This window comes from Rhamphochromis longiceps, linkage group LG22 (genome assembly GCF_057381845.1).
Source record: "Rhamphochromis longiceps isolate RC_006_pf linkage group LG22, R_longiceps_female_GT1.1, whole genome shotgun sequence".
In the NCBI taxonomy this organism is placed as follows: Eukaryota; Metazoa; Chordata; class Actinopteri; order Cichliformes; family Cichlidae; genus Rhamphochromis; species Rhamphochromis longiceps.
Genome location: NC_140577.1, coordinates 28,130,700 through 28,194,556, shown reverse-complemented (window position 1 = coordinate 28,194,556; position 63,857 = coordinate 28,130,700). Strand labels below are relative to the sequence as shown.

General features: G+C 40.0%; 1 protein-coding gene across 1 annotated transcript; it reads right to left on the bottom strand.

Annotated features, from left to right (window-relative positions):
* Positions 1 to 10,305: 10,305 nt before the first annotated feature.
* kcnk9 (potassium channel, subfamily K, member 9) lies at positions 10,306 to 54,605 on the bottom strand. The gene is made up of 2 exons (XM_085395882.1): positions 53,207 to 54,605; positions 10,306 to 11,193 (listed from the first exon to the last, which is right to left on the bottom strand). The coding sequence occupies exons 1-2, from the start codon at positions 53,790 to 53,792 to the stop codon at positions 10,316 to 10,318; spliced, it is 1,464 nt and encodes a 487-aa protein (XP_085252008.1). The 5' UTR covers positions 53,793 to 54,605; the 3' UTR covers positions 10,306 to 10,315.
* Between the last annotated feature and the right edge of the window lie 9,252 nt (positions 54,606 to 63,857).

The following is a 63,857-nucleotide window of genomic DNA, read 5'->3' as shown; positions in this document are numbered from 1 at the left end:
AATTACAAAAACAGAGTCATCTTCATTTGTTTAAAAGAAACAAAGGATATAACTCAGCGGACATGACCTAAAACATAAAAATTGTATGATATTACTTTATACTAGTCCCTTCTTAGAAGCTAAATGCCTTTAACCAATGCAGAAAGAGAAGTAGGAGACAGAACTAAGCATGAATCCCTTACAGGTTCTCAACTGGCAACATCATTAACATGTAGCAACGTATCCATGAAGCCACAGTCTCATTGTCAACAGTGAAAAGGGACGTATTGCATTGACAACTAGAGTGCTAAAAGTCTGCAAGGAGATCCTCTGAAGAAGGCAAACTTTTAAATGCTTATTTCTAACCTCGTCAGTTTCTTAGGACATTTATCTGATGTGATCATAGCTCCAATTCACTTTGCAACTCACCCAATTAATAGATTTTCATAAAAAAAATTCTCCAGACTTTTGACCTTACCCCTATGTCGTTATAAGAAACTAATAATGCTGCGGCGCAAACAGCTTTATATTCATATAAAGCTATTTGGTGATATATATATCAGACTGAACGTATGACAGATCATCTGGTTTGAAGAGTCACACATTTACTTACCAATGTAAGACGGTTCCTTTTGGTGATACTATTACATCATCTGCAGTTCACACAACACATTGTGGGATTTAAAATAAGGTGGGCAAAGAACAGATGTTTTTGTTAACTGAATTCAGCTGGCTGTGGTGTGGATATGTGGCCAAAGCTGAAATTCCTCTGATGTTCACTTCAGGCTGCCTCCACTTCACTCCAGAGAGTCACTGAAATGGACCGAGCAACCTTTATTTTTGTAGCCCTTCTTAATGAAATGATCAGGAAAAGCATCCTTTGTAAAATTCTCCTAAATCCAACATGTGGAGCGACCCACTGTGGCAATCCCTTGTAGACTGTCCAACAAGTTTTAGTTTCAGTTTTGCTGAGTGAAAGTCTGGTATTGTGTTAATCTGTAACTCATCTCTAATAAGAAGTTTGTGTCTGTGTAATAATCGCTCTACAGTTTATGGATATAGCTAGCTAATCAAGCCTGCTAGCTGTCTCCCAATTTAACATACTAATCCAGCCCCTTGTCCCATTATTTGTCCCATTTACTCCACTAAAGCAACATGTGGGGAGGTCAAAATGCTAACGTTGAGGCTTCAAAATTCAGAATTAAAATGAGTGGGTGTTGTCATGTGTTTAATTCTATCGCGTAAATGTATGTGGTTTAAAATCCAGTGTAATACTTTAAATAAAGCCCGCCCACAAAAAAAATATCAATTTAACTTCACTGATTACAAAAAACAAAAGGAAATGTAAAAGAAAATGAAATTTACTGCATGATTTGTAACCTTTGCATTACCTTAAGAAAGGGGCGCTGAAGGTGCTGTGTAGACATGTCTGCTATATTATCAATCTTCACTGGAATTACACTTTAATCCCATTTCTCTTCACTTCACACGTAATTCTTCTCTTTTTCAGTCTAAATATCTTGAGACAATCAAGACAAGACAATGATGTGCTGTGTGCTGCCTGCAGGAATATTTGCAGATCGTAATCACCCTCCTTTTGCAGCTTGGTTTAAATTTTAGCTCTATTGCTCCGACATCAGCCTCATTCACTGTATTTAGAAGCAGACTTTTCCTAAATGGATGAGACTTGTGTGAGATTAGTTGAACCATCAAATGTACAGACAGACTCAATCATCTTTTTTTAAAAAAAAATCTCCTGTTCTCCATTGTCTTGTTCTCTTGCATCCCTCCCCTAAAAACGAAATGTCAGCACCTGCTTATTGCATCATATTATTGGTGTGGTGGAGTTGGTACCACTGCAGAACAACTTGGCTCTGCTTACATGATTATTTGAGATGCAAAATTACAGGCTTACCGCCAAGAGAAGGCCTCAACGCCCCTCTGCCACTGTTCTTATTGTGTCGCCCTCTGTGTTGCCTGACGTTCAGGGCTGACAGTATAATTACTACGGTGTGGGAAGAGGATAAAAAGGGATGTTTGTTCATTCTCCCACCTACTAAACATCCAGCTGCACCACATGAGCCACTCACAGAGAAGAAGGTGGCGACTACCAGAAATCCTTCATAACATAAAATTGAATGCTTACAAGCTGTACCTTATTACTGTGTCATGTGCAGAGGACTAAACTTACTAAAAGGTTAAGTCCCAGGCGTCTCTGGCTCTTAAATAGTTTTCATCGTACTTATCTAACAGACAGTTCAGAATTTATATTTAAACAAATGTGACTTCTCCTTTGTGGAGTCCCTCAAGGCTCAGTCCTTGGACACCATTCTGTTTCCTATATATGTGTTGTCTTTGGGTGATATACTTTACAGTTTTAAAGGAATTTCCTACCATTTCCTACCATCTCAACAGCTTCTCCTACCTCAGCTCATGTTTTTATGCTATCACTAATTGGAAGTGTTTAAATTTCCTCGAACTCAACTCTGATAAAACTGAGGCTTTTGTTCTCTATAAAGAATCTTGGTGTTATTTTTGACTGCTGTCTGAATTTTGAAACTGGAAATTTGAGTGCGCACTTCAATTTTCTCCCGTCTTGACAAGACACATACTTGTCTTTTGTATTTCTCAGTCCTCTCTTGGTTGTCAACTGGTCCAGGATGCAGCATCTAGGCTGCCAACAGAAACTAGCCAGTAATCACATAGAACCAAATGTTTCTGTTATATTATCCTGGTTTGTTTCGGACCAACCAAGTGCTTGTTAGAAACAGGGGTTTTTTAGAATAGTTATGTTATTTTGTGCTTAGTTAGGATTGGTGTTTGTTTTTGTTTCCCCCTATTGTGTGTAAATGGTTTGGCCAAACCACTACAAAGGTGACCCTCCTGTGTCTTTGTGTTTAGGCTAGGTTGCCAGTTAAGTTGTGTCTACTTTGTTTGTTTAAGCTTCTGGAAGTTACTTTTTTATTAGAGTTATATTTAGTTGACCTCTCTTATGGGTCTACTAATTATATTTTGAACTTTGTCTTTCTGAACTTATTGTGGGGGTTAAAAAAAATTTTAAAAGCCCATTTCTGAAGACATGTTTCCTGTGTCTTCTATGCTTTTGCTGCTTGGTCCCTCACATGTGTCTAACCTAAAGCAAAACCATACCACCAAACATGAATAAATGAAGAATGGAAATTACCATCATCTTTTCATTGCAGTGTCCTTTTTTGCTTTCTTGTCATAGGAACTGGAAACAATGTCAAATAGCCAGTTAGGCTCTATGCAAAGCTGACCTTGGAACACCTCTAAATCTCAATAAAAAAGCACATAACCTTAAATATTCTTGCTAAGTATCTTTGTTTCTACTCATTTGTTTTCTAAAATGCACAAATTTGGACGGCTAGTTTTTCCCCATGGTTTTAGTTTTTATAATAAATTAAGCTATTATTCAGCTTTAAGCAGTCCTGGAAGTGATATCAATAATCTCATCAGGAAGAAACTGAATGAGCATATTTCTCAATAGGTTAATATAATCCCTTTAACATGGACACTTACGGAAATAAAGTAAAACTTAAATATTTTAAGCACGGGCATGGTGATTTGGTTTGCATACAATTATCATTTATTTTCTCCTGCAGCTGAGATTTGCTCTGATCCTTGCCTGACCACCCAAGTACTTAAGACCTCTCTCTTCATAGTTTTAATTCTTAATTTTTTTTTAACCAAATACTTTGGTTGCTTCTGGCTTAGAACCTTCTCTAAACTTTCTCTTAAAAGATAAATCAACAACATGTTATAAATTTTGAGAAAAACTGATCACAAATGAGTTTGATAAACTTGCCTGCAGCTGTTTAATGAATATGTAACAATGAAACTCCCCGGACTGGATTTTGTTCTCGAAATGAAAAACTCTTCTTGGATTTTGGTAAAATGACTTCAAAGTTGGAGATGTTAAGCACTTACAAGAAGACAGAGGCTTTCAGAAGGAGGCTCATCATTTTTATTCAAGTGTGTTATGGCTTCACCCAGGCTGTTCAAACCCAGTGAGTCACCCACACCAAATCATGCACACACACTCACCAAAAAAAAAGGAAAGAAAGACAAAAGAAAACATACAAATGTAAAATATTATGTAAAATGTTCATTGCACTCTGAACAAATCTCAACGATCTCTTCTCTAAATGTTGAAAAGAGAGCCACACCAGAGAGCACTGTACAGACATCAGTTTCAAAATTGCAACAGAGGACGTCAGTGGCCTCAAACCACATGATTACCAGCAAGATGGGCTATAATCTCCTGTAAGGAATATGGTACATGGTATTTTTTTGTTCATCAGACCTACAGAAGAACCTATTGCAAAGGATATTTCACAAATAGAAGTTATGGAACACACTTTCTATTATTACACAGATAGTAGTGCAATTTGTGTCTCTTTGTCCCTGTCGTAGATAAACATGGCACTGTTGACAGAGAAATGGCCTGCACATACTGCCACATGCAGTAAGGAACACCTGGAAGCCAAGCATGGCCACATACGGGATGCCGTAAAAAGAAGCAGCAGCCAATGACCAACGGGAATCAAATCACCTCCGTATCGTATGACCCCACGTGGCAGAAGACAATATGCAGCCGTGTTTGTCTGGTGAGAGCAATGGCGTGTGCGGCTGTTTCTCCGTGCCGTCTGCATCTGTTACAGAGTAACATTCAGTCGAGGACCATCAGCGTGACATGTGACGTGGTGGTTGAAAAATCAGAGTAATATGAACGCGTGTGGGAGGGGGATGAAAAACGATCTGACTTGCAGCTCATGAAGATTAAATGAGTTAATTTGTTTGCTTCTTCCATTCAAAAATAAAAAAAAATAAAATGATCCATTATGGCTGATACATTCCCCAGAAATGCTGCTTGGAAAGGTTTTACTGTGAAAGTGGAAGCAAAGCAGATGCCACTTAGTGAGCGTAGATATTTGGTTAACCCTATCAGTGTTCTGGTAATGATAGATCTCGATAATGGTAACGATCATTCTGGTGTACTGCATTCTCAGAGTAACAGGTGAGAGGAGGAAGCACTGAAACGTCTCAACAACAAAGTCCAAAAAGAACAGTTGTTTTCTCTTCAGTGTACTCTTCAAGTACATTCAGATAACCTTGAGCTATATTAAGGTTTCATATTATCAACAAATCCCCCAAAGAGATCAAAATCAATGATGCATACAGCTGTCTCACTATCTGACCTTATATATTTTTGTGACATTAAGCTGGAATTCCATCATCCGCTTCCTTGGTTGATTGGGATTATATGACTAAGTAAAATGGGGGAAAACAACAACAACCACAAAAAGAAAACGGGGGACTTGGAGTAAGAATCATGAATCATCATCACCCTAAGCTAAGTTTGTTTGTGCATTTTGGATGGCTGATTTTCTGGCCCTGCTCTTGTCTCAACGCTCTTTAGCTAGAAATCTATCTGCCAAGCATCAAACAGCAAGCAAAGTTCTTAAGGTGATAACATCCAAGAAACCTTGGGAGCTGCATATTTATCTTGGGAAAGAGTAAATATTGTTCTTTTGTATAGATCAGTAGATCTATTGATCTATACATGACTCCAACTGTAATGTTAAACATGTTTACTGGAGAATCTTTCTCACAACATATCCTTTTTCATTGGCAATGTACAAAGATATTAAGTAGCTGTTAGCTTAAAACTGACGCTCCTGACTCTCAACGTTGACTGCGGGGTTTGTGTGTTTTAGCTTGCCTCTTATAGCTCAGTGACGCCTCATTGAGGCCACCCTAATTGAGACTAGGAAAAATACGTGGTTACTCTGTGATTGTGTTTGTCAATCAATTGAAAGTAGTTGCAGCAACCAGCTGGTTACCTAACCTGTGTTAGCCTGGGGGCCACTTTCAGTTACAAGGTGATTTTGTATTTTGCAGTAAAATGACAATTTATCATTTTATCAGTTTATTTCTATATTATCACAAACAGATGTTGGTATGTAGTTACCAGCTTGACCCCATTCAATTGCAGACTGATAGCAACAAGAACAAGAGCTCCATGTTATTGCTGATACATCAGGGTCGCTTTAAAGATGGCATCTCACTTCAAGTGGTCGCGGACTTGGTTGCACACAGTCCCAATCAATTTGTCATGTCGCCATCTCTAACCACTGAGTGGCTGCAGCATTAGCTAATTGAAGTACCCACATGCTACCAAACATAGCTAAATATGGTTTTAAGTTGATAATGTCAGCTGATTCTTTCAAGTTCACAAAAAATAGCTGATGCAGCTTCAAAAATAGGCTGTATCAGCTTTGCGTCAGTATTTACCCCTTAGCCGTAAAAGGCTTTTGGGGTATTGTCATTACCCTGCTGTGTGGGCGAGCAAATGGCGTGAACACCTAAGTTTGTGAATGAGGTAAAAATTGATGCCATAGGTGTATTTACTAAAAAAAAATCTCAGCCGAATCTGAATCTCAGTGACCTCAACCCCAAAAGTCAGACGTCAAGTTTTCTGAAAATCTTGTGAATGCAACAACTTGATAGTAAGGTGACGTAGGATTCTAAAAACTGCTAGCATAGTTGTGTCTTCTAGGAGGCTGAGGGGACGCATTGGCTATGGGTAGTGTTTTTAATTAATACTATAAGTTGTCTGTGGTTGTGGCCTGTTGTGGGTTATGTTGAACTTTCCATGTTATATCCTTTAAACCTGTCAAATAATCACACTCCTTGTGTTTCTTGCACCATCTGACTTCATTGTGGGAGGTTGTGGCAAAGCTCAGCAATTATCTCTGAAAGCACAGTGTTACTATTACTGAGGAGTAGCGACCCAGCATTATGAGAAGGATACCCAAGCTGCTATACACCACAATAATCTTTTGAACCATTATGAGATGATTGTGTCTTTTAAAAGTTAGGAAGTGATTCAGTCTGCTTTGTCAATGAGTGAGTGCCTGACTCTGCGTGGTGGGGTTCAGATGTTGATTTCCTTATCATCATACGACTTATCAGGACTGAAATCTGTCTCTATGTAACCGCATCTGCTCTATTGTTAGCCCGAAGCCAGACTGCTATAGTCTAACAATAGATTTGGTAACGTACAAACAGATCTGCTGTTGAAATGTGCCCACTTTAACAGAAACACTGACTGCTGTTTCTTCAAGGCACATATGCTGATGTGTAAAAATACATATGCATCTCAGCCATGAAAAGGCTTGTTTTTTTATTCCAAAGATTGTTATCTAAATATGCTGTACAAAATGTTTAAAAGCCAGTAAAGTTCCAATAATGAAACAATGCTTTTAGGGCTTCTCTTAGACTCCATGCCTATGTTTGTCACGACTGAATAGGATCCATAGCTTTTTACCGTTTGCCCAAACAGAATGGCATTCACCTTGTGAGGCATGCTCAGCTACCCAGGAAATGAATAAAAGCCTGTTAAACACAAGGCTGCAGAGAATACTGAAGGTCACGCTTTAACTTGAAAGTTAAAGTGCAGAAGTTTTACCAGGTTTCCAGGAGTATTCATTGATTTTTACATGACATAACCTGCTATGGGAATAAAAAGGCTCCCAGGCCTGTGCAACTTAAAAAAAAATTCTCGCCATCCTGCTCCATACTTTACAAAGAATATACACTTAAATTTACATTTGCATGTTAAAATGCATTTTCAATCCTGACTAATTTACATGATGGAAATTTAAACACATGTGAATTGGACCTTAAAAACAGGCTGGTAATCAACATGAACATCCAGAGTTAATCAAGTATTTCTTAGCCTCATGGCAAGACACAGGCGTCAGGGAGATGATGTTTCTAAGTTGCATTTCTCTGAAAATTTCAAAATGAGAATTTGATATGTACATCGGTTTGTTTGGCCTGTGCGCTTGGACTTCTTGGATTGCATTCATCACCTACAGGAAATCAAGAAAAAGGGGGTTTCATTGAAAATTTAAATCTTTTTTTTTCTTTTTTTGAATTAAAAGTCATAAAGCGAGGTAAATAACTGCTGGGATTTATCAAAAGTAATGTTCATTATTTGGTAAATCATTCTTAATTGTTTGTAATTAACATAGTTATAATGGAAAAAATCGATCTGCCCATTGAAGTTCATGCACTTCCTCAGATCAGCCTTTCGACAACAAAAGAATCCTCCCTCTCCATTTTCTTCTACTGTTATTTTACTGAGAGTGAAAGGATCATCCTGGTGTTATCAAGCTTGCCTTATTCACAATCTTGAGCTGTCCCCTCCTATTAATTCATTCTCACTATTCAGCTTTTCCCTCCTTGTTGATGTGTTTATCACCTCGTGTTTCCCTAATGGCTCCAAAGTGTATCCAGATCTCAAGAGTTGTCAGTTCAGATCTGCATGCCTCCCCGTCACTGTTTGCACTCGGGCTCTCAGTCCTACGTGGTTACATTTGTGCAGGTTTCAGAAGCACGCTCAGGGTTAGCTGCTACAGGCATGCATCATGTACTATTCAGGGCTTTGGAGCATGCTCATATGTGTCTGTAATTAAACATACACTGCTTCTAAATTCAGATGGAGTAATTTAATTGCACTTATCAAAAATTCCACCCTCTGGGTCCGCTTACACTCATCAACATCACGGCACGGTAATGCCAGCTTCATTAATCTGACTTAATTTGTGATTTTCAAACATCCTATAAATGATCTTTTCTCAGCTTAACTCATAGATCCCCATCTTGATAGTTGTGACCGACATTTCCCATAATGCTCCAGTTTACTTGCCATTAAGAGACTGAAAATAAAAGCTGGCCATTACTTCCAAATATCGACAGGGGGTGCTGACTCCTCTGGTTGCAAAAAGGACTCTGTGAAGTTCACGTAAAAATGAACTTACTGCTGATTTATGATCTCAGTAAAGGTTGTCTTGAGCTTAGGATCTCAATAGTTTAACATGATCATTATTTTATCAAATGTGGTTTCATTTATAGAAAAACAAATGATAAAGCAAGGTATACTTTGCACATTGCTGATGTCTCATTAAAAAAAAGGGTGATGTCATCGTGAATTTTCCCATCTTCTATTTAGAGTCTATGATCTTATGGTGCTCATGAAGCTTTTCGAGGTATAGAAAAACAACCCTGCTGATGTCAGAGTGATGTTATTAGGGGTAACTTTTATTTTTATGTTTTAGCGTTAGAATTTGTAAAAAAGTCACCATTCGAGGTCAAATGAAAGATAGGTTTCATTATGGAAAACATAAGAGTCAGTTGTTTCCGGGTATTGAGCCATATGAGAGACTAAGAGTCTGAAATTGTGCTGCATCTTTAGTAAATTGAGCAATATTTTTTTAGAATCAGTTTTATGTGTGCCCTCCAAATGGCTGGAAGCCAAAGCACTGAATCATCAATTTGTTATACAGTTTGTGGCTGCACTGGATTGTTATCCATTAAGGCAACTCCTACTACAAAAACCTGCCTTTAAAAACATTTTTAACCATATTTGAATGCTAATTATCTGCGCAAAATCATGAATGCAGAGAGAAGCCTCTGCACTTTAACTGAACTCATATTTAGCATGAATGTCAGCGGGAGGGAAAAATCATTATCAGACTCTGGGTACGTTAGACCCCAAAAGTGGAAAGTCTGTCTAAATGGAAAAGAACTGAGGGCTGATTTGTGTGTGTGTGAAAATAAAGCTTTTATGGCCAGATCTGATGTTTCTAGAACAGGAGGAAATATCAATAACCGCAGCATGATCCTTTCTGATCAAAGACAAACAGATGCCTTTCACACAAATGTTCTGGAAAAGAGACGCAAACAATGTCACAAAAACCATGGCATACTATTAAATGACAGCTAATGCACATGCTAATATTGGCAACAGTATTTTGGCTTGATGTGTCGTGAATCCGTTTAAATACATGATTGCTTATAGAAAACAATACCTGATGCTTTAAGTCACTTTAAATTCTCTGTCTGCAGTGAGGCAATGGAAACATACATAACGGTAAATGCTGCTTCAAGTTATGGTGAAACAACTCCCTTTGAAAAATAGCATTTCCCCCAGTGTGCATCATTTGGTATGTAACCAAAGGTTAATATATCAATTTCTGTAGTGTAAATCTGTAATAAGGAAAAGTCTTGCAGTTTGTGTTGTTTGGTTCTTAAATGGAGCAATCTCTTGAAAAAATAGACATCCATGCTTCATGCTTTGCATCCCCTTGTGTCCGCGCCTGCTGTTCTTGAATAGTTTCCCAAGAATACTTCGATTTCATACAACCAAACTGGAGGGAAAAAGTGCTGAAATAAGATTTGGTAAAGGAGCAGCATTGGAAATGTTTGACCTTGTGTATAAAACTTATGGTCCTGTGGTTGTTGGGGTCTAGATAGATTTCCTTCTCCTCATGAGCTGGTGATTGTCTGTGAAGCTGTGAAGGCCTGGAGACACCGAGCTGATGGGCGAAGGGAAGAAGCTGTTTTTCAAGGTGCTGGGCGAGATCTCCTCAATCCTATAGGAAACCGAGTGAAAGTACTGGTTGGGGTTCAGCTGTGAGCTGAATGAGTTCTTGTGGGAAAAGGCACAGCCCAGGCCTCCCATCCCCGGGCTAGGGCTGTCATGCGAGTGATAGTGCATACAGGAGCACACTGACTGCAGATCAGTCACTTCTGCGTGGTATGGCTCCCGTCGCCGCCGTGCCCGGTGCAGCGATTCATCTTGGATGTGGATGATCATGCTGTTCCGATTGCCGGCGAGTGAGGCCCGTTCCTCGGCATCCCGCCGCTCATCCTCACTATTCATAGTCAGGAAACGGAGCACCACTAGATTGAGGAAGGCCCCGATGACCGTAAGGCCCACCAGGATGTACATGAAGCTAAAGGCCACATAAAGGGGTTTCTTCTGGAGGGCCCGATTCTTTTGAAGGGCCACAAAGTCCCCAAAGCCAATAGTTGTTAATGTGATGAAGCAATAATAGTAAGACTGGAAGAAGCTCCAGTCCTCATAATGGGAGAATGCAGCGGCCCCGATGCACAACGTGCCAATGCAGGAGAAAAATCCCACCGTCACCATGTTCTCCATGGACACATCAGTGATGCGCATGCCGCAGCACTTCTTGATGCGTTTCAGAAGGTACTTGACAAAAGTGTTCATCCTCTCGCCCAGGCTTTGAAACATGACAAGAGTCAAAGGGATTCCCAGGACGGCGTAAAACATGCAAAAGGCCTTTCCTGCATCGGTCCCTGGCGCCGCGTGCCCGTAGCCTGAGAAGAGAGCAGAAAGACAGCAGAAATTAGTGATGCGGAAAGACGTCAAGTCCGGGCTGGTTTTGATGCCACCAGTGCTATTGTAACTGTATACTCAAAAAGCCCCAGATCAGCTTTTGTTGACAAACATGACCAAGCAAGAAATCTTCTAAAGAGTCTGCAAGCAGTGCCAAAAGAGGTATTGAATAGGCACATGCCACAGAAATGCGTCTGCTCATTAATCTTATTTGGGCTCAAAGATTATGGCAGGAGGGACGTCCAATTAGTCTGAAGTTTCCGGCGAGGTAAAACAGTTTGGAGGAAGGATTGGAAAAGAGTCATGGGGGAGCCAGTGAAGCTTTTAGCTTAATTAGACTTTATCTTTAGACCACAAGCTGCTGACTCACACACAAACAGACTATTGGAAATCAACCTGTGGGGCAAACAATAGGATTGATACACCATATTCAACTGGGTTTCTAAATGAAGTGTAATTGATTTTAAGTGCATGAATTGTAATTGAATGTTACTTCATAGACTGCAATATGAATGAAACTTGTAGAGCGTCATATTGATTATCTCTCCTCTAGCAAAGCCTTTAGCTGCAAGTATTAAACACCAAAGTCCTAGCCAAGATACACCCACCATCAGTTGGCATGTGTATCGCTTCAACAACTGACCTTCAAACAGAGACATAATATTTTTGGTGTACTGTATACATAAAAAAACATTTAATGTTCTGTGTTTTGAATTTGAATTGTGATTCTGTCTTTTCCCATATGCCCGTCCACCCACACAGGCATGTGTTTAGCTAAGGCTGAAAGCAAACTTGGCTGGATCAATCTGATTTGCAATCGAAGCATTTATATTTCCATATGCAATGTGTGTTCCTGACCTGAGGTTTCATTAGTGGACTTTAAAGAAATGCATTAAGCAAGATTTCAAATGTTGCCTTATCCTATGGCAGAGTTTAAGTGGTTGAATTTTTTTTTTCCAAACTGCACTGTTATTATTTTTGCGCGTAATATGAAAGGAGCTGAGTGCACTTAAGAAATTAGAATTAAATTATCACTAAACAGCAACCTCCCATGCTATAAAAAACAGCCAGTATGGTGCTGAAAGTTAAAGTTCTTCAAACTGAGGCTAACTCCAAAAGGGAGCTAATGACAACCGATCCCTCTGGCAAAATGATCACTTTTACACCAGAAATAAACAGGTTCACAGCAAATATTCTTGGTTTCAAATGCCAATTGATAAGACCACTGCTGGTGGTAAATTTTTTAATATGTCATTCTTTAATTATTTATTCAGTTATGCTTTATCAAGCGTCAGCATGTTTTAAGCCTATTCTAAGCCTAGCCTATCTTTGCTAGCTAAAATTCGCATTGCATTTATTATTACAGTGAGTTTATGAAAACACCTTGCTAACCTAGCTGATTAGTTTGATTTATGGTTCTCAACCAATCAATAGCTCTCATTGGATTTATGTATCTTTTGGGTTTTTTTTTTAGTTTATTATTTCGGTTTTATTGTTAGCATACTCTAGCTTCAACCGCTCTTTTATGTAGCTTTTTTGGGTACAATCTAAAAAATTCCACAGCAAGTGGGTTGGCAAAGTGGAGCACTGAGCCATACAAATTAATTAATAAATAAATTAAATAATTAATAAGAAGATGAAGACCAAAATGTGAGAAAAAGCGATGTGGATACTAGCAAAACAATGCAACCGTAAATAAATCCAAACATGCAAACAAGCAGATATTTGCCAATCTGTTCCACAGCCACAAGTGCTCCTGCCTTACAACAAAAAACAAAACACAAACTTGATTACACAGGTTTAAGTTTGCTTTAAATAATCTAAAATAATATATAACCACTCAACCCAATAATATGTTATACACATCAAATTTCCCCGCTTGAGATTAAAACCAGAAATCCTGCATATTCGTCTTGTATGATTACACTTACATGACACACTTACAGTATGTGTCATTTGACTTAAGCAGCTTGAAGCAGTGATAGATCTTCTTGATGATACAATAAAAGTAATAGCAATCGACGCGAGGATTAGTATCCACATCAGCTTTGTCGGTATCTGCGACAAAAGAGCAATTACAGATCATATCTGGTGCCAAGCACTGGCATTAAAGTGGCTGTCTAATTTTTCACAGAGACGTCTGAGATCTGCTGCTTGTTCATTAATGAGAGAGTAAACTAAAGTTGGGGGGAAATCAAACCCTTTTCCCATAACTAAACAAAATAATATATACATTAATCTTGATTTTTCAATTCGCCCCGAGCCTGATAATCAAACTCATACAGTGCAAAAGTGTTGGCTCCCCACACGATATGCAGCAGGATTAGGGATGGGTACCGGTGTCCGGTGCCATGATGGCACCGGTTCTGACATAAACGGTAGTAACCAGACCGAAAAGCAGCGCACATTTTGGTGCTTTATTTCGGTGCTTTTTTTTTCCTGAGCTGTGCACTTCTAGCCAATAATTTTACGTTTCCGAGGATAGTAGGCGGGTCCAGGTACGTACTTTTAGAGCAGAGCTACAGATTAAAATGTCCAAGGCGAAGCGGTCAAAAGTCTGGCTGTACTTCACAGCAAAATATGCAAACTCAGCAGCCTGCAACAAGTGCTTTAAGCTGATACTGTGATACTGTCAAAGGAGGTAACACCTCAAATCCGATGAAACACCTGGCGACGCATAGCGTTTTTTTTTTTAAAAGCCCAGAAATGCGCCGTATGATAGCTTGCTGCGAGACCTCACACCGAGCGCATCTACTGTGCGTGGGTTGCCTGTTATCTGACCCGGAGTTAGCAATATCCCCCAAAAACCCCGAAGAGGAGAGTCCTGGCCCCTAGCCCTGCCAGTGTAGCAGAAATGATGACGGATGATGATGCAGCAGCAGCTGTTCTTCTCTGCGTGAGTAGCTTAATGTTCGTGTGTAATTTACGTTGAGTAGGCTAACCACGTTATTACATTAATGCATGTAAAGTGAACTAACAAACCTCATCATAGCTACATGCGTCTGTCTTCTTGTTTGATGGCAGATACTCCCTTCACCCTGGCCAAAAAGGCTAAAATGACCAAAGAAAAAGTGGAAAACAGCTAAACATGAGAGGTTTTGGATAAAGTTTGTGTTTTTTCCATTGTTTAGGCACTGCTTCCAGCCAAGAGTGATGCCATATATGCCCCATAGCTGCAGAAAAGGCTAACATTGTTATCTTTTTACAAAAAACCAGCTAAACATGAGAGGTTTTGGACAAAGTTTGTATTTTTTCCATTGTTTAAGCACTGCTTCCAGCCAAGAGTGATGCCATATATGCCCCATAGCTGCAGAAAAGGCTAACATTGTTATCTTTTTACAAAAAACCAGCTGAACATGAGAGGTTTTTGGACCAATTTTGTGTTCTCCATTCTTTAAGCACCGGTTTGAGCACCGTTTGAGCACCGGCACCGTTTCAAAAGTACCGATTTGGCACCGGTATCGGATAAAACCTAAACGATACCCATCCCTAAGCAGGATGTACTATAATGTTGCAGCACAACAACAGACCACACCTAAACATAACCTTACTGCAGAGAGCCCAGACCAGCCATGCTTCTTCTTTCAAAATAAAGTACTGCTTACAATAAATTTCACTTTAAGAATGTGTATTACTGACTATTGTGAAACTCACAGGAAACAGACAACAGCCTCTCACTTTATGACAGCTTAAATTGTTTTAACAGGTTAAATCGATTTAATCCCCCTCCCAACTTAAATGGCATTAATGATGAAACGGAAGTGGGGGCAGTATTGTTAGTTAAATAAAAGTCCAGTATTTCGAATTTCCGTCTTTAAAAGGATTTGAGCTTCCTGAGTAAAATCTAGAAGCAGGAAACTTGGGTAAAAACACTGAGCGTAGGTGTTTGTTTTGCATTGCAGCACAGCTTATTTGAAAATTCTTTCCGTGAAGTTGGAAGAGTGTGCATAAAGTGTTGCTGCAAATGAGCCGACTGAATCTGTTGAACAATGAGCAGTGATTACTTTAAATATGGACTACAAAAAGATACGTTTAAAAAAAGGAAAATAAATTTTACTGCAGACTTATTTCGACACAGGTATAGTATTAATGCAAATATATATCATGCAGATCTGCAACTGCTTAATCATGCGATTATTATATACATATACATATACATATATTATTTACTAATTATTGCAGGAGAAAAAATATTTTTCAGGGTTAATGTCATGTGGAAAATATAGCAAAAACATGCCTCTGGCATCTCAAAAGTCTTAGGCAACTCTAATTACATCTCAGGACAGATTTGTATACCCAGCCATCTGTCTTTTTCCAATCTTGCTCAAAATTAGCAAATTAATTGATATTGATTCTTATTGCTTAAATTTGTTCTCAGCGAGTAATTAGGACGTAATGAATTACAGCAGCAGCTGTGAAGAAGTGACAGCTTTCATTTGATTACAACTCGACAGAGTATGTATATTACCACAAATGTCGTCCACAGATGATCCTTCAGCATTATGGGCTGCACTCGAAGACATTATGCCAACTAAAAACTACTTCTGTTCAGTCATTTGAGCTTCCTGTCACAGGCTTGTTGAAGTGTGATAGGTATTGGTTCAACTTCTGCCAACAAGGCTCGTGTGGATTCTCCTTTTTTTATTATTTAAATCTGGACAGATAAGCACCTAAATGTCAGTCTGATGGTGAAAGCAATGTACTATTAAAAACGTGGATAGTGATAAGACCTGTTAGTGATAAGACTAATGATATTAAAAGGGAAAAAAAGCAATAAAATCATATCCACAGTGATGTCCTGTCAGTCGGAGCTCTCGTTGCTCCAGCATTCATTAGTGTCCTTGCATTTCCAAGGCAATAAACAGAAGATTAACAGGGCTTTACAGGGATTCAGAGAGATGACCTACAGACCTACAGAGTGGATATTAACTTGTAAAAGTAATCATCTCTGACATTTATTGTATCAAATAATATCCACTTGGGTGCCGTCTATCTTGGACTGATAAGACGATGCATCCAGGAAAGCTTATCGTTTTTCTAGTTTGTCCCTGCTGCGTAACTCCTGACACACACGAAAACCATTTCCAAGCTCGAAAAAAAAAAAGTTGTGAAATGTCGGATAAACTATCCAACTGTCTTAAAGTATTTCTTTGATGTTGCTGATGGGCTGTGTGGAGTCCGTGACAGCATTGCACTGTGTAATCTGTTTGTCCTGTTATAATGACTCTATTATCTCTCGTTGTCTTGGGAACAGACATATTTGCTCTGCCACGCTGAGCCTGTGCCATGCACAGGTGCTTTGTGCTCATGTGTGCACAGGTGAATGCATGTGTTTGTGCGCAGCACAGCAGAAAGAGAATCGTACTTTAATGAATGATAAAAGCATAGGACAGGAGCCCGGTCACGCTAATATTAAATATTAAGACGTGTTATGAAAAAGGAGGGTTGTGTTTCTGCAGGAAGGAGGAAGACGAGACTGGAGCTGCAGCAGGCGGGATTTGTTTGTAAAACACACCGGCCTTATCAGCCTGGAGCACAAAGTGACTCTGAAACGTAGACGAACTCACAATCCATTCAGTGAGATGCTGCATATTTGCAAAATGTTGATTTGATATGACTCATTAAAATATCTTTGAGAAATTATCTCCTAGACAGGAATCCGTTAAAACGTTTTAAAATTTCAGGGTTGCAATAACCTATGTAGCAGCTGATTGCATTGCTTTAGTAACAGGAGCACACTTTCTATTTTAAAGCATTTCCATAAACAGGGTACACGAGGAACATCTGCTAACATGTTAAAAGAAGAACAAAGAAGCTCAGTATTCTGTGTGTGATCTTAGCGTCTCTCCTAGAATATTTCAGTATGAACACGTTTTCTGTATCACTGCACATCTGTTGACTCAGTCTTGAAATGTTTGAACAAACCGTAGTGGGATGTTTGATAACACGACGACACAAAAGTGCCTCCTGAAAGTCGCGTCAGTGTCGTCTGGAGTGGGAGGAGGTAAAAGCTGCAGATCAGTGCGCTTTCATGTTACATCCTTTTTCTACAACCAAGCCACGATGAAATTAGTCTGCGAATCACCAGCCATGCTATTGTCTCTGTGAGCCTTTGCTGTCAGGGTGCTGATGTTCAGCAGGTGTACTGTTCGACATCTTAGTTCAGTTTTGCTAATTAACGCCACAGCGCTTTTCTCATGGGGGGGAAATGTAATTAGATTTGCAGATACTGGTCCATAAAGCAACAAGCAAATTAAAAATTCCCACAATAAAGAAATAATACAGAACTTTAATGTGTGTACCAAGTGCCGTGGCACTATGGTGCATTTCCATCCATGTTTCACAGTATGCATCGAGGCAGCGTGTTAGTGTACATTTCAAGTGGCTTTTTATCTGAAATTAAAGGAGTTGTTGAGAGTGCTGATCAAATCACACTGGCTTGTCAAACAGCAAACCCGGTGCTAAATAACATGAAGTGTCAGAAACCACATCTTTGCTTACGCTTGACATTTCATTGTATAAATTGTTTTTCAAAGAAGGCATTGCATATTACTGCATTTTGCATCTTTTACAAGAGCAAATCTGCCTCCAGCCCAAACCTTTTACCAGTTTAAAACATTTGAAATGAGTGACTATTATCGGTGACAAATAATATATAAAATATACATGATCTTGAAAACCTATTCAAAGGTTCTATTTGGCCCTAATCTCCTCACTGTAACCTTCAAAACTTCAGTTTGAGTTTAGAAATCACACAGCCTGTCTTTAAAAAAAAAAAGGTTTTCTAAGTTATCTTTTTGATACAACCTAAAGTTAGGACCGGTGACCCTGAAGAGCACTTCAATTATGCCGCTATAGGCATCACGATGCACACAGCATCTCTCTTCTATGCTCTCTGCATATTTACACTCTAAAAACTGCATGCTGTTAGCGTTGTGTGTCTCTGTCATGTAAGTCTGCCTCTCTCTGCCCCTGGAATTGGATGTGCTAACAAAATGCCAACTGTTTTACTCTTGCTTCATAAGGATGTTTGGTTTTCTCTCTATAAAATCTTCGTCTGAGACTGTTGAAGTAAGTTAGTGCTATAAGGAAAAGAACATTAATAACTAAATCATATTTGCACACTTTCTTCTAGATTTTAAGGTTCAATATCAGGAGCCAAAACAAAAAAAATGTTTTTCAAATTTTACTGTTTATTCAAGCTAAATAAAAGCATATAATGCTTTCTGACAGGTTGCATTCTGTAAATGTCATGTAAATCAGCAGCATAGCAGTACTAAGGTTTAGCACTAATATAAAAGGTCAAGGAGTCTAGAAAAGCACTACACAAATACCAGCTCATTTCCTAGTGTGAATGAATAGAAATCAGTAATGACATCAGTACATAACTTACAAAGGTGCATATTTGCACCCCTGCATTAGGGTACAGAAGTAGTCTGATCTTCATAAGGTACAAATCATCCCAATATATACAGTGATCTAGATGACAATAAAACATATTATTGGGAGTATTGTTAGTATGACTCAATCATCTACCAAAACAGTGTTTTTCATTTTCATTCAGTTTCACGACAAATATGAGACAGATACAACGATGTATATCACTGCATTAAATATATACACAAAAGAGTTGCGTATAACCCTTTAAAAAAATGTAAATGTCTTTTGAAACAATCTCAAAATTCAATCTATAAGCGAACAAATATATCACACCCCCTGTTGCTCAGCACACTCACCTCCAAACTGCTTCTTATGTTTTACACACTTCTGAATATACCAAAGCAGCTTTCGTGATAAATTTGGATGACTCAACCTTTGTTTGGATCCAATCCACTTTACTATGACTTCTTTTGAGTGTCTGCACACACCCACAATGTGAATCCATAGGTCTCTGTGAGTGTGAGTCATTGTTGCTTAAACTCAAAACTGACACAGCTGGCTGCCTAAATCCAATTATTATATCATTCTATTATTATAATTCTTCCTGTATGGGAAGAAAAGGGACCATCCCACAGTCGTAGACTGGCTTAATGAATTAACCACCAACCTACACCCTGAAAGAATTGTCAGTCTCTGATCTGCTCGTGAGTCAAACGTAATCCTTCAAATAACACAAATCTGGAAAGTGTTTGTCAGGAGCATTAAATATTCATGGGTAAAAATAAAATTAAAATAAAATATCAGAGTTAAAGTTTATAGAAAATATTCTTAGGATCACTTAAAATGAATAACATTTTGACAGAGGACAACAGTCCCAAAACTGTCTTTTAACTGTGATGCTTAAACCCTGTCAGCTGCTTGGAAATTGATCAGTTAAAAGATCCCAAGAGGTCACTGAAACCTTTGAGGAGTTTTAAAATGTATTATATGCAATGGCCTTCACAGTCACATGAAGACCTATAGGAAATTTTAGATTCAAGTGTTTAACAGCAGTGTGCACCACATTAAGGCTCTTTCTATACTCATTATACTCATTATACATCGCTTACATATTCCAATATGTAAAAGGGCATATCATTTACAGTGTTGGCCAAGTTACTTGAAAAAGTAATTAGTTACTAATTACTGATTACTTCTCCAAAAAAGTAATCCTGTTACTTTACTGATTACTTGTTTTCAAAAGTAATTGGTTACTTAGTTACTTTTTAAAAACATGACACACAACCTGTCATAAAGTAATAGACCCGTCATCCCAACTCTACTTTTTTCTGCATAATTCTTCATTTAAAATTGAATCAAATGGAAAGCCTCTTTTAGCTTTATGCACATTGCATTAAGCAAACATTAAATTCTAATAACTGTCTTTGACTTGAAGAAATTTGTTTAACATTTAAACCTATTTTCTGCATATTCCAGCATATAAAATAATGTTTTGTGTTTACACGCTTTCAAATAGATGCAAGTAAAACACAGCAGAAAATAAATAAAATAAAAGATTCTGCACAGTCATACTCTCTCCTGCACTCCATATTATCCATTGTTGATCTGCACACTTCTGTTGCTGCCACGGGCGTCGCACGTGCTTACGTCATTGTCATGAGACACTCTCACAAAATCACGACGGTTTAGTAACGCAGTAATGCAGCGTGCTTACAGGAAAGTAACAGTAATCTAATTACTTTTTTGCATAGTAATCCCTTACATTACTCGTTACTTGAAAAAAGTATGCGTTACTGTAACGCGTTACTGCCCATCTCTGATCATTTATGTATAGAAAATATAAGGGAGTTCTCCAAGAGAACCAAGGTTACAATGTAACCATGTATTATGTCATATTGTACATATAGTACAACAACTAAAGTAGTTACAAACTTTGTTAGTGCTGTTCTGGTTTATCAGACATTTTTTACTTTATCCTCTTCCACGTAAACCAGATCACTGCTGACTCATCAAAGGTACGGCTAGGGCCAGGGTTTGGTAATGTCCGCCATTTTCAATGGAGATTTTCCCTGTTTGGAACATCCAATAGGAACATTTTTCAACAGAAAAACTGCATGCCAAAATGTAAGAGACTTTATTCATAACATGAACTTTCTGAAAACGTGAGCATTTAAAACATAAAACAAAACCTAAACTTCACCCTAGATGTGCTACGTGATGGATATTAGGAAGTTAAACGACCACCTGCTGCGTCGGTAAACAAGGCAGATGAATCAAAACCATAACAGTGCAACAAAGCAGTTTCATTTTTATTCTATTGTATTCCCTACCTACATTTTATATGTTACAGTTTGAAATCTGATTTTGCATCACATTGGAAATGAGGGCATGTATTTTTGACTGGAACGAGAGAATAAATTATAATGGCAAAAAACAACAATAATTAGAGCTAGAAAGTTATTTTCTAATCATATGATTGTCTATGCAAAGAGACTGCTGTGAATGAGCAGCTATTTCTCTATAGGTTGTCTTTCATTTTCACACAAAGCTGGTTATATAACATGTATCATCCATAATTCATAACACTATCAAGGTAGTCCCTCGTTAGTATTCACATACAAGATGGATAGTAACTCTACAAGTGTCAAGCAGTTGCTTAAACCAACTGCCTTTTGGTCATTTGATCCCGAGGTTAATCTGCCTCACATTATTTCAGGTGCCCTGGTGGCATTAATTGCTACAGGCCATGGCATTTTAATGAAGGTCAAGAAGAGCAGAGAGCGCAGAGGTGAGAACACCTTGTTCAGCTCTCTGCCTGAGTCTCCACCACGTCACCAACAAGAGCTTAATGTGTCTGGGAAGTGGAAACACCATGGTTACCTGCTACAGGCAGGGAACCTTTCATTATCAGTGCTTTTTGAAACACAAGTCTCCCTACAATTCCACTTTGTTATGGTACCATAATGGTTATGGTCTTTCAGCTGCGAGTCAGCTTAACTCTGTTGTTAAGGAAAAAAATGTCAAATGTAGAATTGTACACTTACAAAGAGGCAATTCCACTGATATCAGAGATGCCTGCCAGCCATGTAGAAAGATCGCATTTACATTTTAAGTGTTTTGTCCAATGCTCTTATTCAGAAACTTTGCGTGAGTGCAGTATGACAGAGCAGAAAACATATAGACTGAAATTACATTCACATTAAAGTCAGGAACCAATATTTTTTGTAAAACAGTGCTTGTTTTGCCTCTTGCAATGACCAGTGTACATAACAAATTTATGAAGCATCATGTTATATGTAAAAGAAAAGAATAAGCAGCTAACATCAACTATCACGACAAGCAAGGGTGCTACATGGCTTACAGAAAGTTAAATTTCGAGGCAGGGAACATTTAGAACATCCTGTTCTCAAGTCCTGATAAGGATTTCAAGAAATTGGAAGTTACAAAGGTGGAGATTTACTATCAGCTCTAAAGAAAACTTTCCTAAAAGCATTTGACCACCGTCTTCAAATCATATGAAGCAGGGTCTTAGGCTATATAGCAGAAGACGTGTCACATGGAAACCTCCTGGTGGTGTTTATGCTGGACCTCTTTTTATTTGAGAGTTCTACACAGAACCTTCTGATGGCTGTAGTAATCACAATGAGGAAGAAAGGTGATTTAAGCGACTCTGACTATGGTGAGTGGTTCTCATGCCAGAGGGGTTGGTCTGAATACTTCAGAAACTGCTGATCTACTGGGATCTTCCCACACAACCATCTAGGATTCATACAGAATGGTCCAAAATAATGTGAGCAGTGACCAGCAGTTCTCTGGGTGAAAATCCTCCGCTGGTGTCAGAGGTAAAAGAATAGAGAGAGGAAAGCAACAGAAACTCAAATAACCACTTGTTACAACCACGACATGTCCAACCTAGAACCAGGCAAGGCTATGGCTGCAAAAGGCCCACTGGGTGCCACTGCTGATGACTAAGAGTGGGAAACTTAGGCAAAGATTGTGGCTCAAGACTTGGAAGTTCGCCTCGTAATTGGAAGGTTGACGGTTCGAGCCCCGGCTTGGACAGTCTCGTTCATTGTGTCCTTGGGCAAGACACTTCACCCGTTGCCTACTGGTGGTGGTCAGAGGGCCCGGTGGCACCAGTGTTTGGCAGCCTCGCCTCTGTCAGTGCGCCCCAGGGTGGCTGTGGCTACAATATAGCTTGCCATCACCAGTGTGTGAATGTGTGTGTGAATGGGTGGATGACTGGATGTGTAAAGCGCTTTGGGGTCCTGAAAGCGCTATACAAATACAGGCCATTTACCATTTAATTAACTAACCATTATTGGACCATAGAAGAAGAAAAACATTGCGTGGTCTGCTGAGTCTTAATTTCTGCTGCAACATTCAGATCATAGGGACCAAGTTTGGCATAAAAAAACAAAAATGCTTAAATCGAATCTGAATGAACAGTGAGGCTGGTGGTGGTGCTATAATGGCGTGGGGGATATTTTGTTGGTACACTTTAGACACTTGAACATGACACTAACTTCACTATACTCAAAACTCAAATGATCTGTCCAATGACCAGATTTCAAAGCGCTTTGAGTGTTCAGGTAGAGTAAAAAAGCGCTATATAAAAACTAGTCCATTTACCAGATTTCAATCCATTCCTCTTCATTATTTGAACATTACAGCAACCTCTAGTAGACAAGTTCCTGTTTGTGAATGACACCTTCCAAATTTCACTTAGTCATTTAGATCTATTTGTTATGGTCCAGACAGGCATGTGTTTTCTTTTTGGGGGGTTTCCCTGCTTTTGCTCCCTCTCTCTTGTTCACAGGTGGAGATGTGGGCTGGTGTTCCTTCAGGCTCTCTGCAGGTGAAGCTGCTTTCTATTGGGAGTTCCTTCCACATCTGTGTTGCACTGTCTTCACCTCCAGATATGTAAGAAGTGACCGTGCGTTACTGCCCTCTGCGAAATTGTTGTCACCAATATAGTGGTAATTTATAGAGGCGGGTGGATCGAGCTAAATATCGATAGTATCGATACAAACACTAGTGTTGGTATCAGGTCGATACTAGTGAGATAGGTTTGATACTTTTTAACTTTTTTATAAGTTCAGGATGTAGCTCAAGGAATTGTGTTAATTTTTTTTTGGATGAGAGGAATGAAAAAATGTACCTCAAACATGCACTATGAAATGTCTTTGCCTTGACTGTCACGTCTATTTTATTTATAGTCTATAGCACATTTAATCAACAGAAGTTGACCCAAAGTGTTTTAGAGACAGACACATTCACGCTCCAGGTCTAAAGAAACCCCAAAACAAAATGAAAAGCTGAAAATGTGCTTTGTTGTGTTAACTAATTACTTTGGAAAGTAAAAATCACAATGATTTAGTGGTCATAAAATGCATTCAGAATTAGCAAATTGATGAGTCATCTCGTATGTACACACTGCTCTCCCCTACATAAGCTGCCTTTATAAGTTAAAAGTATCAGTATCAGCCATACTGACCCTGTATTTACTTGGTATCATATCAATAAGAGTATCGCACAGTATTAATTAGGCCTTCCGTGTTCTTAGTGTTCGTGCTTTTTGTTCATTTAAATCCTTTTCTGCTCTAGCATCATCTCCTATTTCAGCTCCGCTGTACCTTGACTCATATTTTCTTCACGGAGTCATCTGTGCAGTTGAATTGTTTTTTCTAAAACTGACTGCCAATCAAGAAAACTGCTACAGACCTGCCTGCGCGCTCCACCAAGTCATCAACTCTGCCTCCAACACCCACCTCACTGACAACAGCCCCTCCAAATCAGCAGTTCCAAGAAATGTCAAGTGAGCCACTCTTTTTTTGAGCTACCCTTTGGATTACTTTCAAACCCACCTTGGCCTCTATTGAGTCTATCGCTCGTCTCCTGCCCCACTGCCATAATGAACTCACCCTCCTGAGTCATTAACCTGTTTTTTGATACAGCTTCTCTTCTGTTCAATAAATGGTTTAAAGCGCTAGTCAGCAGTCTGACTATGCTTATTGGGTCCAGATAACACTTAAATATGACAGAATAATCTGGCCAGCCTCCGGACCCTGCAGACGCATTCCTTCTATTAGGTCTACATGACCAGATTTTGGCTTCCCTGGTTGAAAAAATATGTTCCACTCACCAAAGCCTACACCAAATGTTTAACACAGTTCAATACATAAATGCTAAGACCCCTCAAATGCCTCCCACTGAGTCACCAGACCACTTTGCCGCAGTCCTCCATACACAAACACACATACCACCCACAATGGTAGACCGAAAGAGCTAATCAAGAGCTCAAGGCGGCACTGCGTCTCTCTTGGAGCTCCCCTTTAGCCTGGGTTCAATACCCTCACAGAACATTAACTTCCTTGTCCCATCACATCACCTTTTGAAACCTCAGTAGGTTATTAGCCTACACTATTCCCATCCAAGAAAAATAAATAATGTCACAAGCAACCATCTTTGCTGTTGCTGCCATATCTGGAAACACCAAAGCAGCTCTTCTCAGAACCATGGAGCACAACTGTCATCTGGCTGACAGGAGGACAACCCCAGCCCCCCAATATAAGCCAGGTCAAAGAGTTTGGCCGTCTTCCAAAGATATCCCTCTGAATTGCAGAAAGAAAGAAATTATTGGACTATTTGAGACTGACAGTCTGCAGTTTGCCTAAAACTCTCAGCGCCAATGAAAATCCATGCTAACATTCACAAATAAAACCACTCCTTTCCATCCCATCTCTGTCCAGTTTGTTCTCAAATTTGAACAAAAATGAATTTGGGACAATTGTTGCCATTGTTTAAAGCACAGGTGTTGAACTCCAGGCAGATTGTCCTGCAGATTTTAGATGTGTCCTTGATCCAACACAGCTGATTTAAATGGCCAAATTACCTCCTCAACATGTCTTGAAGTTCTCCAGAGGCCTGGTAATGTACTAATCATTTGATTTAGGTGTGCTGACCCAGGGTGAAATCTAAAACCTGCAGGACACCGGCCCTCGAGGCCTGGAGTTCGACACCCCTGGTTTAAAGAATCCATTTGGGCTGTTGCTATAAATGTGACAGTGAACTCTGTCTTGGTCACATTTTGATGGCCCAGCCACCTTGACCGGTACTGTAATTGTTCCTTGAATTTTTCTGTCACCCTGCTTCTAATACAATCCATTATTCCCTCTTGTAAATGTGTCTCAGTTTGCTGAGAGAATAATGTGTAACACACATGAATACAACACCCCAAACAAATGTGACTTTTTGGAAAAGCAACATCAGAAATCGCCTCATTAAAAATAGATTGCAATAAGGGATTTCGAGCACCAGTCGACTGCGATATTACTTCAGTTACTTCATCATATCAAAACCTCACATTGCCTTCATTCTCACTGAAGCATTTCTTGTCAGGAAAAGTTCTCAAGGTCAGAGAAACTGTTCCACTGCCTGCACCAGTATTTACTGATAAATAAAAAGAAATTAATTCTGTATGTGAATTGTTATTCCCCTTTTGTTTGCCAAAATGAAAATCTGAAATTAGCTTAATTAAGAGCAGTAAGCAGTCTATTGCACAACTTACACTAAGTCACATTTGTAGTCCCTGAATCTTCTGTTAGCTCTGAGTTCAGTATTTTCTTAGGGGTGGGGTAGATACTATATAAAAGAGAGAGCGTGAGCTTTAAGCATAGCAGCCTGAATGCTAAAGGTAGATGCAAACTGGGTATGTAATCCATCATATAAGTAAGTCTTTGTATGTCTGCGAAGACTGTAATTCTCTACGTGACACTAGCAACAGAGGATGCAGCTCCATTCATTGCATGAATGGTTAAACCCTTTTTTTTGTGAAACAGTCTCCTCATGAGCATGTCGCCTGATGGAACCGAGCAGCCGCGCAGGATTCAGCAATAAGCACAACAAACAACCCCCTGAGGCGAGAAAGAACAGAAGCCAACAGACACGCGTATACCAAAAGAACAAGGTTAGAGATCATCAAGTATGGTAATGAGAAAGTAGACACAGGAAAAGTGGAAGTACTGTGCAAAAGTATTGAGCACCATTCATTTCTTTATATTTTTCTTGGAAAATGAGAAATTGATGCAGTGATTTACTGAAATGTGCAAACATAAGATTGAAACTCGGTATTGTATAAGATATTTTCCAGATAGTTTGTTCCTAATTCCATCAATTTTTACAAGATCGCAAACACCACTGATTGAAATGCAGTGACAAATCATGAGAGAGTGTTTTACAGATGTCTGCAGATGTTCACTACACCGCGTTCCAAATTATTATGCAAATTGTGTTTAAGTGTCATAAAGATTAATAAGTTGTTTTTCAATTAAACCCATGGATGGAATTGTGTCTCAGGACTCTTTGTATCACTGAAATCAATCTCGGACACCTATGATCACTAGTTTGCCAGGTGAGCCCAATTAAAGGAAAAACTACTAAAGAAGGATGTTCCACATTATTAAGCAGACCACCATTTTCAAGCAATATAGGAAGGAAAAAGGATCTCTCTGCTGCTGAAAAGCGTGCAATAGTTGAATGCCTTGGACACGTAATGAAAACCTTAGATATTTCACGAAAATTTAAGCGTGATCACCATAATGTTAGGAGATTTGTGGCTGAGTCAGAGCTCACATGGGTTCGTGCAGATAAAGGCACAATGATGAAGGTTTCTGCCAGACAAATACATCAGATTAAGAGAGCAGCTGCTAAAAGGCCATTACAAAGCAGCAAACACGTATTTGAAGCTGCTGGTGCCTCTGGAGCCCTGCGAACATCAAGGTGTAGGATCCTCCAGAGACTTGCAGTTGTGCATAAACCTTCTATTCGGCCACCCCTAACAAATGCTCACAAGCAGAAATGGCTGCAGTGGGCCCAAAACTACATGAAGACTAATTTTCAAACAGACTTCTTCACTGATGTGTGCAGTGCAACCGTGGATGGTACAGATGGACGAAGTGGAGGATGGTTGATGGACGGCCACCATGTCCCAACAAGGCTGCGTCGTCAGCAAGGAGGTGGTGGAGTCATGTTTTGGGCCGAAATCACAGGGAGAGAGCTGGTCGGCCCCTTTAGGGTCCCTGAAGGTGTGAAAATGACCTCTGCAAAGTATGTGGAGTTTCTGACTGACCACTTTCTTCTATGGTAAAAAGGGAAGAACTGTGCCTTCTGCAACACAACCATCTTCATGCAAGACAATGCACCATCTCATGCTACAAGGAATACCTCTGCATCATTGGCTGCTATCGGCATAAAAGGAGAGGAACTCATGGTGTGGCCCCCTTCTTCCCTGACTTCTGTCCTGTTGAGAACCTTTGGAGCATCCTCAAGGAAAGAAATATGAGGGTGGGAGGCTGTTCACATCGAAACAGCAGCTCTGGGAGGCTATTCTGACATCCTGCAAAGACATTCAACTTTCCAAAACTTTCCAAAAACTTACAAGTTCCATGGATGCAAGAATTGTAAAACTGCTATCAAATAAGGGGTCCTATGTTCACATGTAACTTGACCTGCTAAGATGTTTTTGATTGAAAGTGAAATTGATCTACTAATGCTGCAACTTCAACAAATGACAATTTTCAATTCTCTACAACCTATAAAATCTTTTGAAATTCTGTGCGTAATAATTTGGAAACTTAAAATGCACTGTTTTACCCCTGTTTCCCTTCCTTAACATCCACCCCTCCACCGGCAGTAGATCACAGGTGTCGAACTCCAGGCCTCGAGGGCTGGTGTCCTACAGGTTTTAGATGTGTCCTTGATCCAACACAGCTGATTTAAATAACCTCCTTAACATGTCTTGTAGTTCTCCAGAGGCCTGGGTGACCCAGGGTGATATCTAAAACCTGCAGGACACCCTGGGTCTCGAGGCCTGGAGTTCAACACCCCTGCAGTAAAATGGATGAACTCAAGGGCCAGAACTATCTATCAAGTCCTGTGCCGGGTGTTTGCTGAATTTTTTCCCCCATATCTCAACTCTCCTATTTCTCCAATTTCACAACTTTCAAATTCAATGGCAGTTTTCTCAATTCTTTAAGGCCACACAACATTCCATGCCATGATAAGACAAATGCATTAGTTCATGAACTGCTTTTTAATTGTTGCTGCAAAAGCACAATGTTTACCAACACTGGTCTTGTTTTAAGTGGATGCTGTTTGATGGGGTCTGCTGAATTTCCTTTAATATGCCCTCTTCTTGATATCTATGCAGACGTTTCCTGCAACCGTCTTTTGCCCATACCATCTATTCCAGGTCAGCCACAATCTGTCCATCTGGCCACATTGATACTGTTGCAGCTTGCTCAGATTGATCTGCAGCCTGAAGGATGTAAGCAGCAACCACAGAGCTAACACTAACAAAAGTCAAAAAATCAGATAAAAAAAAAAAAAAAAAAAAAATATCAGTTATGGTGTGCAATTTCAAGTTCTGGCTGAATTATTTATTGCTGTTTCCTTTGTTGTGATTTGTTGTTCTCTGTGTGTTGTTTGCAATGTCCCAGCTGAACTGCTGCTGAGGCAAAATATGCCAACTGTCACAGGTTTGCGGTCCACAGTAAATCCTGCTTTAAACAGAGTACATTAGCTCGGCATCTCTGGATATAAGTAATTCTAATATAATCTTTCTTTCTTCATCAGGGAGATGATTCTTACTGTGTTTATTGTGGACCTCTGATATTGATACACTTACATGTAAGAAGTCATTTTCTTGATTACCGCAGTGATAGGTTTTAACAGCAAAGCATCTAAGGTAAATAAGAGGTGCTGCCTATACTCAGATTCACATCTACAGTTCTCTGTTTACCTTCTTGACATCCAGACACACACATACTTCCAAAAAGGAGACTCAGAGGAAAACCTATCTCCTGAAAACTACTAATCAACAATGAGTCACCCAACATCTTATCAAATAGTTATTGCTGCATCACTCTTCAGTTTTCTTTGGGCTTTTTTTCCCCATTTTCAGCTTTAAGCACAGTGCTGCCTAAGAGTGATTTCAGTGATAAAACATCGCAGGAGAGATGAGTACTAACAAAGGTGACTCATGCTTCTGAAACCTTTGGGGCAAATCATGATTCCATAACTCATCTGAAACAGTATTTCATAAATTTTCTTCTTTTTTAAATGCACTCTTTCAAGTCTCCCATGTCTGTGTCTGTCTGTGCACAAACTACTACTGTCTATAGTACAGAGAGGTTATATAAGACTGTATTATCTATAACAACATGTGATTATATCTATATCACAGGATATTTTTACTATATATATTGATATGCATAAACTAAAAAGAATTGATTGGATACATTTTACACAAATTTTAGCAACTAGGATGCAATTGTTATAAATTTTAGAGCCAATACAACATGATGGATGTAGCTACTGTGTTACACTGTGTTTGTAAATTTGTGGACCCAGATGCAGGACGTGTGAATCTGGAGCTGGCTTTAAAACTTTAAACACAAGGTGATTACAAAGTCCAGAAAACCAGAGAATAAACAAACACATGCCTGGGAATCCAAGGTTTCCAGAAATCATTAAATGTAAGAATACAATATTTGGAAACAGACTGCTTAAAGGGACATTCAACAATGGAGGAGACTGCAACAATATATACAAAAGATAACGAGGGAAGTGGAAACCAATAGGGAACACAGCTGCAGACAAGTGACATGGAAGTAAAACTCAACACACAGAGACTAATGATTGCCAAAAGAAAAAAAGGAAAGATGCACAGATGAACAGGAAAACAGGTGAAAGACACAAAGAGACAAGACTGAAGGAACAGAATGGGAACACGAAAGGGAACTAATAAACCTCAAGTGATATATAACGAAGCTAACAACAAAAGGCAAAAAATCCATTAAAATTAAGGAAATGATTCTGAGATTGTTTCACAATTTGTAGGTGCAGTTTTTTGCACATTGATGAACGTCTGCCTCTCTAAGATGCTGTTTGTAGACCCAGTGTTACTGACCCGATGCCAGTCAACCTAATTAGTTGCAAAATGTTCCTCTGAAATCTTTTTTTTTTTTGAAATGTTCTTTTTAGTATCACCACTTCCATCTTTTCTTCCCAACTTTTGAAATGTCTGCTATAAAATTTTAAATGAGCTTATATTTTTACATGAAATGTCTCAGTTTAAACATTTGATGTTGTCTCTGTTCATTTGTGATTGAAATATGGGTTTGTGGAATTTGCAGTCATTGCATACTGTTTTTTGTTACATTTAGATCTAAAGGCACCGTACAAACAGTATGAACATAACAGAGCAGTTCTGTTCAGTGACTTCCAGTAGCTACATTTTTTCAGGCACAATTTTGCAACTTTCAGTGATTTTTTTTAAATGCTAGTTAAGCTAGCATAGTAATTTATAATTAATGCAGATGTTTTCTCAAAATTGATTGGTCTTGACTGTTTTGCCAGCATCTCTGGAATGATTCAATGGAAATTGACCATCACAAATGCACTAAAGACATGTGTATGGCTAGAATTGCAGCAGTGAAAACACCAAGTCTAGTTCACATGTATGGCACAAATAGGTCACAAAGAGATAAACCTAACTCTTAATCCGAATACGTAATTTTTGTCTTTATGAAATTGTTCTCTAACGATTTGGTAATCAGGGGACATAAAATAAATATTCTTACACATATACAAACACGTAAGGTGGGGTAGGGTCAGGTGTGTTACTTATGATGACCTCAGAGGGTTAAACCAGATGAAGAGAAAGAAAATACACAAACAGATATGGGAGAGGATAGACGCAGGTAGACAGCAGGTGTTCTGAGTAAAAAAAAGAAAAGTATGAGCCAATTAAGATTAGCATAGAAAAATCTTAACCCTCCTGCCTTCTTGGGACCTTTTTGTGCCACTGCTATGTGTTAAATGGCTGCCATTTCCACTGTGTTCAGTGGAATATAACCAAACTTGCCACAGGATAGTTTTTACCTGTCAATGTTAATATTCCAGTGTGAATTCCTTAAATCAGCCTAAAATGGCTGAGCAGCAGAAATCCCCACACCCATCACCCTGGGGACCATTTTCTGCCCATTGACTTCCATTATAAACGCTATTTTTCAACCCCAAATTATCATCATATGATTTTATTTTTTCTTCTTTTCTTGGATGTCAATGAAGACTCAGGGCCTTGAAGTTTTAATTTTTAAATTGCAAAAAAAATGCAAAAAAAATAATGGCAGGTCAAAATGTATGTTGGTGCCAATCTTTGGTCCATCTAAAGGCCTACTTATAATGACAATCACATATTACTTCAACTGGTTTTTTGTGGAAATATTTAGTTTCGTTTTTTGGTTTTTGGGGCTTATAACACAGGGCGCTCATGTAATAACACTGGGATTTGAAGGGTTAAAACAACGAAAATATAATTAAAACTTTACATGAATATTTCAGGGAGAAGTAGTTTTACAAGGTTGGCTAATTTAAAGTGGAATAAAATATGGATATATGGTCTTTTTATGGCGTGGCTGAGAATGGTCCCTAGGGTGATGGGTGTGAGTTTTTTAAAGGATGGCAGGAGGGTTAAGAAACTGGACGCCTAGGATGGCTCCCTGCGTGCAACCAAACCTGTTCTGCTTTCAGGCAAAGTAGCTTGGACTGCTATTTTTAAACCTTACTCTGAAAACACTTCAATAAAAAGAAAACTTGTTTTGTTGACTGCAGAACAATTTTTACATGTAAGCATTTAACTGAGGTGTCTTTTAACCTCTCTCTAAAATCAACCAAATCATAGACAGGCTGACTTGAAACATTTTAAGGATTACCTGAGATTGCATAGGTCATGGTGAGGGTGAAGAAATTCTTCAGCTGAAATGCTTTTTCAGACTGTGGCCACAAGAACACAATAATAACACAACAGTGAAGCTGATACTGTTATGTCTGGACAACCCTGTGTTAAGGAAACTCTGTTTATTTGTTCACTGTACTGCAGTGAGTGTGGAGCCTTTATGTGTTTGGTGTAGAAGCTGCTTGCTGACTGAGAAAAAACACTGACATAGGCTGTCTGTTTTTAGGTCTTTACAAGAACAATAGATTTTGTTATTAAAATATAATATTTAACCTACGAAAATAATACATAGATTTGAATAAACCACAATTCACCTAGATTGATGATCATTTTATAATGATCATATCATATTGTACATATTATGTGACTTCATCTCACTATCAATGATTAATAAGTAAAATGATTTTCTTACAGAAAATCCTATTAACTTATTAAATTACATTATAGATTAGTGTGACGGGACAATGAAAAGCATTAACTATTTCCAGTAACAGATACTGAAACATCACCAATATTTCACCAATAAACAGTGAAGGAAAATGTCGATGGACTGTCAGTAAAGTAAAAGCCAGTAATTAGTGCCGTGAAGAGAGATTTTCTTGCTCTTAGCTGACAATTACCAGCAAGAGCCATATGGATTTAATGCTTCATCACTGAAGACTGTGGTTCTACACTCCCCTGCAGCACAGTTTGTTGTTATTCCTATGTCACAAAACACTGCTTTTTAGTAAAGGCTGTAATACTGGAATAATTAGAAAGAACTATTAAGTATTTAGAAGATGCTTAAAGGAAGAATATTTAGAAATTAACAAAGCATTTGGATAGCGCATTTGCCCAATACCCAATTTTATATTTAATACTGAATTAATTAATACTGAAAATATTCAAAAAGTCTGTAGATCATATGTAAAAAAGAAAATTAATAAAAAAGTCTCATAAATGTGGTATGGGTAGGGGGTACACTGATAAAAGCAACTACAAGATATGTAAGCGTGTCATTAATCTGTATTCTATTATTTCAGTTCAAACAATCATTGTGAAACCTACGTGTTTGTTGTTTAACATTTCTGTGTGTATCTGTTTTTCTCTGTTGCTTCAATTTAATAAAAATATCAGAGAAAAAAAAAGTCTCATAAAATTTTGTGTAATGTTTTTTCTCGATATCACCAAAAATATCTAGTAATATCTGGAAATAGAAATATTGTTATTGATTATATATAGATATATAAATCTATATATAATATAGTGTTAGTTGGTAAATTTAAAAAAGATGTTATAATGCATACTGGGGTAGCTGTAGCTCAGGAGATAGTGCAGGTCACCTACTTATCAGAAGGTTGGTAGTTTGTTCCCTGGCTGCTCCACTGCCAACTATCCTTGGGCAAGATACGAACCCCAAGTTGCTCTCTGATGCATCCATGCGAGTGTGAGTGCGTGTGAATGGTAGATAGAAAGGACTTAAGCATAGAAGAAAGTGCTTGTGTGAATGAGGCGTGCTTTATAGAAATACTAAATAAGAATCTGTCCATTCACCGTTTATTCAGGAAAGAAATGCCAGACTGTTGATCCTGTTCATGTGCAGTGTCCAACTGGACCCAATCAACTTTCTGGAATTTTAAAAAAATGCTTTGATGATATCCAGAATTGACATCAAAATGTTTTTTATTTGTTTATTAGTTTGTTGGCTGTTTTTTTTTTTTTTTTTTTTACTGTTTGGATGTTTCGCCTCCTGCAGACATGTTGCTACAGTTAGTTTGTCAACAAGTATCCAGTTGTGTTCGTAGCTTCATGGTGAATCCAATAGTCACTCGCTTTCACATCACTTTTCCAGTTAGTTAATTAACCGTGCTGGAAAGAAAACTAATGAGACAAGAGTAACTGGTTGCTATGAAACAACAATTTCACATCAATACAATCTGTTCACTTATTTATAAAATGAATGTTGATAAGCAATTAACGAATAATCTAACTATAATACTCCCAAATAAATCAAGAGGTAGTCATTACTGCAAACTGTAAAACAAAACTTTTCATTGGATAATTTCTTCTGTGGTAATCAAGGTGAAATCTCTGGGGTAAGAAAATGAAGCTTTTGATCTTTTCAGAGTGTTACCGAAAGAAATAAAGACAAACGAAAAAGGTTTTCACCCTCGTGGATCTTTGAATGCAGTTTGCTAACCAAGCTTGAAGATTTTAGATGACAACTAAAACATGGTTTTATGTCAAAATGATGTTTAATTTTCATGCTTCAAAATGCAGAGTCCTGTCATCATGGTGACTACTTCCATCTTTTATATACAGGCTTTGGTGGTAATTTATTTCTTGTGTTTTTCCCATAGTAACACGAGAAGCAGGCTCCCCTTGCTTGACTGTGCATCCTGCCACATCACAAACTCCTCAAGAATGGCTCAGGAAACATAACACAGTCCATGTACTGCACAGTCTGCAGGTCCCAAAGGATCTGCTGCTTGTTTCAGAGAGAAGGGTGCCTGTAGTACACAATACGTGTGCTATACATGCAGACAAGTCGGGGCTGATTAGTGGTTACTGTATACTGCCCACTCATCTTTTTCATTTCCTTTATTGCGTTTATTCGTTTTTAGATTTTTTTCAGTTCATTATTAAAAGGTTATTCTGTTTCTCTGCTTCTTCAGCTCACTCTTTACTTTCTCATTACATGTTTTAGAGTTAATGACCCCAACAAATTAAAATGTACAAAGGGGACTTTCTCTCACACTATTTCATACAGATACAAACTCGAAATGTGCTTTAGGCGAGATTAATTGTAATGTTATGTTCTATGAGGCGAACAAACGAATCACAAGAAACCTGGAGCACAGTACCAGCATCAGCTCTGCTCTACTCACTGTTGAAAACTGCCATTAACTTCAAAGCATAATCTCCCCGTGCGTCCTATAAAATGCCAATTAAACCTCTGTAGAGAACATTTTGCTGAATGCATTCTGCAGCAGCCACAGCGCAGCGTGGTCATCACAATCCTCCCGGTGCAGAATTAGTACAAATTCGTCATGTAGCATTCACATCCTGCCGCCTGCTCATGGCAGGACTCTGAGCTGTCCCAGGTGTCACTGTATATCCCCCTGTTAGGCTGCACCTAATGACACTCATTGCCCAGCATCGAGAAATATGGTCATTGAGCACTGCTAAGCAACAGACATTCACACTCTTCTGAATAAAATCACCTCCCCAGCGAAATGGACACCACTTGGCTGGGTAGGCCGCTGTTGCCTCTCTCAAGTCTCATCAACATGACTTCCTCTAGTTAGAAAGTTATCTCAAACTGAGATCTCAGTTAGTTTTTGCATTTCAGAGACATAGGACGCACATCTCGGCAGATCTGTGATAGTGTTGACCCGCAGCACCCAGGCAGCCTTTACTAATGGTCAGCCTGTCGACTCTTGGCTCTGAAAACTGAAAACTGGCTTAGCTGTTTTCCACCTTCACTTCTGTCTGGACACCACACGATTTGCCAGGATTTTTATGGCATCTAACTTCAGCACACTTAACTTAAAGCTAATCAGGCCTTTTGTAGGTACTTACATATTTGAAACATTCATCAGAAATTGAAATTCAACAGAAAGATTCAAGATTTCCAGATTAGGTCCCAGAGAGTAGAACCCCCAAATGGATTCTATCTTATTTAAACTCCTGACATCAAGGACTTCGTGTTTCCTTTGCTACTGAAGTGTGGTACCATCGTGTTAAGACTTTAAAGAAGGCCTTCAAAAGAAAATAACTTATGGATGCCTGTGAGCAGGAAATGGATTTTAAAAAGAAGAAAAATCATCTTTATGTTGTGTTTATTCCCAATGACGTATTAAGCCAAACTACAAACTGTTCAAGATTGTTTAAAAAGATAAAAATAAAGAAGTCTCCGGTAATCTTACAATTTCTTAGAATATCTGCAAGTAATTATTACAGCTGTTGAACAATGAACATATGGGCCAAGATCAAGAAACTAGGAATGGCATGCTCTAGTCTAGACAGACATGCAAGAGACAGAGTAACAAGTCTGCAGGTGTGATGCAAATTCCCAGGAAAAAACGTCAAACCAATTTTGAGCTGTGGTGCTACTGTTGCCGTTGCTTTTCTCCCTCAGGAACAGGACAGCTTGCATTCATTGACTCTACTAACAGTTCCGTGTTATATCAAAGGGTTCTTGGCGATAAGGTGGGGACACGTGTCACAAAATCAACAGGATAATCATCCTACGCACACTAACAAATTCACCAAGGAACAGCTCCAAAAGTAGAATCTCAGGCTTGAGCACTGGTCTAATTAAAAGGGACGTTTCCCCTCTAATACATCAACATAAAGTCTCATTTTCTTTTATCTATTTGAAATTGTATTCATCAAAACGTATGTTTGCTTTTGAATGTTCGTCCCTATTTTGCTACAGCAGTCAATCACATGGCAACTCAATGCACCGAGGTGTGTAAGACATGGTCAAAATGACCTGCCTGGCACCAGATGCCACATTTATTACTTCCAGGCTGGACTAGATCTTAATGACCTTGTAGTACCATATCACCCTATTAGAGCACTTCGCTCTCGCTCTGCAGGCCTACTTGTTGTTCCTAGAGTATTTAAAAGTAGAATGGGAGGGAGAGCCTTCAGTTTTCAGGCCCCTCTTCTGTGGAACCAGCTTCCAGTTTGGATTCGGGAGACAGACACTATCTCTACTTTCAAGATTAGGCTTCAAACTTTCCTTTTTGCTAAAGCATATAGTTAGGGCTGGACCAGGTGACCCTGAATCCTCCCTTAGTTATGCTGCAATAGATGTAGGCTGCCGGGGATTCCCATGATGCATTGAGCTTTTCCTTTCCAGTCACCTTTCTCACTCACTATGTGTTAATAGACCTCTCTGCATTGAATCATATCTGTTATTAACCTCTGTCTTTCTTCCACAGCAAATCTGTTATCCTGTCTTTCTTCTCTCGCCCCAACTGGTCGCAGCAGATAGCCCCGCCCCTCCCTGAGCCTGGTTCTGCTGGAGGTTTCTTCCTGTTAAAAGGGAGTTTTTCCTTCCCACTGTCGCCAAAGTGCTTGCTCATAGGGGGTCATATGATTGTTGGGTTTTTCTCTGTATCTATGAAGCGCCTTGAGGCGACTTTTGTTGTGATTTGGCGCTATATAAATAAAACTGAATTGAATTGAATTGAATAGATGGGCTGGACTGGGTACTTCAGAAACAATCTACTGGGATTTTCCCACAGAACCATCTCTAGGGTTTACAGAGAATGGTCTGAAAAAGAGAAAATATCCACTGAGCAGGGTGAAAATGTCTTGCTGATGCCAGACTGCTCTGAGCTGATAAGAAAGCAACAGGAACTGAAATTACCACTCATTACATCAAAGACAGAGTATTTCTAAATGCACGTGTTAAACCTTAAAGCATTTGGCCAACAGCAGCAGAAGACCACATCCGGTGCCACTCCTCTCAGCTACAGGAAATTTACACCACAGTTCACATGGCCCCATCAAAAATTGGACAATAGAAGATTGGAAAATCTTTGCTCGTTCTGATGAGTCTCGATTCTTACTGTGACATTCAGTCGGTAAGGTCAGAATTTGGCTTAAATAATATGGAAGCATGGTGCTGGTGTAATGCCATGGCAGACCTTTTCCTGGCACGCTTTGACCCCTTAGTAGAAACTGAGCATTGTTCATGTTCATCCATTTATACCGACAGTGTAGACATCGTCTGACGGCTGATTCCAGCTGGATAACACAGCGTATCGCAAATCTTGAATCACCTCAAACTGGTTTCTTGAACAGGACAATGAGTTACATGAGTTTATATTTGTATGTAGGTCAGAATATGCACACATTTCTTCTGATCTAGGGAAAGCAGGCTTAAAGCGAGAGCGAAAGGAGCTAAGATGGCTTGTTTCAGACGGAGGATGACCTGAGGGGGCTGCACCAAGGCCCGGTAAAAGGTAAACAACAAAAAAACTGTGACTCATACAAAGTATGAAAAATTGGAGCAGGGATGAACATGAGTCCAGATTGCATATTGAAGTGATGTGAATTTTAAACAGAGTTCATTCAGTTCTGTTTTATAAGGACGTATGAGACAAACACTCACAAGAAGCGTGAACTCCATTTTTCCACAAAACAACATTACATGTTTTGCCATGTTTGACATGTTTTTGGAATGATAGAAGACACCATTTTCCTTATAATGTTGCTCAAATGTACCACATTTACATAGAGGCGCTCTATCAATGAGGTGTTCATGGAAAATTTGCCTGAAATGCCAGCCGTTTCTATGGGACGCACTCACGTTTCTTCATGCGGCTGACTGGATTGTAAGGCCGACCACCTGCATGCATAATTTTTCGGCGCTCTCTAAAAGTGTGCATTGCATAATCAGTGCAGCACCGTGTTAATTCCTTTTCATTGTTAAATTAAAGTAGTATGACCTTGTCCTACAATTCAGAGCAAAATAAGTTCACATGCACCCACACTGTTTGTGGTTTATAATGCAGGCGATACTGTGAGAATTAGAGCCCACGCCACGCTGCTTTATTTGTTTTTTCCAACCTATGTAACTCTACTGTCACTGTGCTTTTACACTGTATTTGTATTTCACCCTCTGGGGGTCCCACATTTAGTATCAGAGGCACTACTCGTGTATCAAAAACACTAGCGGACCACACACTGTGCGCAAGCCACCGACGCCGATTTCATGCTGCTGTTCCGTGGCAATAACTCATACGGGAGACCACACACTCCCACTCTTTCTACAGATGGAATAAAGTGGTTGTGATAAGACCGTGTGGGAGTGTATTACAGTGCAGAGCAGCATAGTGAAGATGACTGTCAGGGTCCAGCAGGAGAGAATTAACAGCAGGTGGAGTAGCATTGGTCATCGGCGCTCTCAATGTATGTGCTGAGAAATTACATAAAATACCTGTGCAGTGTTATACGCAGGCCCTTTATAGGAATTACATGTCAGAGACTTCAGGGACATAACAATAAGATGAAAAGTAAACGTTCTTTGTGTCTGAGCTGCAAGCAGGAACACCCAGCAGTTTGGCAGCTGTATAGTATGCCATGCTGACTCACAGCCCGGGGCGGCCATAGTGGATCAAAATGCAACCAGCAGCCAAAGGATGACGTGAGCTAAATGTCAGATCTTTGTTGCACAGTCCACTTTAATCCCAGACTGCTGGGAAATACGACTTGGATTCAGGTGATGACGTTCACAGGAAGCTCTCAGTGTAACACACTTTAGGACAGAAAACGTTTTGGATAACTCCTACTGACCATCCCACAGATTTCCTGTGCACGCTCATTTGTTGCTACTGAAATGCTCATCATTTTCAAAGGGTTCGACAACACTCTGGTGATTCAGCATGAAGGAAGAATGCGACAGCAGTAACGTGCGACCTGTTGTGTTGTAGAATCACAAATCAGATAAACATATGTGACTTGCAAATTCACTTGAACACCAGTTCAAGTTGGAAAAAAAAAAACACCTTGGAAGGTCGAACAGAACTTGTAACATTGTATTAAGCTATAAGTGTTGGTTACAGTGTGTAGTGCAACCTAGATTAGTTATTGATAGCAAGTCAACAAGCCAGGTAATGTGATCATTTGGGTGGAGACAACTGTTAACCTGCAGCTTAAACAGACAATAACATCTTGTTTTATTAAACCTATAGCAGCATAAAAAAACCCCAGAACACATCGTCTTTGTTCTGATGTATCCACAGAGGCCCAAGCATGTACCGGTTATTTGCTTTTTGATGCTGTTGAGTTGGGGTTCTTTGGGGATTCACGTGCTTTTGGAAAGAGCTAAAAGTAGCCATTTTTGTGCCAGTTTTCAGTTTTTGGGATTGTCTCCATGTGTCAGCTCCAGATTTTATTGACAGGGAGCACATAAATGCACAGACAAAATTCATTGTAATGTTACAGCATGCTGACAGGCCAACGACTGCAAACACAGAAGCTCTTCAGTGAGTACCAGCTTACTCTTAGATTAATTTTTAAACAAGTAGTTGCTTTGAGTTACTAAAATGTTTATCAGTTGCAGATATTTCCTGTATTGTGTCAAATCTCTGTTTTCTGGCCAGACATGCTGGGCTCCTTCAGGCCTCACTGTCACCTCACTGAGTGTTGGCTCTCTTCTACAGCAAATCTGTTATCCTGTCTTCCTTCTCTCTCCCCAACCGGTCGCAGCAGATGGCCCCGCCCCTCCCTGAGCCTGGTTCTGCCGGAGGTTTCTTCCTGTTAAAAGGGAGTTTTTCCTTCTCACTCTCACCAAAGTGCTTGCTCATAGGGGGTCATATGATTGTTGAGTTTTTCTCTGTATCTATGAAGCTCCTTGAGGCAACTTTTGTTGTGATTTGGCGCTATATAAATAAAATTGAATTGAATTGAATAAATGGGCTGGACTGGGTACTTCAGAAACAATCTACTGGGATTTTCCCACAGAAGCATCTCTAGGGTTTACAGAGAATGGTCTGAAAAAGAGAAAATTGTGGGAGAAAATCCCACAATATTATTGTGGGATTTACCTTACAATATAAAGTGCCTTGAGGTGACTGTTGTTGTGATTGGCACTGTATAAATAGATTAAATTGAATTGTTGGCAGACAACTATCAGATTTTTGATGTTCACTTCTGCTTACAGCCACGATGCTCATGAGTCAGAAGGCAGAAGTATTTCAAGTTTTGAAGTTGTACTGATTATCTATTAAGAGGCATTCCTCATATATTAAACAGCACGAAGCATCAATTTAAATGTCCCACAGTTTGTTCTTGTGCCAACAGATGATACAGTGTGGTCTCTCTTGAAACCTTTAACTTTGATTTGTCTTTGTAACTTGCTGTATGTGACATAACCCAGAATTAATGCTTGAAGAAATACTGACCTGTGGTTATGCATCTCCTCAAAGTCATAATATACCGCATTGATATTATTTTGTATAATTTATAAGCAAACCCCACTGCAGTTTAGTTATGTTATATAAAAAGTTAAGTAATATATGTATTGAAGTTGGCATTCGATCCTGGAGTCTTATGTGAGGATGGTAAAAGGTCCTGCGCATATTTATTAATCCCGGTGTAACAAGAGCAAACACGTGGAATTTTTTGGTTTGTTTGATTGTTTTTGGTCATTTTTGACAAACAACTGGAATTTCATATTAACCCCACACATATGAGAAGAAAGTAAAAGCCGTGTTTGTTAAACTTTATATACCAGCTACATTTTCCCATTTTCATTCAGCATGGCTCCTCTTGTAAGCTGCCTAAGAAGGACGCCACCTGGACTCAGTGCCCCTCTGCAACAAAGAGGCACTACGGTTCATCAAGCAACAGCTCACCGAACCACACTCGAGTCTGAGTGAGGCGCTCTGCGCTCTGTTTCGTCAGTGCTGGAGTGGAACAACCAGTCATCGCAACACCGAGAGACTCTGGCTGTGAGAGCAGGGCTCCCTCCCTGCGGGATGTGAACACACACACACACACACACACACACACACACATATATATATATATCTAGGTTTCTCTCTTCACACAATGAGAACATGCTTATAAAATGCTGTCCACATGCACTGACAGTGTTGTGATGGATGAAATCAGTGGTTTAATGGGGAGAAAGAACAGCACAGGGCACTGAAGCTTGAAATAGAATCTGTTCTGTTTGTTTTTCTCAGACTACCTACGTTTCATAGCTTCTTCTGCTGCTGCTGTAGCTAGATGTTGCTTACCTCAGCCGCAAGCTTATTGCTCTTGTGAGGTAGATATCTCTTTGGAAGAACTAAAAGCACAAAGTCAGCAATTACAACAGCATCTTGCATAGTTTTTTAAATAAGACTACAATACTGTAGCATCAGGAGTAAATTATGTGATTTATCTTAGGTTTTTGGTTTTTTTCCATCCATCCACAATCAGGATACCAGTTTGCACTGGTACCATGCATTAGTAAACTTCAGGAACATCCGGTTTTTAATCAATTTCACCTGCTCTGGATATGAGGGAAAGGGACAACAGATGCACTGCTATATTACAGATGCACTGCAATATAGCCCCCCCCCCCCCCCCCCCCCCACCAAAAGGGAATGGTTTTGCAGGTGTGACCACAGATCTTTAGTTTCTCTCCTTAGATCTCTGAGTCTTTGTCACTGCTGGAAACAATGTGTTAGGTAAGTCCAAAATATGAATCTCAAATTCTTGACTCACAATTGGGACACGTAGATTAAACCACCTCTATCCAGACTCTAAATGTAGCTTTTTGTTACGTTTGTTAACCTGGAAACACACCACCTTCTTATTAGCTCTGCTCACCTTAGCAAAACAGCCTTACCGTCCATGAAATTTCATCATACAATTGTGGAAATGAATCCAATTGGACCAGAAAGACCCCTACACAGGCATGCACCAAGTCATGCTTGACAAAAGCACAGATAGCTTCACTTTTATCTTTAGTGCATCATTGAGGTTATTTTGATAGACATTAGAAAATCTCTCTTCAGCGACTGAGAAAATTCTGCTGTTATCACAGGCTGAGAAGCACTTCTTACAAATAAGCAGACTGGGCATGTTACACTCCTTTATATCTTTTTATTTATCTATTTATTTATTTTTAGGATGAAGTCACAGGGCCAAACTGGGCTGCACAGAGGGACCTCATGCAAACAGTTTATCCTCTGAGCGTTGAAAACAGACCAACCGGCTCCGGAGTGAGTGACTCCCACAGTGAGCATCAGCACCACAGAAACACATTCCCATCGATCTGCGTGGAGACCTCCATCAAGCTCCCGGTAGGACACTCTAGCAAAGTGAAAATAATCTACTTGCTACAAAGTGCAGCTAGGGTAAGCGGCTCAAGTTATTTTTCAGTGAGAAGTCAGACACTATATTAACAACTTTCTTGTTTTCAGAGGAGCAGCAAATATAAATTCTGCCAACATAATGAGGAATTACAGCTATCAGCTGCCAAACAGACTGGCTGTAATTCACAGCATCGTTTTGATCATGCATACTGGGGATGAAAAAAAGTATCAAGTGAGAAAACCTCAGAGGACATTAGAACTTGCTGGATGTACCCAGGTAACGTAACGCTGTAGCCAAGGGGATAACAACAGAAGAATCATGTAGCAAAAGCCTTGCTCGTTCTTTAGATCAGTGTTTTTCAATTAAAATACTATAAAAAAAAAAACATCAAAGAAAAAAATCTGTACATTGTTACTTCACATTCCAGATGCAAATGCTACATTATTTCTTACAAATATGAGAGGATCGTCTCATTGAACTCAGCATCGTACATTTAAATATTCTGTGCCCGTGTTATGACATTGGTGACATGGGAAACGCTGATAGTCATTTTAAACATTTTACAGGTGATGAAGTAACACATAGCATTTGTTTGTGTGTGTGTGGTTGGAGGGGGGTGTAAATAAGTATTGAACATGTCACCAATTTTCTAAGTAAATATATTTATAAAGGTGCTATTGACATGAAATTCTCACCAGATGTCTGTAACAACCCATCAGATCCACACATGCACCTGAGCCCAAAGACTTAAGCCAGGTATAAAGACATAAAGGAGTCCAACCTGGAACCAGCAAGGTGTACCTAATAAACATGATGTGAGTTTATGAACATCTCCATTATCTAGTTTTTTTTATTGTTTGCAACTTTTTTTGTTGCAGCAAGTCCAATGTTTATCAAGTTTATCACCTCAGTTTAATCCGGTCTTTAAGCGATGACGTATGAATCCTGCTTCCGGGTCCAAACTACTCTGCGTTTATCAAGGCTGTTGTGTTTCTAACATGTTTTAATGCTTTGTATCTTGTTCTGTTTAATCTTAACAAGCCCCTAAAAAACGCAGTGATCACTGTCGGCCTCTCTCAGTTTTTATTACCATTGTTTATTTTAAAGCTCATTTTTAGGACCTGACAATGTAACTACGGCCCAGCCCATGCAGCAGTATATTAAAGTTAGGTTGAAACCAAGCACACCATTGTTTTTCTTGTGACATTACCAATAAGTTTGATGTGTCACATGGCCCTCTTCCTATTGAAAAAACAAAAGTTGTATCCCAGATGGCCGACTTCTAAATGGCCACCGTGGACACCACCCATCTTGAGGAGTTTGCCCCCTCACATATACTAATGTGCCACAAACAGGACTTTAATATCACCAACCATTCCCATGTTATTACGGTGTATCCATATAAATGGCCCACCCTGTATATCAGAGTCTGAGGTGTGTGTTCTCAAACAAAATTACAGGGGAAAAAGTAGACCCGATTGCAGGCAGTAATCATTTGTCTGTGCAATATTTTGTGCCAGTCGTTGACACATTTTAGTTAAAATTCTTAAGATGAAACCAACTCCGAGCTGAACCTCGTGGTTCAGGAAAAAGGTCTAAAAAATATCCACTAACACACGTCACAATGATTACTTATAGGACTGGGAAGATTTAGTACATTTTTACAGAATAGAAATGTGGTTATTTTTATTCCATTGCTTCTTAAATGATCTGAGAAGTGAGCTTTAGGTTAAAAAATGAATTAGTCAGTTGTTTGGATTGATGACAACTAAAGTCTTGCCAAATCAGTAAAAAAAAACAACACTATGGCATTTTTAATTTAAGCCTTTATTCATATCCTTAATTGTACCATAATGTGCTATTAATCATTATAAATGTGCTGCTCAGTGTCTTGTATTATTAATGAGCAAATCACCTGGATTTAAAATACACTGTATACTCCATCATGCACTGCTTGAGAGAGGAAATCATCTAATCCGGTGTCCTTGATTTATGTGTCTATGCAAAGTAATGTGAAAGTCGTGGTTTTCCAGCTCATAACGGCATCAAGAAAATTCATATAAGACTCTGTGTTTATTTTACCTGCACAGCATGAGGTGCAGTAACTGCTGCACCACTGCCAGCCAAGAAAAGCAAAGTTGAACAGTGATGTAAAATATACATTGTATGTCCAGCTCTCCTATCAGTCCTTGAGGTGCATACAGATTGTCCATGTTGGACAACTGAATCTGTATTTAGCTCTTACTGGACTGACCCTCCAGCCCATCTCACACACACACAAACACACAACAATCACTGTCTGCATGCTTCACTTTGCCAGGACTCTACCTAACAATTCCTGTCAAGATTACAGTGTTTATTATCAAACCAGAGGATGACGAGCAAAGCGCTGTTTTTAGCAGCTTGTAGCCCGACTGCAGTATCACACCAATCAGAGGACGTGCATTCTATGTAAATGGATCCTAACACATCTGCATATTGCATGTCAATCACATGTAATATGCCTTTCTCGCCCAAGCATATACCATCTATATAAGTCATACACACCATGACCAATAACACCTCAGCTTATTCAGTAAAAACAGTATGACTTATATTGACAATCAGTTAATATTTACACACTACTTTTCTACCATTAGATCATTTATAGATATTATAAAAACCTTACAGTCCATAAAGACTTGTTTTAAACAGGTGGCCTCATAAAGTACTCTCTCTGAGTGGACTGCTACATAAACCGGCCTCAGTAAGTGAGCACAGGTTCACAAAGCCTGCAAGAAGACGTGTGCTGGAAGTGCCAGTTGCTTTGCAGTGTAATGGAAACTGTGACTGGCACAATAGCTCCAACAGAGATGCAGCATCTGACTCATCTTCACAAAGAGCTTTCATTAGAAAGGACGGGTGATGAATTTATCTACGAGGACACCACTCACTTATGGAGCACTACAAAATAAAAGCATTTCACTTTACTTTTCTGAAAATAGGCTTTCACAGTTTCACTATTGAATCATGTTAAGTTATTCACCTTAGGTTTCCTCTAGCCTTGTATCTCTGTGGACAATAACGATAATAACGTGTTACTACAGAGTACTTCTCAGCTGCAACGGTTAACATTTGTAAGTTACTGGTGCTACACAAAACTGTATTTAAGGTGAAAAGGGTTAGCACTGGGGAAAAACCCACAAACCTGTAAACACTGACTTCCTGCTCGACACTAGACAGCAGTGTTTGAGCGCAGCTAGTCCATGAAGCCGCTGGAGGTTTTTTCATAGCTAAACTTGTCTGTAGCGCAGGGTACTACTATACTGTGTAGCCCTGGCAGGCCTAAACACCTAGAGCACAACATAGAGCTTTTACAGAAGCTGTGTGTTATGCTAACTAATAAAGGTTATGAGTCTACTCTTCCTGTTAGCCATTTTATACAAATAAAAGCAGTTAAATAATCTAAAGAAGGAATAAAAATCTATCCCAGATGAGCCACCACATTAATTATTACTGTTTCATCTGTTTAGTTTTTATACATGCATTTAGGTTTGCTAATTATAGATTTAAGCTAAAGCATCGTTGGATGTGGAAATTTCTGCTAGCATGCTTGTTCTACTAGCTCAATTTATTTTTTTAAATCAACTTAAAGGAGGAATAGCTTTATTTGTTTATCATGCTGATCTCTGACTATAATGTAGGATAAAGCTAAAAGACTCATTGGTCTAGATGCTTGTCTTTGATTAGCTCGTGCTAATCAAATTTGATTAACTCATGCTAATCATCTGCTGTCATGCTAATTGCTAATATGTTACTCTGATTTCGTCATTATTTTCTCTTACATTTGGCTGATATTGTTTATGTAATATGAATTGTAGTTTTGATGGTTCAAACTGTAAAAGAGGAGATTGAAAAATCTTTAATTTGAGGTATAAGACCTTATTTTATATTCGATTATAAAGCATTATGTTTTTGTTTGAAATGTAATTAGGGTTTAAAGTGGTGCTCACACTGATAAACCTTTATTAGACTGGGTGTCATGGAACACTTTGATAATGTTTTGGCACATCATAACGACACAGTGAATAATTACACCATATGTGAAACATTAATATTGACAAGAATTTTGTCACAGTTTGAGTCACTGTCCAAAAATATAACTGGTGACAGTTTTCAGTCATACCCTGAACTGTTCATATCCACTGTATAGACAAATGTTGATATTTCCAGACATTTGGCAGAGATGACTTTCACCTTTTAAGCTGTCTTTAGTCTCCTGGCAACATGAGGCAGGTGTATAAGCTCACCATAGCACGCTGTTGTTGCTCTTCTCCCTCTGAGCAGAGTTTCGGCGAGAACACTTCGCGCTCGCCACATGCTGTCATCACATTTGGAGCAATTAATCATGAGAAATAAATAGAGTGAACTTGCAGGCCGGTCTGAATTGAGGGGTGCTGTGCAGAGTGCTTACAGCTTCATCCTGGCAGCCGAGATGGGCCCCTCAAGACAGCTGCTCTGACAGTCAAGTCAATTCAGTTTTATTTATAAACCTGAAAATCATGACAAAAGTCATCTCAGGGCCTTTATACATACTAAGGCTGAGACCTGCACTAATATCATCACAGCTAGGCTCCAGTTTCAGGCCTCTGGCCTTTTCTCTCATGATCAGGAGTATGATGGTAATAAAAATTAGCTTCTGATCACGACTTGCACTATAACTTTTCCTGGGCCTAAGGCACGCCCAGGTGAGGCTTCCAGATGTAGATGATAGACCAGATTTTAAAAAAAATCATCTGTAAGTATATTAAGTATACATCCTTAATTTAAAGTGCAGCCCTGACATCCAGGGTTTTTCATCCTGCAGCTCTCCCTGTTATTACCACAATTACTATCTCCAACTCCTGTTACCACTGCTGCTGTTACAGTAAAGAATTTTCAGTAGCATTTGAACTGAACTGTATTCACACTGGTCATACATTGAAAAGAATCATTTCCAGTGTTAACTCTATTAAAAACTGTATCTATTCAGTTTTGACCCTATAACTCCAAGTATATCATATTTGATACCTGAGTTTTTAGACCTCTACAGCATCTATCCTAACAGGCTTATATGTTTTTGATACAAAAATGATACAAATTAAAACTTATACAATCAATTTCCCTCTTTTTCGTTTTATGAAAGGTTCAGTAACCTGGGAATTGGCAATTTATCTCAATTTATCTCAGGAAGTTATTTTTAATATAAAATCCAAACAAAGTGAGAAGGTTAATTGCTTTGGTTTCTTTGCAGTGGCCCTCCCACAGCTTGTTTGTTCGCTCATGTTAACCAAAACACTTTTTTTTCTAAATGATGATCAATACTGAAGTAATTCTTTTCCTTTAAAACAAGATTTTTCTTTAAAAAAAAAAAACTAAATTAAATTACTACATTATTTTGGGATTTATGTAGTAAATACAATATATAATTTTATATAATATTTATTCACTTCACTTTATGGGTGATTCTTTTACTTTATCACCAATGAGTATGTGATGCAGTTGGACTCATGGGGTATGCATCGATATTAATAGAAAGATCTTTAAAGATTTATAGTGAGCCAATGATGAATGTACTTGGCTGAATGCTGGCAGGTTTTACAGTAAGATGGTAACCTATCTTATCGATACGGTCATGTGATATTCGGTGTATAGTGTGTGTTTTATACCCCTGTATATGTACATAACCAAGAAAAACAACGTGTAGTACCACATATCTTAATAGAGATCTTTGTACCTCACTTGTATAGTCCCTCGTGTTCACACTGAATTTAATTAGCTTCCACAAACAGCTCATAGTTGACACAGCCCAAATTGGTCCCTTATCTTTGCAGCAGTTTCATTTCACACAAAACTACTTCCACTTTTAGCGGCTGAAATAATGACTGGAAAAACAAAACGGGTTTCATTATTTCTGAGAACAGGTAGGAGTGTAAGAATTAAAGTTCCCACTGTCAGATGAATGTTATTTTTGAGCGTGCCATCCAATCATTGAGCGAACTCATCAAATCAGAGAGAGAAAAGAAAAATCAAAGCTCCACTGCCTAAAGGCACAAACGGCTGGGTCAAATACAACCCACAAGTAAGATTTAACCTACTTGGAGTGTCAGATGAAACCTTATGAAGTCTGAAGTGGCTGGAAAATCACCAAAAAAGATATCAAACTCACATCAAGACACTTTTCTGTGATTGCCTTGACTTTCCAGTTGTACAGTGTCCCCAAGGCACCAAGAAAATAAATGCCATCTGACTAAAACCTACTGTAATATCATTGAGAGTATTGAACATATCAAACTCACTGAACTTCGCTATGACCAGGTGACGGTTTCATCTAATGAAAACTGTCTTTGTCCATTTTGTCCAGTCTGTGCTTCATCGTTGTTTTTTGTTTTGTTTTTTCTCAGAGAAGAAGAAGAACTCTCTTGCTTGATGAAAAAGCAAAGTTTGGTGATCTTGCAGGCTTGTGCTCTAAGGCACAGAGTCGTTTGCTTTCAGGTCAGATGTGCATTTTAGGAGCATTCAATCATTGGGTGGATGACTAATTTCTAACATAAAAAATTATGTCTTGAGACAGCTGTTTGGTGGTTTTCAGTAAATCAGATGGATTTGTGCATTTGTTTTTGGACCGTTTTTAACTCTGGATTGAGACATATTTGACACAAAAACAAACACTAACATGGCAACCCCAGAGTGGAGCTCTGTGGCACAGAGAGATCAGATATATGACCCTTAGAAATCCTGGAAACAAATTTTAATTACCTTCATTAATTTGACACAAATTTCTTTTAAAAAGGTAAATATCAGGGTACCATGCCAGTAAATACACTATATCATATTAGTTATGTTAATCATTTATATATATTATGCAGTACTGTGAAAAAAGTCTTGGTTCCACCTACATTTTTAAAAATATTTTACTATAAAAATGGGAAATTGGTGCAGTGAGTTATAGCCAACATAAATGCAGATACAGTAGATAAAACAAAAACAGCAAATGTGCAATTCTCACTTGCACTTGAAAGTCGGTCATCTTTATTCTTCAACGCTGCCTCGACTCTCTCAGTCAAGTTTTCCTGTAATTTCTTTAAGTAGCCTTCAAGAATAATTCTCCAGGCCTCTTGAATGACTTTCAAAGCTCTTCTTTGGATGTCGACTGTCTTTTGTTTTTCTTTCAAGAAAACCCACAGTGCTTGAATAATGTTGAGGTGGATCCTCTGTGGAGGTCAATCCAATCCACACTGTTCCCCTGTGTTTTACTGTCCAGGTGTGCTTTTACACCAGTAGTGCAGTTTGGGATGATTGTCATGCTTAAAGTCACTGTTGTACGTGACCTCCTGCTTACATACTGATGAGGGTTTGAATCATCAACGTCAAATTAGGATTCATCAGTCCATGTGACCTGTTGCAGCTGATTTTCTGTTTGGTTCTTATGTAATTTGGCAGACATCACCCTTTTCTCCCTGTTGCCCTTCCTGGGTTTTTGACAGCCACCAGTTCACAGTAGATGAACTGGAGGACCAGATGTATGTGTCAGGTTCTGTGTCAGCTCTTTCATTTAGTTTTTCTGCTTCTTAAGGGCGTGACTTTCAAACACTGTTCATCTGCTGTAGATAATTTTTAGGTCTGATGCTTCTTCTTTTGCCCTTCACTTCTCCAGTTTCTGGTGCAAAAGTACTTTTGTATTCCATTTAAACTGAGTGATCTTTGGCATTTTCTATAGATTCAACAAAAGAAACAGGAGCATGTTATGTACTTTGCTAAGTTGTCTCTTGTGTTCATCTTATAATCAAAAGAAACACTTTGAAAGACCTTCAGAAAGGCTGGAGGACTTAATCTCAAGAGCACTTTCAGAAAGATTCAAGAAGGTCTGACCCCTTGAAAGTAGAACTGTAAAATATGAAAAAGCTTTTGCACAGTACTGCATGAATTTAGAATAGAATAGAATAGAATATTTACATATGTCATCTAAAGTGCAAATAAATCCAATCTGATTTAAAGAAGCGTTCCAATTCAAAAATGACTAATATATGGCAATGTGTGAAGTACACATACAGTACTTGTTAGTGAGGTCAGTTTATTGTTGTTTTGTGGTTTATCGTGGTGAAAACAACAAAACCATCACAAGACTAACGCGAAACTAATCCTTTAAAATAAAAAAAGGTGGTGGGAGGGGGGGGGGGTGTCTAAAAGAGGAACATTTATCTGTATCCTTCTTTTTTTAAATGTACCTTTAAATGAATAATCAAACTGAAGTCCCGCTGAATGCTCTGTTCGCCTGGTGTTTTACATTAGAGCACCGCAATTATAAGTCAATGCTGATTTTAACGACTTTTTGCAGAACGGCCTGACTGTGTCAGCTTTATGTTTGTGGTGCATTTCTAAAATGAAATGAAGCTCTTGTAATCAATAACTTTTTGGACAGTGTTCTTTTCTCGTCTCTTTCTTTTCTGCAGGCTGATACAATAATATAATTTCCATCCTGCACAAGTGGACTCAAAACAATTGTGTGTCTAATCCCATCCTCTTCCTCAGTTTAACGCGTCACACCAGGAAGTCAACTAAAGGTCAGACCTTCACATGTTGCAAAGGGGGAAAAAGAGAAAGAAAAGTTGGGCTGTCCTCTAAACTATTGGAACTTAAGAGTATGATAACGCATAAAGAGCGCTGTCTCCCACAGAGCTGCAGTAAATGTGGCCACTTCACCCGACGTGAATATTACAATGGCTCTCGTTGTAGCCTGGAAACAAAAGTAGATCCACCTTCACTGCGCCGTGCTGGTGTCTCTTTTAGGTGTTGCCTGGCCAGCTATGAGCCTAGTGCATTAGTCCTCCTCCCCATAAGAAAATCATCTTGAATAACACCATGTCGAGTCTCTGTGACCTCTGCGTAAAAAGAAGTTCGTTTTCGAGTTTCGGACTTTTTACAATCCCAATCTGGGCTGATTAAAAGGTCGGATTTGTTCTATTTTATTATTTTTGCTGAGTTCATTTCAATTAATGCAATTAATTACAAGTCGCTTCAATCTGACATTATGGTTAGTATGATTACTAAAATGCATTACTAAAATGCACTCCGACGGTGGAGCGTAAACAAAGACAAACTCTGTTTACCCCTCCTTCCCAGCTTGAAATAAACCTTTATGACGCACATGCGTCAGAGCCAGGGGCGTCAGACTGATGTGATGTATGTTGCATTTTAGGAGACTCATAAAAATAAATGCAAGGAATGGAAGGAAAGTGGGATGGTTTGTGCCCACAGGCGGGCCCTGCAGCTGTCTTTATTTGTAGCCAAGTTGGAGCAAAGTGTTCACTGTCCTTTTTTTGTTCTTGTGGAAAACCATTAAACCTAATGTAAATATAACCACAGGGACAAAACACACAGTTTCTTTTTAAAAGCAGGATCTGAGCAGGATCTCTTGGAGTGACGTCAGGTTTCAGTTGCTGAACTCTCGTCCTGCCTGCGGCTGCACTCAGAGGAACTGTCTCTTTCAGCACCAACACACCGCCCGCTGCTCTTCTTCCAGCCACAGCTTTGTCTCTCCGGCCTCTCAGGATCAGTCTCGGGGTGTCTCACAGCCTGAACTCGATCTGCTCTGTCAGACTTTCCTGGTGACGCATCGTTAAAAGTTCAAATTGTGCAGCTGCACGAAAAGAAATGATGTATGTTTCCACAGTGCACTCGAGCACATCACGCTACGTCATTCTTCCGCGTGATTTAACCTACAGGTGATGTTCAGGAGCTTAAATCTCACGAGGCTGATGACACACAAAGCTCCATTCTCACCGCGCAATTCCCTTTGGAGCAGGGAGCGAGTGCTGCAACATGTTGCTTAAAACTTTACCTACAGACGTGTACTGTAAATATGTTCCTGCTCTCCCCTAATTGTTGCTGACAGCCCGCTTTATCGCCCTAAAAATGTAACTGTCCTCGTCAAAGATCACAGTGAGCCTGTAAAGATTTATACACATGTTAGAGTTTAGGCTTACCTATGGTGGTTATCACCGTGATGGCAAAGTAAAATGACCCTGCGAATTTCCACTGCACCCCGGCTCTGTGGGGCTCAGCCTCCATGATGATGCTCTCCAGTTTGCGGTAATCATCCTCGCTGATGTTATATTTCCCCTGGAGACGCTTCTCCTCGGCTTCCAGCTGCTCTTTTTCACGCATCTCGAAGTCGGACTCCAGGGCGTCAAAGACAGCGGCCCCGACGAGCAGGTATGTAAACGTGCAAATGATCAGGGACAGGGTCCGCACGTTTTGCCGCTTCATGGCCAACAGGAACCGGCGACCGAGGGGCTCATGTCCCCTCGGATTCTCCGGGAAGACGCAGCAAGCGTGGGGATAGCCGTGTGGACAGCGCCTGGAGGCGGAGGCGCGGAAAGGTGCGCTCCGGTGAACGCCGGAGTTGGAGCCCCCCGCCTTGTTGTGATCCCGGTGGCAGAAGCCCAAATCCTGCTCCTGGTTAGTGGAGAGACACAAGAGACTGCTCGAGCGCCTGGACCAGGAGCCTTGCAGCCGAGAGACCCTGCGCAAGACCTGCCCAAACCAAGTCCTCCCGGTGCGCAGTGCCATCAACAAGCTGCTTCCAAGCTCGTCTGTTGCTCTCTGTTCTCTACGTAGGTCGGAATGAACCACAGAAATCAGCACTGACGGATCCTTTCTTTTTCTTTCCTGCTCCAGTCGAACTTTGTCTGTGAGGAGAATTAAAATGTCCTACAGCCGAGCATCTTCCCGCGGGTCTTTAAGTTTCAGCTAAACAACAACCTGTTCATCCTAACATCTCCGGGATATTTTTAGCTGCCATTCTCCACACACGGGAGAGAGAGGAAGACAGAGAAAACAATCAATTTACTGTCCGCGGAACCCTCAGATCTTCCTCGCAAGCGGCGGACATCCTCATCACAAATGTGCTGAGTCGTCCCTAAGATGGGAGGGTCACGGATAAGGAGAGTGGCGGAGAGTTTGGAGTTGTTACTCACACAATGCACATGAAAGATTCACGGCTCCGTATCTGTTGCTTCATCCGCGCCTCAGCTCAACACTTGTTGTTGTTTTAGGAATGGAAAAAAAATCCTAATAACTATCAAAACAGTTTCCATCGGAACGAAAAGTTTCCTTCAAAGGTAAATGTGTTTAGCAGCTGGAGCTGCAGGAAAAAGACACTTTACTCGTGGAATAAACACAGCTGCTCACAGCGCACTCCGTGTCCGCAGTGGCACTCATGCTCTGTTGCGCACACCGCGCTCCAAAGCTCCTCTCCCGATCTGTATGCTCATCACTTTGATTTGGGACGAAAAAAAAGAAAAGAAAGAAAAACCCACATGTGTGTTTTTACTCCTCGTGTCGGGGTTTCTCAGTTCACCGTGCGTGTCACGAGCTGCTTGTATTTTGAAGGCTCCACATTTGATGTCACCACTCACTCCAGACGCTGCTCGGTGGGCGTCGCTCCTCCTTTTCTCAGCGTTTTTCTCTTTTTCCAAGTGTCACGATTCAGCTCTCAGTCTGCCCACTCTTGGACGCTTTCTCTCCGCAGGAAAATCAGCCCGGTGTGCAACAGATAGAGCCCCCTCCCACCCTCCTGTGCTCTCCATTACCAACGACCCCTTCCACAGTGACCACTCCTACTCATTATATGGACCGAGAGAGTTCACTTTAATGTTCACAATAAAGCTTTTTCTTTCCCTCCACATTCTGGCAGCAGCGGGAATCAGCTCTCCGGACCGGACTCAGCTGCACATGTTAGCGCGCTCTCCATGGTGCTGAGGACAGACGGACGGAAAGCGCACTGCTCTGCACCATACAGACACGGGTTTTTGTACACATACTTTAAACAGGCACAGAAACACGTGACATGCAACAAGGAGGCATTCGAGTGCATTTTAAACAGAAAATCGAGACTGGGTTCCCACATGGCAGCAGCGGGAGACTGTCCCGCAGCAATTACAGTAATCTGATTAACAGCAGTGATGAGATTCAGCACAGGCAGCAAGTAAGAGGTTCTAGTTTTTTCTGAACTTCAATCCGAAACATTTACACTGCAGTTTGTCTGAGTTTGATCCACAGTGTCCACGTTTTACACATTCCACACAACAGTGGAGGGTAAACGCAGACAGACCATGCGTGCTGAATCCTGTGCGTGCATGCGGACTCAGGTTCATCAGACTTACGTGCCTAAAAGATCGGATTGCACTCACACCTCATATTGACCTCACCTCTCTCATGAAGTACCCAGAACTTCTCTTAAAAGGAAAAACTACGGGATTTCTACAAAGTCTGGCACATAAGTCGAATTAGAAGACGCCATCTGCATGATGTTCCTTGCTTATGTAGAGCCCCGGAGTCATACCACAGAACAGTGTTTCTTGATTTATCGTCAGTTTTATCTGTATAGCACTAAATCACAGTCACCTCATGGTGCTTTAAATTGTCCTGTAAAGTCTCTACAATAATAATCTGTGGAAACTATAAATGAGCTACTGAAATATAAATTAAGAAAAAAAATGCAGATTTGTGAAAATGTAAAATGAAAAGCGTAATGTTTTCTCCCCTGAAATCTTCAGTTTTGTTTTCTTTGTTTTTCACTTTGCCAGTAACAGTGTTCTTCTGCAAACAAGGACATAACATAATCCATGTTGTCTTACTTTAAAGGGAAATTTCCTTGCTCATCCCAACTCTACAAAAATAGAATTTTAACAACCCTTTCAATGAAAAACACAATCATGTTATTATTGAAATAATTGTTCAAATGAAAACAATATAAAAACGAATATTTCTATTTATCTAGTTTGTTAGTTCATTAGAATAGAATGGAATAGAATAGAATAGAATAGCCTTTATTGTCATTGTACAGAGTACAACGAAATTGGAGTGCCACTCCCTTGGTGCAAGTTTCAATAATAAATATAAATGTAAAATATAAAAAGTACAAAAAAAACAATCGTAAGTACTCAAACAATAGTATGTACAATATATACAGGATAGCAGCATAATATAATGACAGTGACGGTATGGAATAGGTTCAATTGTTTTTGTGCTTATTTACTACGGTGATAGCTCTGGGAAAGAAGCTATCCCTGAATCTGTTTGTCCTGGTTTTATGTGACCTGAACCGTCGGCCTGACGGTAATAATTCAAACAGTTGGTTGCTGGGGTGAGAGTGGTCCTTGATGATATTGCCAGCTCTGCTGAGGTACCGAGAGTTTGCAGTGACCTCCAGGCTGGGCAGAGAGCAGCCAGTGATCTTCTGGGCTGTGTTGATGACCCTCTGCAGTACTTTCCTGTCTGCAGCTGAGCACCCTGCATACCATGTTGTTATGCCGTACGTTAGGATGCTCTCTATGGTGGCTCTGTAAAATGGTTATTTAATGTGTGTCTCTTCCTGAACAGTTCAGTTATTTAATTATCATAGCACACAGACAAAAAAATAAAATAAAAATGTAGGAGAAATGGGGGTCAAAGGTTAGTCGGAGCCCACAGCTTTATTGGACCTGAGATCTAAAATACACAAATAAGAAAGCACTTTTGTGAAATACAGTATCATTCCACTACAGATTTAAAAGGTGATCTTGAGCAAGGCAGTTAATCCCGTGCAGCAGTAGGAACAGACTTGTGATATTGACAGCTGCATTTGTCTCCATGCGTCAGACAACAAAACATTTCAGTTCAGACGTTTAGAGGCACGCTTCTTTGTGCTGAACCTAAAGGTTACGAGAGCAGTCCTGTACAGATTAAAGGTCCAAATGTGATATCATAAAAAATAAAAATAAAAAAACCACACGAATATGACATGAATAACAATTATGACCTGGCTGTGAAAAAGTATACATTTTGGCATATCAGACCTTTGTGTTGCAGCCATGTCTCCTGGCAGTAGGCTGCTAAGTTTCTAAAAAGATGTGGTGTGAGTCACTGCAATCTGCCTTCAGTCTGACTTGAAAGGAAGAAAAAGTAGAGCTGTCCAGAGACGGCATTTTTCTTTTCCACGATCTAGGATCCTGACCTTGTGTCAGTCATGTTGAAGGACACAGAGTCATTAAATAAAACAGCAGAAGCATTTTGCACACAATTACTGGAGAGTAGGACTAAAGAGAAAGCTGACCAGCAAGGGTTCATTTGAGTCACTGCTGTTTCATTACATGCCACTTGTGATGGACCGAGCAGCGAAGGAAACTTAGGCACAGGTTAAAGTCCAAAAAAAAGATTTTTTTTTTTCTCCCATTTAACCCAAAAACATAATTGGTTAAATCATGCAAAAAGAATCAAAATCTTGGGCCCATAAAAGAGGTCAAAATAACAGAAAATAATCACTGTGTGGCTGTAAGGGCAGCCATCACACACGCCTCCTCTTCAGGTCTCTCCCTGGGACAGCCAGAGAGAGTCTGCAGTGCAGTTATCCTTGTCGGGGATGTGGTTGATGGTGAACCGGAATGGCTGGATTGCAAGGTACCATCGCGTGATCCTTCCATTTGTGTCCTTCATTCTCTCTATCCATTGAAAAGCCTTGTGGTCCGTTTCCAGTATGAACTCCCGTCCGAGAAGATAATACTTAAAGGAGTCCAGGGAGTCCACTTCCCTCGGAAACAGCTTGCAGCTGATGAAGGCCACTGGATGACGCTCTCCAGGCGGTCCCTTTAACAGAACAGCTCCCAATCCTCTCTCTGAGGCATCAGTCTGAAGAATGAAATGTCTCTCAAAATCAGGGCTGTGCAAGACTGGGCTCTTACTCAGAGATTGTCGTAGGTCCTGAAAAGCCATCTTAACCTCCTCTGTCCAGGTGATCTTATTGGGACTTCGGGCACCAGTCAGATCCGTCAGAACAGCTGCCCCGGCAGGGAAATGAGGGATAAACCAATGATAGAATCCTGCCATACCCAAAAACGATCTCATCTGTTTTCTGGTCTCTAGCAAGGGACAGGATTCTATGGCGGTGACCTTATCGCCTTGAGGTTTTATTACTCCATTTCCAATCACAAACCCAAGGTACTCAGTTTCAGCCTTGGCAATGGCACACTTAGCTGGATTAACAGTCAACCCTGCAGACTGAAGACGTCCCAATACCTTCCCCAGATGTTGCAGGTGTTCTTCCCAGGTAGAACTGAAAATCACTATGTCATCAAGGTAGGCTGCAGCAAAATCAGACATGATATGAATCAAACTGTGATATTGCATTCAGGTACCTGAAGTCTATGCAGAAACGAATACCGCCATCCTTCCTTGGCACCAGGACCACCGGGTGGCACCACTCGCTCTTCGAGGCTTCAATGATTCCTAGTGACAACATCAGGTCGATCTCCTCTTTCAACGGGATCAATAGACGCTCAGGTATCCTGTAACTCATTCTCCTCACAGAAGCGCCATCTTTCAACACAACGTCATGTTCCACAATGTCCGTTCTACCAGGATTTTCACTGAACACATCTAATTTACACAGGTTTCTCACCTGAGCCTGTCTTTCCTCAGGAAGGTGGTTGAGATCCAGGTCCTGAGGAGTTGGTTTTGGCAGATACTGATCATCCGCTTCCTCCTCCTCCGAAACCTCCCGGATCAGAAAGACATCTGCTTTTGGTCTCTCCACCCATTCCTTAAGCAGGTTAATGTGCGGTACTCTGCTGGAACGGGGCTGATCTCGAATGGCGACCTTATAGGTTGTTTGTCCAAGTTTCTTTTGGATCTCATATGGCCCTTGCCACTCTGGACTTTGTTGACTGGTGTCAGCAGAACCACCTGCTGATCAACGCCGGGAAAACCAAGGAGTTGGTGGTGGACTTCCGGAGACGCAGACCCACCACACTGACACCGGTGAACATCCAGGGAGTGGACATTGAGATAGTGACTCTTATAGGTACCTGGGTGTTCACCTGAATAATAAACTGGACTGGAGCCACAACACTGATGCTCTTTACAGGAAGGGTCAGAGCAGACTCGACCTGCGGAGGCGGCTGAGGTCATTTGGAGTCCAGGGAGCGCTTTTAAAGACCTTCTATGACTCTGTGGTGGCATCTGTCATTTTTGAAAGTGTTGTATGTTGGAGCAGCGGTTTATCGGCAGCTGAGAGGAAGAGGTTGGATAAACTCATCAGGAAGGCCAGCTCTGTTCTGGGATGCACCCTGGACCCAGTGCAGGTGGTGGGAGACAGAAGGACTCTGGCCAAAATAACATCTCTGATGGACAGAGTCTCCCACCCCATGCATGTAAATGTTGCTGAACTGCAGAGCTCCTTCAGTGACAGACTGCTGCATCCTCGATGCACGAAGGAGCGTTTCCGCAGGTCCTTCCTCCCTGCAGCTGTCAGACTGTACAATCAGAACTGCTCCCAACAAACGGAGATGTTTACATCTGCGCTGTAACTGCAATAAGTTAATTAACCGATTTGCACTACAACCTGGTTTGCCTCTTATCTGTAGTTATTTTTATTTAATTTAATAACTGTACAGTACTCTCTGTATATAGTAACCATTGTCCTTAATGTAAATATGTAAGAAAAGTTGTGTACGTTTCTGTTCTGTGTCCTGTTTGTATGTATATGTGTTACAACCAAATTTCCCCTTGTGGGACAATTAAAGGATTATTCTATTCTATCTGCTTCAACAAAGTGGACATAAAGTTAGTGCCACGGTCAGTAAGAATCTCACGAGGAAAACCAACCCTTGAGAAGAACTGTATGAGACAGAAGGCGACTGCTTTGGCTTTTATTGATCTCAAAGGAAAGACCTCTGGATATTTTGTAGCATAATCTGTCACAACCAGCATGTAATGGTTGCCTGCTTTGCTTCTTTCTAGAGGACCAACAACGTCCATTCCTAGCCGTTCAAATGGAGGGCTGATAATTGGTAGAGACTGGAGAGGAGCTCTGGAGGGGATTTTAAGAGAAGACTTCTGGCACTGAGGGCAGCTTTTACAGAAGTGTCACATCCGAGCGCACTGCAGGCCAATGAAAACATTTGCTAATACGGGCCATGGTTTTGTGCTTTCCCAAGTGGCCAGCCCATGGAATGGAGTGTCTCAAGGAGAGCACCACTTTCTGGACTGCTCTAGGAACCACCAACTGTAATGCTGAACCCTGCTAACGATACAGAATGCCATCTTTCAGCAGAAACTCCCCCTTGCTGTTCAATTCTTGCTCAGTCCCTTGGTTCCTCTCTGCAGCTTTCTGGAACAGAGATGTTAGAGATGAATCGTCATGTTGCATTTCAATAATATTAACAGGGATTTTAAAACCCAAAGGTAACTCAGGCTCTGTGCTAGGAGCTGATCGAACAGCAGTATGTAGAAACTTCTCTTGCCATCTCTGTCCACGTGACTTACGAAACTTCCCGGGTGCAGTCTCTATGTCCGCATCATAGAAGGGCAAGGCATGGAGTGGGTGTAGGGACTCCTCTTTCTTCTTAGCTTGAGCTCTTGTTACTGCAACATTGCATGTATGACTAGGATTCAGCAAGTCAAACACAGGCAGATCTCGACCCAGCACTACTGGAAATGGCAGATTCTCTGCAACACCAATATTTAGAATATACGTTTGTCCTTGTACTTTGATGTACAGATCTGCTGTTGGATATGACCTGTCATCCCCATGAATGCAGCAAACAGGGATTCTCTCCACATTATTAACTTTATTTGCAGGAACAAAGTCTCGGTGCACAAGAGTCTGAGTACTTCCTGAGTCAACAAGGGCCTTTAATGGTTTCCCATCAACCTCAACCAATGTCATTTTGAACCCATTCTCAAACTCCACTTTAGGCTCCACACTTTGTCGGGGCACAAAACACATTGAGTTATTTTTGTAGAATTCTTTGGGCACATCGGTTTTGTGTGGCCCTCCATCCCACACAAATAACAAATCACAGTCTTGGGTGGAGGTCTTGACGGCATATTGACAGACTGGCTCTTTGGAGGTTTACTCACCCCTGCTTTCTGGTAGTGAAGGACAGATTTTGAAACATCTCATTTTCAATGCTGTGTGGCTCCATGGCTCAGGAGACAGCATTCTCAAGTATTGTTCTAAAATTAATATTTCACCAACCTCATGCACAGTCTTTTCTTTTGGCTTTACCCACTTCTCATAACTCTTTCCTCCTCTTCAAAAAGCCCTACCTCTGGTTGTTTATGTTCCTCCATTTGAGGCTCAGGGACTGGAGAGGTACGAGCTTGCACTTCTACCTGCAACAGCTGAAACTGATGTTGCAGTGCTCTAAAGCGCTGTTCCTGGCGGGTAAACTCCTCCCTTCTTCTTGCTTCCTGGGCCTCCTGCTGACCCATATGAGAACAAAGGATGGAAATCAGTTCTGACATTGTCAGCTCCTTACCTTGGCTCTCAGTGCTATCCACCCCTCCAGAGGCTCCATGTTCCTCTCCTTCTTTCACTTGCTCTGCCACTCCAACTGGCTGGTTTTGACAATCTCCTTTTGCTCCTTTGCCACTCCTTCCCATTCTGTGCATGGCTTGATAAGTGAAGAGGGAAAAAAAGAAAAAAAAAATCCTGTGCCTTCAGCTGGTATCCCACTTCTGACACCACTTGTGATGGACCGAGCAGCGAAGGAAACTCAGGCACAGGTTAAAGTCCAAAAAAATGATTTTTTTTTTTTATTTAACCCAAAAACATAATTGGTTAAATCATGCAAAAAGAATCAAAATCTTGGGCCCATAAAAGAGGTCAAAATAACAGAACTCTACTCAAAGTTGACAACACTACTGATAACTCAAACAAACTGACCTAACTTACCAGACAAAGGGGGAACTTAAACAGTGGCTGATCAGCCCACAAAAAACACGAGAAGGGGTAAAACACACAAAACCTAACTAAACCTAACATAATGAACTCCAATTTCCCCCCCCCATGGTCCTGAGTTATGGCATGAACCAATTTGTAGTCTTCCTTTAAAGCTCGCTCCGCCCCTTTTCCACCTCTTGGCTCCTTAATCAAGGGACTGGAACAGCTGCAGCTAAGGTAACTCAGAAAACAAAAGATTAATCATACATAAGTGTAAACTAAAATGTGCACTTATTTTAGAATGCAGTGTTATGTGGATATGTGAATTAATTTTAAACCAAAACCAGTTATTTATTGTCCTGTAAATTAATTCCTATATTTAAAGACAGACAAATCTGAATGCAATGTTATGTATAAGTCTCTACACTAACATGGTGGATATTACCACTGTGTGGCTGTAAGTGCAGCCATCACACCAATACAACGATTTCTATGCTGTCACAACACACAGTAGCTATAATAGATATGAACACCATGTCTGCCAGAGTCCATGTGCCTAAGAAATGAAATAAACCCGGGTAAAGCAACAAAAATGGCACCAAACAGAATCAGAAATTATGGTTCCCCTTTCTTATATTAAAACATTCCACCTTAAAACAATGAAAAATAAATTAGATTACTCATTACTGAGTGGTTTAGTGAAGAAGGCCCTGGAGTGGTACAGGATTAGGATCCAAATGCAGGCTCAAGACAGCTGAATGAACAGAAACCAGAAGGTGGGTAAAGTAAACCAAAAGCTCACGAATGTAACAGACTGACACCCACCTGGGTCCACTCAGGCCCCGGTGGGGTGGAAACATCAAGAGGGAGGGACTGAAAAGCAAAATGAATACAGGGAGCAAATTAAGGGGAAAAATTGGAAAAGGTCGACCAAGCCACAGAGCTAGGTGGTGGAGCAGTTTATGGACCCAGTTGGGGGGCCGGTGGTGGAGATGAATTTTGTGGTAAATTACAGCAGAGTTTTGTTGCTTTCATGTTTATATATTTATTTTAACGTACATACAAGCGTTGCAGCTTCACTGTAAATGCGTTGGAACCAGCGTTAATTAGAGATGTGAGTTTGCAGTTCACATAACACATGCAGAGACTGAACAACCAACCTTCCAATTAGTAGATGACCTGCTCTAGCTCCTCCTGCAGCCACCCCAGTAGCTGAAGAGCAACACAGCCCAGTTATGATGTCTCATATATGGAATAACTAGTGATTCGTTTGCAGAGATAAGTGCATGTTTGAAGAGGCGTGGCCTACAATTGGGACAAAAAGGAAGGTTATGGAACCAACAGCTGTCCAAATCTGAAAGGTAAAAATGGTGGACATAAATGACATAAATTAATACATCTTTTATTTGTGATTTGTAATTTATACCAGGGGCTGCAAGGTGAGTCAACTGTCCATATTGTAACTGGTTCAGGGCAAGATTGCAGACAGTTTGTTGCACTTTTGGAGAAGCATAATGGTGAATATGGTGACATAAGCTACCACAAAGCATTTTCACCTTAGACACTGAACCTGACATTTGATTGACTTGTTCAAGCTTTCTCTCACTTAAATAAGATAACTGAAAAACTGAAGATAAAGTAATTAAACTATATGCAGTGTATCAATAGCACACTGTATAAAGTTAAAAATCCTTTGAATTTTGCAAAAACATGTTTTGTTGAAAACTGGTTTTGGGAATGTTTATGAAATAGTGATCAAATCTTGGCATTTTTGCTGCGTATTTCACATTTTCATCCTCCAATTTTCACTTACATCTACTCTCACCAGTAACAGTTTATTTAAAAAAAAATCAAGTTAATATTGAGTGGAACTGAGATCAGCTTGTTGGCATGCCCTGTGGCCCTGTAAAAAAGTGAACTGCCCACCCCTG

Bases quoted from the DNA above. Each gene is read 5' to 3' on its own strand.
- kcnk9 (XM_085395882.1), bottom strand. From the start codon at position 53,792: ATGGCACTGCGCACCGGGAGGACTTGGTTTGGGCAGGTCTTGCGCAGG. The intron at 11,194-53,206 runs GTAAGCCTAAAC...CTCTCTTCTCAG, and splicing joins CACGGTGATAACCACCATAG to GCTACGGGCACGCGGCGCCA.